Source organism: Oryzias latipes, chromosome 18 (assembly GCF_053564925.1).
Source record: "Oryzias latipes strain Hd-rR chromosome 18, Olatipes_Hd-rR_3.1".
NCBI lineage: Eukaryota > Metazoa > Chordata > Actinopteri > Beloniformes > Adrianichthyidae > Oryzias > Oryzias latipes.
The window spans coordinates 4,578,651-4,649,832 of NC_136254.1; the positions used below are offsets into that span (position 1 = coordinate 4,578,651).

General features: G+C 43.7%; 3 protein-coding genes and 2 long non-coding RNA genes across 8 annotated transcripts; all 5 read left to right on the plus strand.

Moving 5' to 3' along the window:
• The first annotated feature begins 13,626 nt into the window (after positions 1-13,626).
• LOC144987334 (uncharacterized) lies at positions 13,627-15,571 on the plus strand. 3 transcript variants are annotated; one of them, XR_013651201.1, is made up of 3 exons: positions 13,627-13,800; positions 15,009-15,223; positions 15,305-15,571. It is a non-coding gene; the product is annotated as an uncharacterized LOC144987334 (long non-coding RNA). The 3 variants fall into 3 exon arrangements; XR_013651200.1 differs by having other exon boundaries at positions 13,627-13,786; XR_013651202.1 differs by lacking the exon at positions 13,627-13,800 and adding an exon at positions 14,604-14,809.
• A 9,063-nt stretch (positions 15,572-24,634) lies between these two features.
• On the plus strand, positions 24,635-29,694 carry LOC144987314 (uncharacterized). Its single transcript, XM_078936653.1, has 12 exons — positions 24,635-24,900; positions 27,346-27,445; positions 27,576-27,679; positions 27,749-28,024; positions 28,133-28,226; positions 28,303-28,370; positions 28,473-28,691; positions 28,880-28,945; positions 29,026-29,148; positions 29,240-29,305; positions 29,420-29,500; positions 29,596-29,694. The coding sequence occupies exons 2-12, from the start codon at positions 27,346-27,348 to the stop codon at positions 29,692-29,694; spliced, it is 1,296 nt and encodes a 431-aa protein (XP_078792779.1). The 5' UTR covers positions 24,635-24,900.
• Positions 29,386-37,852, plus strand: LOC144987335 (uncharacterized). The gene is made up of 2 exons (XM_078936676.1): positions 29,386-29,500; positions 29,596-37,852. Exon 2 carries the CDS (start codon positions 29,818-29,820, stop codon positions 37,477-37,479), a length of 7,662 nt encoding a protein of 2,553 aa, XP_078792802.1. The 5' UTR covers positions 29,386-29,500; positions 29,596-29,817; the 3' UTR covers positions 37,480-37,852.
• Positions 37,853-48,228: 10,376 nt separating this feature from the next.
• LOC144987195 (uncharacterized) lies at positions 48,229-50,206 on the plus strand. 2 transcript variants are annotated; one of them, XR_013651071.1, is made up of 4 exons: positions 48,229-48,707; positions 48,785-49,577; positions 49,889-49,929; positions 50,004-50,206. It is a non-coding gene; the product is annotated as an uncharacterized LOC144987195 (long non-coding RNA). The 2 variants fall into 2 exon arrangements; XR_013651072.1 differs by having other exon boundaries at positions 48,234-48,707; positions 48,785-48,885.
• A 5,581-nt stretch (positions 50,207-55,787) lies between these two features.
• On the plus strand, positions 55,788-57,977 carry LOC144987336 (tripartite motif-containing protein 16-like). The gene has a single exon (XM_078936677.1). The coding sequence runs from the start codon at positions 55,845-55,847 to the stop codon at positions 57,504-57,506; it is 1,662 nt and encodes a 553-aa protein (XP_078792803.1). The 5' UTR covers positions 55,788-55,844; the 3' UTR covers positions 57,507-57,977.
• The last annotated feature ends 13,205 nt before the right edge of the window (positions 57,978-71,182 follow it).

Sequence of the window (71,182 nt, forward strand, 5' to 3'; positions counted from 1 at the left end):
GCCACTCTCTACGCAATAGTTGAGATTCATAAAAAGCAAATTTGACAGGAAAATGTGCGGTCCTTCACGCTCTGACCCAGGCGTACGCACAAAAACGGGTGAAATGAGAAACGGCGACACCGTCGGCAGAAGGAAGAAACACGTGAAAGTGAAAATGACAATACTGCCTCTCAGAAATAACATGAAGACTTCACAAAGCAAGTCTTACAATTAACAGCTACATGAAGACCCGTTTGATCGATCAGCAGTGAAACAAACATAAAAAAATCAAACGAAAATTACAACAGAAATTCAAATGAACACTTATTTGCAGAAAGAAAAGTGAAATATGTTCTGCAATATTGGCATGTTGTGCAATTCATCCTCATAAATAATATAGTTAACAGAACGAAATAATGTACAAAACTGATATTCTCGTCGGTGTGTCCGTCTGGCGGAGCAGATATAGGTGCGGGCGTGCGGACGGACGGACAGACTGTTACGGTCAGGTAGAGGAGGAAACCCAGACGCAGGCAGGAACAACTCAAACCAGATGGAATTCCAAAAGAAGGGCTTTAATGCCAGAGGGAAACACAAGCTTGAAGGCCCAAGAACAGAATACGCTCCGACACTGAGCACAGAAACAAACACACCTTAAATAGGCAGACAGAAAATCAACAGAGATGCAGGACAGCTGAGCAGGAGTCAGGCCTACACATAACATAACCCCCCCCGCTAAGACCGGCTACCAGACGGACGAGGGCGAGGCTGATCAGGGTAGTCACGATGGAAGCGAGAGATGAGGGACGGATCAACGATGTAACGGCCAGGGATCCACTGACGATCCGCCGGTCCATACCCCTCCCAATCGACCAAGTACTGCAGGCCCCGACCCACCCGTCTGGAAGCGAGGAGGGACTTGACCGTATAAACTGGATCACCATCCACGATACGAGGGCCAGGAGGAGAAGCTGGAGCAGGCTGTAGGGGAGAGTCCCTGGCAGGCTTAATCTTGCTGACGTGGAACACCGGGTGGATCCTCAGGGAGCGAGGCAGTTCCAGCTCCACAGCCACAGGATTGATGACCTTGGAGATGGTGTAGGGACCGATGTAACGGGGTTGCAGCTTTCTGGACCCTCCCTTCAAAGGAACATTGGCTGAGGAGAGCCATACTCTGTCCCCCACCTTGTACTCCGGGGCTGCGGACCTCCGACGATTGGCTACAGCCGTGAACCGCTCCTGGTTCTGCAGCAGCTTCAGCCTGTACCTGCTCCAGGTGCGACGACAGCGTCTCAAAAAGGCAGCGGGACCAGAAGAGGCAGCCAATTGTTCCTGGTGGGGAAACAAAGGAGGTTGATAACCATAGGCAGCTTGGAATGGGGAGTATCCGGAAGTGTTGATTAGGGAGTTGTGGGAATACTCAGCCCATGGGAGCTGAGACGACCAGGTTCTGGGGTTCTTGTTGCACAAGGCTCGAAGTGTTGTCTCCAAATCCTGGTTGTACCGCTCTACCTGGCCGTTAGTCTGAGGATGGAAACCAGAACTCAGACTGACCTTGATCCCGAGGAGGCAGCAAAACTCCCTCCAGAAGGCAGCAACGAATTGAGGCCCACGATCTGAGGTGATGTTCTGAGGAAGACCGTGCAGGCGGAACAAATGCTGGGAAACTAGTACCGCTAGTTCCTTTGCTGATGGGAGTTTCCTCAGAGGTATGGCATGCACTAGTTTGGAGAAACGGTCAATGAGGGTGAGTATGACTGTTTTACCTCTGGAGTTGGGTAGACCGGTGACAAAGTCCATGGCTACGTGGGACCAAGGTCTAGACGGCACAGGTAGAGGGTGGAGTAAACCAGCAGGCGGGGTCCTTGGGATCTTGACACTGGCACAAACAGGACAAGCCGCCACAAAAGCCCTAATGTCGGAGGACATAGAGGGCCACCAAAAACGTTGGGCCACAAGAAAGCCGGTCCTGGTCACTCCGGGATGACAAGCCAGTCTGGAGGAGTGCCCCCACTTTAGGACCAAGGTGCGCAGAGAAGGAGGAACAAACAGGCATCCGTCTGGACAGCCAGCTGGTACAGTGGCGGGGTCAGAAACAGCCGCCTTAACCCTCCGCTCCAGAGACCAGCGTGTGGTTCCCAACACCAGGTGGGAAGGGATGATGGTGGTGGGAACAGCAGGAGACCCAGACTCCTCCTCCTGCTGGAACTGGCGTGAGAGAGCGTCCGGCTTGAGGTTCCTGCTGCCAGGACGGTAGGACAGACAGAAATTGAACCTGTCAAAGAAGAGGGCCCACCTCGCTTGGCGAGGGTTAAGACGCTTGGCTGTCCTGATATACTCCAAGTTCTTATGATCAGTCCAGACCAAGAACGGCTGCGCAGCCCCCTCCAACCAATGACGCCACTCCTCCAAAGCCAGTTTTACTGCCAGGAGTTCTCTGTTCCCTATGTCGTAGTTTCTCTCCGCAGGAGTGAGCTTGCGGGAGAAATACGCGCAGGGATGAACCTTATTATCGGACGCTCTCTGCGATAACACAGCCCCCACCCCAGACTCAGATGCATCCACCTCTACGATGAATTGCTTAGAGGGATCAGGCTGAGTCAGAATAGGGGCTGTAGAGAAACGTCGCTTCAGCTCGGTGAACGTCTTGTCGGCCCCCTCATCCCAGACAAAACGTACCTTAGCCGATGTGAGCTTATGGAGGGGTGCAGCAACGCCACTGAAGCCTCGGATGAAGCGTCTATAAAAGTTGGCGAACCCGAGAAAGCGCTGGAGCTGTTTCCGTCCAGAAGGAACAGGCCACTCCAGAACGGCTTTGACCTTGGCGCTGTCCATCTGGACGCCTCCGGGAGAAACCACATGACCAAGGAAGCGAGTCTGCTTGGTGTGGAACTCGCACTTCTCTGCTTTACAGTAAAGCTGGTTCTCTAGTAGGCGCTGGAGGACGGTTCTGACGTGCTGCACATGGGTGTCGAGATCTGGAGAGAAGATCAGGATGTCATCAAGATAAACAAAGACAAACTTGTTTATCATGTCTTTCAGGACATCATTAATCAAACACTGGAAGACCGCTGGAGCATTAGTGAGGCCGAAGGGCATAACCAGGTACTCAAAATGTCCGCTCGGAGTGTTGAAGGCAGTCTTCCACTCATCCCCCTCTCGTATGCGAACCAGATGATATGCACTCCTGAGATCCAATCTAGAAAAAACTGAAGCCCCGCTCAAAAGGTCAAACGCTGTCTGCAACAGAGGAAGGGGATAAGTATTGCGCACCGTAATATTGTTCAAACCCCTGTAATCGATGCAGGGTCGCAGTCCTCCATCACGCTTTCCCACAAAGAAGAACCCAGCCCCGGCGGGAGAGGAGGAAGGTCGAATGATCCCGGCCTGTAGACTCTCCTGCAGGTAATTGTCCATAGCCTCCCGCTCAGGTGGAGACAGGGGGTAAATATGGCCTTTAGGCGGTTGGGTTCCGGGCAAAAGGTCAATGGCACAATCATAAGGGCGGTGGGGGGGAAGGGATTTAGCTCTAAACTTACAGAAAACAGTGCATAAATCATGGTAAACAGGGGGAACATTGTTGAGATCCGGCGGGTCAGGAGACCGCTGTGCTGTAACAGGACTACGAAATGCAGCAGAAGAAAGACAGTTGAGTAAACAAAAGGGACTCCATGACAAAACCCGTCCGGTAGACCAGTCAATATGAGGGGTATGTCTGCATAACCACGGAAAACCCAAAATCACTTGTGGCTTCTGAGACTCCACAACATAGAAACTCATCCGTTCAGTGTGGTTTCCGGACACAGACACAGAAATGTTAACAGTACGACATGACACCTTATGGATAACAGACCCATTTATGGCATGAATGACTAACACAGGTGATAAAGGCTCAACAGGGATTTTAAGTTTGTTCACCACCTCCTGAGAGATTAAGTCACCATCGGAGCCGGAGTCAATTAGAGTCTCAAACTCCTCCTGAGCTCCTGCATGGGTCACCAAGACCTTGGTAGAGGGCCGTGAGGGAGAAGAAAAAGAAGAATTGCGGCTCACCAGTTCCCTCACTGCTGATGAACCCTGGAGTTTACCGGGCAGTCGCGCACAGAGTGTCCAGACTGTCCACAGTATAAGCAAAGACCTCCTCTCAAGCGGCGCCTTCGTTCTGCAGGAGTGAGACGGCCGGCTCCCAGCTGCATGGGCTCCGCAGGAGGAAGAAAACCCCGTCGTGGAGTGTCGGACTGGAGTGGTGGATCCTCCTCATGCAGCGGTGGGCGAAAACCTGTGTTGCCGTGACGCTCACGGCCCCGCTCCCGCATCCGGCGGTCAATACGCACTGAGAGGTCGATCAGTTCCTCCAGATCCTCTGGAATCTCCCTAGCCGCTAGCTCGTCCTTGAGTCCGTCGGAGAGACCCCGGAGAAAAACGTCCACCAATGCTTCATCCGGCCAGCGAGTGGTGGCAGCCAGGGTCCGGAACTCCACTGCATAGTCCGAGACGCTGCGAGCCCCTTGCTGGAGGCGGAGGAGTTCTGAGGCCGCAGCTCGATGAGGAGTAGAGGGATCGAAGACGGTGAGGAGTTGAGTGGAAAAAACACGGAAAGAGCGGCACATCTCAGCTCCGCGCTCCCACTCCGCTAACCCCCACCGTTTGGCCCGGCCCGTCAGGTAACTTAGAGCAAAAGCCACCTTGCTCTGTTCAGACGGGAACTCGCTCGGGTTGAAATCGAAATAAAGGCGACAGGAGGTGATGAACGCCCGGCAGTCCTCAGGCGTGCCATCAAACGGCTCCGGATGACCCAGGCGGGTTTGGCGAGGTGGAGACGAGGGGACATGCTCCAGCTTGGAGAGACGCTCATGGAGCTGTTGCATGCCGGACATGTAACCACGCATCTCACGAGCCAGGACAGATAGCTCATCGCCGGTAGCAGAACTCCCCTCGGGGGAAGAACCTGGTAAGTCCCTTAAGTCAGACCTTCCTGCTGGGTTGGACATGGTCGGAGCGTAATGTTACGGTCAGGTAGAGGAGGAAACCCAGACGCAGGCAGGAACAACTCAAACCAGATGGAATTCCAAAAGAAGGGCTTTAATGCCAGAGGGAAACACAAGCTTGAAGGCCCAAGAACAGAATACGCTCCGACACTGAGCACAGAAACAAACACACCTTAAATAGGCAGACAGAAAATCAACAGAGATGCAGGACAGCTGAGCAGGAGTCAGGCCTACACATAACACAGACGTACTAATTGTCCACTGGGGAAAGTTGTTTTCATAGTAAAACATTTCTTCATAAGCTATGGAATTATGGTATTCATGCATATGCCTTTAGTTTGTTTTATTTTTGATAAAACAATGTATGGCGTATGTCTCAACCATTCAGAAAGCAACAAGAAATAACATTTGCGCTGATCAATTTCCCATTTCCACGTGGATTATTACCGACATCTGTAGCTTGTCAGATGTAATTAAATGGATGGAAATAAAATGCCCATCACAATGCGTAATGACGCACAATGGCTGATCTTGCGCTCTTAGAAGATGTGGCAAATGGAAGAATTCGGAGTGAACGCATCTTTAGACAGCAAGAAGACTTGCTGGCAAACGAGGACGAGTGGCTTATGAGCCGGTTCCGACTTCCTCGAGCCGTCCTGTTGGACCTCTGCGGGCTTTTGGGCCCGGCGTTACAGAGGAGCACTCGGAGGAACCACGCGTGTCACCCGGTGCATCTGGCACTTGTGGGGTTTCGCGGACTATTAATGGGCAACTATGGGCGTGTCATGAAGCCGCAAAAGCTGCGCTGCATTTAGAATCGGTTGTGGTTTATTAAGGGAAAGATGCGTAGGATGTGCGTGCGCACATTTTATAAATCCGAATATTTCTGTGCGTACGCACGTCCTATGTTTCATCCGTACGCCACTTCTGACGCAAATCCTACGCAAAGTTTTATAAATGAGGCCCCAGGTCTGGGTGTGAGTGGGCACTCTCCCTCTTTTTCTTACACTCCATCATCCACATTAGAAGAACATAGACACTCACTCGAGTATGGAGTCCTATACTGTTCATAATTAAATAAATAAATATTTGATTAAATAAATAAATGTGACCTCATGCAAATACACAGTCAACCAATAAATCTCTCATAAATATATAAAAAGACCATGAAATGGTGAAAAACCTGCACACTGATTTTAAATTAGCCATTATATTATTCAATATATTTCATTTTGCTTTAAAAACCTGTTCATTATTTTAAAAAAGCATTTTAAAATATTCATTTTATTCATGTTGAATATTATTATAATTCTACTTCTTTTTTCAGAACCTTGGATTTCAAAATCAATATTTTCCAAAGTAGCTTTGTTTTTATTTCATGTTGCTGTTTTTCACAATGGCGTATTTATTTCATGAAGAGCTTTTTCAGTAGAATGAGTCTATCTGTCAATCAAACCAGACAAGGCGGAGACACTTTTGTGATTGGCTACTCCTTTACTCAGACATAAGCAGCAGCACCCTGACTACATCGATCGAAGACACTTCAGTGAACGTGACGGCGCGATGCCCACTCCTCAACACTAGGGGGAGTATGCACCTCAACACATCCACAGTGTTACCAGAAATTGGGCAGTTTTGGTTCTAAATTTTCGGATAAAAGTGGCTTTGGGCGAGTGTGCATAATTCGGGTGATTTTGTGGTCGGTTCTGCAATTTTCATCTTCTCATTAACATCTAGTAGTGGCCTAAGTTAAACTGGGTGGCTGTTTGACTTTCACAAAACTTCTGTGAACTGGAGTTCATTAAACACACCATGCCGCGTGTGGGAGGAGCTAGCAGCTAATGCTTTAGCCTGATAGCCACTTGGAGCGATTGCCTGTGTTTATCTCACTTAAAATGCTTGGAAGGACAATGCACACGGAGAATGTTAAGAGATCAGGTTTATTTATTTGGAATAGTTCCACAACAATGTTTCCATGTTTGAGTTCATGAGATCATCCCACAGAGTCTTCAGCTCCTGCAGTCAACTATGTCTGTTACGTATAAATCAGAGCGCCCAGCGCAAAAAGTGTGTGTGTGTGTGTGTGTGAGCGCAAGTTAAGTTAAGGGTCTGTTGTTCAGTTCGCCGGAAAAGTAATAATAAAAAAGTATATCCAAAGTATAGAGACTGATTCTTTTAATAACCAGCTCTGAGAGGTTTGAACGGGGAAGTGATCCCAAATCAAACCCCGGATCTCCGCTGCGTTTTACAACCAGAAAGAGAAACTTTCGCAGGAAAGGTTCAACATTTTCCCCAACAGGGGAAAAAAACAGAGGACCTGATTTATAATCATTGTCTCAATGAAAATAGAAAAAATATCATAAGGTTCGGGAGGCCCGAGCAGGCTTGTTCCCCTATCCACTGCTGTCTGGTCTGACTCTCTGTCGGTCCGCCAGCTCGCCTCCTGCGAGCCGACATAAGGAATGATGACGTCAGACTGGATCTGTGAGCTCAGACAGCAGAGCTGTTAGCTGCAGAGCAAAGGAGAGCTGAGTGAGTGGCGTAAGAGTCAGGAGTGTTTCACGTGGAATTCGAGACGTGGACGACCGGAGCTCCTTTGGTCCACACAAACCCTCAAACTACAAAAACAGAGTGGTCCATGTTTGCATCTTCTGCAGCAGACAGATTGTTTGTCTCTATTTGATCTCTAATGTCAATAAAGCCGCGCGGATATCGCTGAAATATGTCATCTCTCTGACTGGAACACCGCTGAGCGGGTATCGAGGAATATGAGTCGCTTTCCATGGATGAGCCAATGAGCGTTTAGATCCCGCCCACCTTCACTGATTGATAGATAGACCCATTCTGCTGAAAAAGGTCTTCATGAAATAAATACGCCATTGTGAAAAACAGCAACATGAAATAAAAAAAGCTACTTTGGAAAATATTGATTTTGAAATCTAAGGTTCTGAAAAAAGAAGTAGAATTAAAGCCGCAAGCGGCGTTGTATGGCCCGCAGACGCAACCCGCCTTCCACGCCCAACTCTACGCACCACCGCTGACCTCACCGCCCTCACAGCCCTGCAAATTAAAAGCTAGTCAAGGCTGGATTTGCTAATTATGCTAACAATGCTAACTATGTTAATGTGGCTAAAAGTGCTAGCATAGCGATCAACATCATCAACTGACTCAGAAAAACACATTACCTAAAATGCTAATTATGCTAACTATGTTAGTTATGCTAATGTGGCTAAAAGTGCTAGCATAGCGATCAGCATCATCAACTGACTCAGAAAAACACATTACCTAAAATGCTAATTATGCTAACTATGCTAGCTATGCTAATGTGGCTAAAAGTGCTAGCATAGCGATCAGCATCATCAACTGACTCAGAAAAACACATTACCTAAAATGTTAATTATGCTAACTATGCTAGCTATGCTAATGTGGCTAAAAGTGCTAGCATAGCGATCAGCATCATCAACTGACTCAGAAAAATACATTATCTAAAATGCTAATTATGCTAACTATGCTAACTATGCTAATGTGGCTAAAAGTGCTAGCATAGCGATCAGCATCATCAACTGACTAAGAAAAACACATTACCTAAAATGCTAATTATGCTAACTATGCTAGCTATGCTAATGTGGCTAAAAGTGCTGGCATAGCGATCAGCATCATCAACTGACTCAGAAAAATACATTACCTAAAATGCTAATTATGCTAACTATGCTAACTATGCTAATGTGGCTGAAAGTGCTAGCATAGCGATCAGCATCATCAACTGACTCAGAAAAACACATTACCTAAAATGCTAATTATGCTAACTATGCTAGCTATGCTAATGTGGCTAAAAGTGCTAGCATAGCGATCAGCATCATCAACTGACTCAGAAAAACACATTACCTAAAATGCTAATTATGCTAACTATGCTAGCTATGCTAATGTGGCTAAAAGTGCTAGCATAGCGATCAGCATCATCAACTGACTCAGAAAAATACATTACCTAAAATGCTAATTATGCTAACTATGCTAACTATGCTAATGTGGCTAAAAGTGCTAGCATAGCGATCAGCATCATCAACTGACTCAAAAAAACACATTACCTAAAATGCTAATTATGCTAACTATGCTAGCTATGCTAATGTGGCTAAAAGTGCTAGCATAGCGATCAGCATCATCAACTGACTCAGAAAAACACATTACCTAAAATGCTAATTATGCTAACTATGCTAGCTATGCTAATGTGGCTAAAAGAGCTAGCATAGCGATCAGCATCATCAACTGACTCAGAAAAACACATTCCTCCATTGGTGAGAGCTATATGTCATAAGTTGATAAAAAACCCACTTTTTTTCCAAAATGGCGGCTTTTCTGTTGATTTTATCTCCATAGCAACCATTTTATGTTTTGGTCCCCTCGGGAGGACGAACAGATTGACGTCAGTTTCGGACAAATCAGTAAAAGTAAACTTTTTGTTGTCCTTAGCAACAGTGGTTTTATGCTAACCACGCCCACATTCCTTATATGTCCATATCCAGTGTTTTTCAATGTATTCTGTTTCAGGCATTAATGCATGCATTCAATTTTCGTTGTATTGTATTGAAATGCATGGGAGTTATAACAGTGCGCCACTTTGCTAGCTTGCCACGCGCACGCCGTTTAAAATCTACAACTTCTAATTCCAACATTTTTTCCACAGTAGCTTGCCATTGATGCCCAAAAAGTTTCGAGACAATCGATGAAAATTCCAACGACAAGTTTACGTTTGAATCTGGTGGTAAAGCTGTTTTTTATAGAAAATTCAAGATGGCCGCCTTTTCCCGAGGTCAAAGGTCGACGAAACTCCAGAGGTGATTGTAGACTTACGCTAGGGACATGCGCGTCAAATTTCGTGAAAATCGCTCGAAAAAAAGTTCATTTTTCCATATTGTGTAAAATCGCGAAAAACGCAAAATGGCAGATTTTGGCACAAAATGGCCGCCAAACCGTAGATCGTGTCGCCATCACGTAATTATTTCAAAACTTTCTTTGGATATACCCGACAAAGTTATCTGGGTTTCGTTAGCCGATTCTTAAAAATAAAATCCAAATTTTTTTTTTTTAGCCGAGTCAGCACTTTTTTTTGCGATCGTTTTTTGTTTACCACGGCCACATTCCTTTATCGATTTTGTCGTATGTGACATCGTTTTGTTTAGTGTGGGCCAGGGTATCGCATATTTCAGTTTCAGGCTATTCCGATAAAATATGTGCAAGCTAGCTAAAATGGCGACGGTTGCGAATTCGCCACGCGCACGCGTTTCAAATTCTACAACTTCTAATTCCAACATTTTGTCCACAGTAGCTTGCCATTGATGCCCAAGAAGTTTCAAAAGGATCGATGAAAATTCCTAGGACGAGTTTTCGTTTGAATACCTTACTAAAGGTGCTTTTTTATGAAAATTCAAGATGGCCGCCCCTTCCCAAGGTCAAAGGTCAACAAAACTTCTTTGGTAGTTGTAGAATCGTGTTTGTGGCATGTGTGTGCAATTTCGTGAAAATCGCTTGAACAAAAGTGTCGTTTTCCCATATTGTGAAAAAACACGAAAATCGCCATTTCTCTGAGTTCGCCACAAAATGGCCGCCAAGCCGTAGGTCGTGTGGCCATCCCATAATGATTTCATAACTTCTTTGGGATATCTCCAACACACGTGTTTTGGTTTCGTAACTGTATTTCGAAATATTTTTTTTTGGCCCCATAAGCGATTTTAGGCCCATTCATTTTTTTGACGGGAACGCTCGCCGTGATGTCATCATCGTGGGGGGGGTGATGTTCTCTTTGCCGAAAATTCATTTTCAATTTATCCTAGGTGTGTGCCAATTTTGGTGAGTTTTCGGGTATGTGGCGGGGGTCAAATTTGCGATCTACGGATCCGTTAGAAACGGGAAGAATAATAATAATTAAAGCCGCAAGCGGCGTTGTATGGCCCGCAGGCGCTACCCGCCCCTTCCCTCGCTGCCCACCTCTACACACCATCCGCTCCCGACCCCCGCCTCTACGTCCCACCTGCCCTCGCTTCCCACATCTACGCACCACCTGCCCTCGCTCCCTGTTTCTACCCCCCCCCCTCCCCCCTCCTTCCCTGCCTCTACACCCCACCCGCCCCTGCTGGCCTTGGTTTAGGCACCACCAGTGCTCTCACCACCCACCATTAACCAGACCCCACTTGCTAAGCAGCCACTTCATACCCCTGACCCCCCCTTCTCTTCTAGTAAGTCTGATTGCATAAGCATGTGATATAAGTGATGTCCAGGGTGTAGCCTTAGCTCAACAGTAGCCAGACTATTGCAGCTCTGTGTCCCCACAAAGGATCAAACTGGTGAAAAATATGGATGGCTGGATAGGAACTTGACTTTTTAGGTTAAAGATCCTCAGAAGGTCACATTTTTCTTGTGTTGTTGCCTCTTTTGACGGTAAACGTGGTAACTCTTTAGTATGAAAGTATGAATAGTTTGTTTGAATTTATGAACCCATTTTTCATTATGTGTTACTGTCCAACAGTGAAAGTTTTCACATATTTGACAAGAATGTGTCTTTGAGTCAAAGCTTTTTAAATGAAGGGCCATAACTTGAGTGAAGAGATCAATGCATGAATCTTCCATTCAGATAACAGTTCATTGGTCTATAGCTAATAAGAATCAATGTTATTTTAGGTCTTATGCTAATATGTGAAAACAGACATGAAAAACACCTGTTCATTTCTCCAGTGTTAAGAGACTTTTATTTCTGCAACACAGTTATTTACAAGATTTTTACTTTCATGACTGACACAATTTGAAACCACTATGAACAAAAAAGCCTTGTAAACACAAACGCCAGTGTGAATGTATGTGTGTGTGTGATTGTGAGGATGTGCAAACATCTGTCTTGCTGGTCCTTGGAGGAGCATGAAGAGTCCATCAGCGTCTTCATCACTGCAGCTTCTGCTTTCCATCACCTGATGTAGAAAAAAGAGAACTCCCTTTAGAACAGAGCAGGCATTTTATCTGTTCAATGAGTTTACATCAGGGTTCCTGGAAGTTTCTTCTAGTTCAATTGAAGACTTTTTGAGAACTTTTTAAAAAATTCAGACCAATGTCTCAGCCTGTTTCCCAGGACCTCTGACAAAGAGAAGGAAATCCTGCAATGTCCCATCAGAAAATTCTTCAACAAAACCACATCACTTGTGAAAGAGGAACAAAATCCACTTGGGTGGTCAACAGCATGTTTGTAGTTCAACCAGGGGTCTAACCTGGGTACCACCTCCATGTTGTATGATGTCATCACGACCAGCTCACATCACTGTCATTATTTCTTCATGTAATGTGTGTTTGAGAGATTCTTGAGATTTATTTTTTAAATGACTTTTTCCCTTTTCCTGACAAGAGCACAGAACTTCCAGGCTCAGCCATCACATTTTCAGACTTTTGAAGGCTTTTTCAGGTATAATGTCCACATTCCTAAATGTAATGTTTTTAAACAATTTAGGAGCCCACAGGAACCCTGCACATAACACACTTAACACAACCATGCGTAAAGTCTGCACTGCATGACTTTGGAGTGACCTGGGTCAGTAGTGCACACCAATTAACCAGAAAGTTGACAGAAAACCTTTAGAGCACAACATTCATGATTATTCAATATTATTTCTTTCTTTCAAAGTTATGGTTTTTATTCATATACTTATTTGTTGGTTTGTATTTCTTGTTTATAAAATGATAATTGATTATTTTAGATGCATTGTTTTAATTTTCATACATCCGGTTTAAAGACAAACACCAGCATAACACATTTAACTGCTAAGAAATGTGGTTTGTTCTGTGAATCGTTGATCTTGGTTCCTGAATTGAATCAGATATTTCTTTCTATGTGTTGATTACCAGCTACCAGAAACTAACTCGATTCACCTTCAGTAAACACAATTTCCAATTGAACAAACATTGTCTAGACATGACTTAAAATGAGTGTAGTGATGTATAGATGTGGGGCTTTCTGCTCTATCTTCAGGGAAGTGCAGGTGGACTGTGTCTGTGTCTAGTAACTTCATTGGTTCTGGGTGCTGAGCAACATTCACCTTTAAATGACAGCTATTAAGTCCTCCAAAGACAATGGAAGTCATTTTTATAGCAAATTGATTTACAGGAGCATGTGTCAGTGGTTCAGGACATGAAGCTGGATCCTGCTCACATGTTTAGACTTTAGCTGAACATTCCCTCATATTTCCCTGACCTGAAATCTCTGGATGTGTCTGCTGGGCTCCTCATCAAACACATGGCTGAGTCTGAGCTGACTGATCAGAAGAGACTGATTGAACACAGGATATAAAAAATAAGATTTTTCCTGATTAAAAAAATCCAACTTCAGGTTCAAAGTACATTTTGGGGCTTTCTTTCTTTTTTTCAGCTGCTGGATTCTCAGAGTGGACTTTTCTAGAGTGAGTATGCAGGATTTGAACAATTGGTCTAGACGCTACACACAGACGTTCAGCTCCATCCAGGACCCACAGTCAGCACCATCCTCAGCAAACATTGTTCCATCTCCAGAGGACAGGCACACTCTGCTGTTCTCTGTTCATTGATAGGAAATGATATTTGGAGGTGATTTCTGTTTTTCATGATGTGTGTTTCTGTCTCTAAGAATCTTCAAAGGGGGGGGGGGGGGGGGGGGCTCCATCTGCCAGGTGCTGCACTTTGGACTGCATCCCTTCCTCTTCCAACACGGTCCATGAAGACATGGAGGACAGAGTCTGTGGGATGACCTGGACTGACCTGCACAGAGTCTGAACTGGATGGGTTAGTGGTGGGACGACACTTCAGTTCATGTGAGTCAAGGCAGGTGAGCGTATACTTTTGGTACTATAGTGTACATGTGAGTACATCACAGAGATGCTCTGCAAAGTTCCTGAGCAGCTGGGGGCAGATAAATTCTGATCCTGCTGGTTTCCTGCTCTTCAGTGGCCTGGAGTGAGAAACCTGATCTGGTTTATTGCTGCATGAAGGTCTCTGTGGATGTTTTCTTTTCTAAAGTTCTGTCCTTGTTCTGAGCAGAACAAAGGAGCAGGATCTTCCAGAAATAATTTTAATAATTTTATTTACAAGTATTTACAAATACATTTATATTAACAGATATATTTAAAGATTTACATATTTATTCGCTCATGAATAAAATAGAAATAATTTATTTTGATCCACAATTATAATTCTCTATGTTCCCTCTGAGTGTAGTACATTTTTTATTCACTAGATGGTACCAAGGGTGGTGGACAAAATAGTTGGTACTCCTCAGTTAAAGAAAGTCCCCAATGCTCACTGAATTGACTTGAAACGTTCAAAAGTAACAATAAATAAAACATTTTTGAAAGTTAAATAATCACAACCAGCCATTACTTTTGAGTTGTTGATTAACAGAATTTAAAAAAAACAAAAACTAATGAAATAGGGCCAAGAGACCAAGCTTTCTGACAATAGGCAGCACATTTCTATCCAGAATGCTTTGATAATCTTGAGATTTCATTTGAACTTGTACAACTTCCAGACACCCTGTGGCAGATGCAGCAAAGCTGCCCCAAAACAGAACTGAGCCTCCTCCATGTTTCACAGTAGGGACAGTGTTCTTTTCTGTTGTATTCTTCATTTTTGAGTCTACCAACATAGAGCTGATGTGCCTTACCAAAAAGCTCCAGTTTGGTCTCATCTGTCCAAAGGACATTTACCCGGAAGCTTTGTGGCTTGTCAACATGCATTTTTGCTAATTCCAGTCTGGCTTTTGTATAATTTCCTTTCAACAGTGGTTCCTCCTTGGTCGTCTCCTATGAAGTCCACTCTGGCTGAAACAACCACGAATGGTGCGATCTGACACTGATGTACTTTGATCTAGGAGTTTACTTTTGATGTCTTTAGAGGTTGTTCTAGGTTCTTTGGATACAGTTCCAACTATCCGTCTCCTCAGTTTGTCATCAATGTTTCTCTTCCATCGTCCAGGGAGGTTGGCTACTGTCCCGTGGGTCTTAAACTTCTGACTAATATGTGCCACTGTGGTCACAGGAACTTCAAGCTGCTTAGAGATGCGGAGCAGATGTGGCCTGTGACGTCTGCACTGGAAAAAACGACACACCCTGAAGTCCTGTCTGACTTGGCTTGATCCTTCCTGTGAGGAACACCTTCAGCCTCATTTGAAAGCAGCTGCATTGAAGAAACACAAGCTGGTGGGACCCTCCAAGAACCTGCAGGAGAACATCTGCTCCTCCAGTCATGATGAGGTGATGAGGATGTTCTGTCACACTGATCACAATCTGTTCTCTCTGCTCTGTGGAAGAACGTAACACCGTCTCATCTCACAGCTGCTTCAACAGCAGGTGGAGGAGAGTGAAGAGATCTTCACTGAGATGATCAGTCTCATCCAGAAGAGAAGAGGTGAAGTGAAGAACAGGATCAGATTCCAACAGCTAACTGAAGTGAGGCGGGTCAAAGGTCTTCAGAAGGAGCTGCAGCAGGAGATGACTGAGCTGATGAGGAGATGCTGTGAGCGTCAGCAGAGACGGGATGGCAAAGCAGTTATCTGTCACTGACACCTGTGTTCTTTATTATATGAATAAATCAAGTCAACGTGGTATTTTGTCATTTTCTCACTGAGTGAAGATGCTTGAATGCTTCCCATAACCTACAATGATTGTCATGTAACACTCACAAAAGCTCATCTAGCTTACATACTGATGTGGTGACAATTTTCACTTCTTGTAAGAATTCAAACAACTTTCTGTGTGTGAACATGTTTAAAAAATCATGTTAGGCCAGAATTAAAGAAAACCATCAGTCTTTAAAGGAGAAATGGAGCAGTTCAAACCTCATTGAATGTGGACAGGTGGGTATTTCTTTTTTCTGATGAGATAAAGATGCTTTGTACTTAAAAAAATAGGCTTCCAAATTTCAGGGGAACAAATGTAACAAAAAAAATCTCTAATGATCCTTTTTAAATACAAAGGTGGTTATTTGTTTCAATTGAAAATAGTAATCAGGTTTTTAGGGGGAAAACATTGATACATGTAGTTTTTTTTGTCTCCTTTAACATGTAAATACATTTTAACTGTTGTGGTACATGCTCATAAGTCATCACTAATAAAAAAAATTGCTCTCTGCTAACAACTGAAGGAAATTATATTTTTTGGTCCTCACTTTAGAAGGGTTTCTCTGTCTTATTTTATTACGTTTTCTGTTTTATCTATATTACTTGAAGTTTTAGTTTCATAGATTAAGTGTGTAGAACTGTGTGCATCCTGACCTCACATTCCTGAGATGTGACCTATGGACAGCAGCTGTCACTCATTCCCCTACAGAGGAGGGGGATGCTGACCTCTCGGGCACTGGCCAGCAGAAATGGAGCCAGCACTCTAATCTAAACCACCTGAAGAATAAGAGTATGGCTGTGAGAACCGCTCTGGATGTCCAGTTCTCAAGAAGAACAAAAGACTGAACTTTGACCCAGAACCTCCATGGATTTCCTGCTGTCAATCTGATTTGTTGTGGACAGGAAGGGACGGAGTTTACTGCAACACTAGGTGTCCCTTTGAAGTCATTCCCTGAGGAGAGGAACTGGTCACGGAGAATGACCCTCTACGATTGGCTGAAGGAGGAGACGGATCATCGATCAGCCAATGCAAGTGTTCCAGGGCGGAGATTCGACGTCATGTTTTCCGCGGGAGGAGGAAACCCGAATTCTCTTTAAAAGTCTGAGCAGAGCATAATTTTATTGTCTTCTTCTCCCTTGTGGCTTTTCATGTAAAACGCCTGTAACTTCTTGCGTTTTGAAGGCCTTCTAAAATGAGGACCCAGATCTGTTTTAATTCTGTCTTAGAACTTTTGTTAGGGAATAAACCTTCTGTGACTTTATCCGGCTGAATCTTGGTCTTTTATCTCTCCCGACTAATAGAACATGCGTGGAAAAATCTCAGAGCGAAAGATATTTTCCTACAAACTTGGTGACCCGATACGTGAAGTCGGGGAACGGTACATGGATCGAGCCGGTGACGTATTTTTCGTATTTTTTGAGACTTTCAGTGTAAAGTCTGGGCACGCTTCCTCCCGTCCACTTGGTCGACTTCTCACGCGGCCGCATACAAAACAGGTAAGCAGAAGCCTGCTGCAAAATTCTGCATATTGATTAAGTTATCTCATAGTTGAATAACTCAAATTGAACGAGATCTCGAGTGAGTGGGCGGTAGAGCTTCCCCCGAAAATAAATAAATAAATATATAAATAGATAAATAAATAGATAAATAAATAGATAAATAAATAGATAAATAAATAAATAAAAGTTGACCCAAACTTTAAAGGGATGGTTGACTGTTAGTTTGTGACACCTAGTGTGCAACAACAGTACAGAAAAGGTATCCTAGGTTTATCGGTTGTGTTTGAGGTAATGTATTCAAAATGCATAAGGTTCCGTCTGTTTGTCCTAGAGACGCCCAAGGCGTAAAAACAGTGTAGTTTAGGAACTAATTTTTGCGCGTTTAGGTAACTTGGAAGACACTGACGGGGCAGCGGCCTCGACAAATTATTTTTTTAGATGGAGAGTGACCAAAGAAGGATTCGAAATTAACATCAAAGGCAAATATGAGGTATATGATGCATTTTGTCCGGACAAAATACGACTGGGGTGGAACAGACAATACGACGACGGACGACGGTGACGATTTGACTTGACAACAGCGGTGCAAATGACTTGAATGTGGATGAATGGAATGGAATGTATGAGATTTTGGAAAGAATGGGATGAAAAAGTGTTTGAAATCTGTGAATTTAAACTTTATTTCCACATTTCCTTGTTTATTGTGTCTATGGCGGCAGCCATCTTGTTTACGTCGAATGAACCAATGACTGGAGGTTTTAGTTGCTTTCGAATGTGTCGATGTCTATGATTGGCTTTGTTAGTACCACGTGGCCGGCGAGCCGGCGTCCCCGGAAATCGTAATGGCGAAACACGCTAGACTTTTACAGTTAGAGTTTGGGATCTAATCTGCGGTAAAATCATGGCGGGGATCGTCGTTATCGAGCGTGGTCATGACCTCGGTTGTAAGACGTCGTTTAAAAAAAAACAAATTTCAGTGGGTTTTCAGTTCGCAGAAAAAGTTTTTAAGTAGCGCTGCGCTTCCGATGGAAGCCTCTGCCACCAGGCGAGGATATGACTGCATGCAGCAGCCGGCTCTGTTCGAACGAAAACTACTTTCTCGGGAGGTTCCCCAAATCTTTTCAAAAACATGGTAAGGTAGCATCGGTCTAAAACATTTTGTGTAAAATATTTTTGCAATTATTTCAGTTTTTGTATTTTGAATATCTTTCTCTCATTTATTTGTATTTCCTAATTACCAAGGTTTAGTTCAGTTTTGCTCAAAGACGTTTTATTGAAATAGTTATAAGCATTTGGTTCGTTTAGACTCAGACTCCCTTAAAACAGAATTTTTGCAATCTTTGACTTTGTTTATATGTTTGTTTTGATATTTCCCAGATCGTTAGGATTTTTGTGAAGTGCACAGCTGTGAATGTTTGAATGTGAAGCTCATGACTGGCGGTTTTGTTCGTTTGAATCAGAATCAAAATTATTTGAAAATTGTTATAAGAGAAAGATGAGAAAAGAGAAGGGGAAATATTAACACTAGTTAGAAAAGAGACATTTCAGTGAAATGGTTTATTTTTTATGTGTAAGGTACCTAATTTGTTTTGTCTTTTGGTTTGGTTTTGAGAAAATTGTTAGAAGTTATTGTCTGCGTCTTGATTGTCTGTGTTTTAACAAACCTGTTGTAGTTTAGAGTGTGAATTGTGTTTTTTGATTAAATAAGGAAAACTGAATAGAGAATTAGGAGAATAGAAAGGTTTAAGCAGTTCATTTTTCACAGAAAGAGGTTGGTGCTGTCATCTTCTAGGTGACAAAGAGCAGAGGTTGATGGAAGAGTGCAGCTCCACCCAAAACTATTTGAGGAGGTTTAACCATTACCCAATATTGTAACATTCATTTTACACTAATTGGAATTCTTAATTCCCATGATGATCAGAATGAAAGGTGCACAATTTTGTATATAGAACATGGACAGTGCTCAGCAACAGCATTGAACAAACAAAGGCCTTCTATGACAGTGTAAGAAAAGTGTTTTAATTGTTAGCAGCGACATGATGACCCCCCATGTAACACCCCCCTTTTTTTTCCCTCTGTAAGCAGTTCCCATCTGTGGCATGTAGGATGGTAGGCTGATCTGCAGGTCATAAAAGTGCTGTAGTATAAAGGACATTTTGTGTGTTAGAACATTTACACTTTGTAGAATTTTTGCGATCAGCTGCCACAGTATGAACTGTGATGGTTATTACTAAGAGGCACTCAGTTTTGGTTTGCATTCAAGTTTGAAAGATAAATATGTTACTGTATTTTAGCAATTGTAGGTTCTGCAGCTTTAAGGAAAAGTTTGGATTGGTCAGATTGTTATTTTTAGCGATTATCTAGATTCTTATTAGGACCAGCAAGCCCTTCAGGACAAGTCAAACTAAGGGTGTTAATGTTAAACTGTAATGCTCAATTGATCTTGCTTTTTTGATAAAGAACTGAATAAATAGCTGTTAGAATGTGTCTAAGAAAGTGTATTTTTTTTGAACATTTTGCTCCGCACCCGTTATATTGGTCACAGACAGATTTAGGGATTTTTTCTTGAATAGGCTTTTATCGCTGATCAACTGACTTTTGCAGTCACGGTGTTGGCATTTAACCTGAACAGGACACTAATGATTTTTCTAAATTTTTGTCCTTGGAAGCACATAACTTTATGTTTGCAGGAAAGGCAGCCCAGATAAGAGTGAAGTCCAGACCCCTCCTTAACCCTCATAAATCTTCATGCAGAACATTCTTCTGCCTAAGGGACACAAGAGCATGAGCAGATGCTCACACCTCCCCCAAAAGGACCTCAGTTAGCCTGAAGGGGGCCCAGTCAGAGGTGACTGACCCTGAGGTTAAGATAACTACTTCAATCATGTAAAGTATTACTGCACATTTGCAGGTTATAGAAAGGAGAAAGGGAGAAGTTGAGCAGCTGAAAAATCCACACATGATAAATGGTGTTTAAAAATAATAACATGAATTTTCAGTTTTGATGCCCTCAGAGACAGCAGAAGTGACGTGTCATGCTCAGCCATTCGTAAGTCGGGGACAGGAGAACATGGTGAAAACCCTGGGACACGTGAGCCACCCAGGAGACCCTAGCAGCATCTGGAAATGGCATCTGTGGCACTCCAAACCCTTGGGCATGTGATAGCCCACAACGAGGTACCCAACAGCAGAATGCACAGACCCAGAGGCAGAGGGTCTGGAGGAAAAATGAACAGTACCCACGACCACTCCAAGCCCCTCCTCCACCGTGGCGAGGACCACAGGGCAAGTCGGACAATACCACTTGATGATGCAGGAGCCATTGTCTTTTCCAAGATGAGAGGTAACCACTGATGACTCTAGTGGACACTACCTGCTCTGACAAATGAACAAATGACTCCTCAAAACCTGCAAAAGACCATCCGACTGACTTTTGACCAGATGGTGGAACATTCATGCGTGCATTCACTAAACACGCCTGTGAATCTGTTGGGATGGGACAGTCTTGTCAAAAACAGGAGCCAGCAGACTGGATGCCATGCCAGACCCCACAGCCAACCCCTACTGCAGACAACCAGAGGGCCCTGAAACGCCAGGTGGTTTCATGGGTTTCAGGTGTGAAAGCCATGACTCCTGTCCTCAAAGCTCTATTTCCGCCTCCGAATGGTCTGACCTGTACACTCTAGGATTGACAGTACACGGTAATATTTCAGCAGGTAGAAGGCCACACGTGGCATTTGAACTACACTGACATATATTAGCCCTGAGGGCGAGCAGCTTATTGTGCATTCATACACTCACAAATGCAATGATACTAGCTGTCAGACACAGCTGTATCCCACATAGGATTAGCACCCCCTGGTCATGAGGCTCTGCAACTCAGTCCTATGACTAAGTGGGGCATTAACAACACATTGGTAGCATTGTGTTTTTTCAGGTGTTCACTTTCCTCCCTCAATAAAAATGTACAGGTTAACCGTTCATCCAACGACTAATTCCTGAGTTCTGGACCATTTCTGTATTGACAAACATCGTGGCAGACAGAAGACAGCTCATGAAGATGCAGAGGTGCTGTTAAACACGCTCTCTGATGCTTCATGCTCCACAGGTTCATTTGATGTTGGTTCATGTTCCACGATTCCCTAGTGGTGCTTCAGGTAATTGCAGGAGCACAAGTTTTTAGATCTCAGTAATGCTGGTGCAGGAAGCAGATGGAGGGATGAAGGAAACTTTGACTGGTTTGTGGAACTCTGGTGTAGCATTCATATTCTTCCTAGTACTTCTTTTAGACTGGTCTTGAAAGCAGATGGTAAAATTTATTGCATAGCATATGATTTAAGGACTGTTAATTATGTCATTATTACTCTAGTTCTACCCGTTCCTGATCCATATTGCATGTTGTCAACTTTAGCTCAACAATGTGTGTTGTTCACTGCCATTGATTTAGCAAACCCTTATTTTTGCATTCCATTACGTGAAAATAACAGACAGTTATTCGCATTTTAGTACATAGGTGTTAATAAAATTTCCTGGCATTTTCAGTCACTGTTTGCAGTCTCTCTGACAAGATATTGTGCTACTAGAGGGTAGCAGCTAGCTGAACAGACTGTTGAAACCTGCCTGTGAGTAATAAAAGATCTTCTGTTGCAGTTGTATGTTTGAGTTTTGAAATGCAACAGGAATTTGCACTTTAGCAGAAGGGAAGTCTCATTTTTAGGCAGAACTGTTTTTAGCATAGGTTGTTCAATGTATATAGAGCGTAGGATGTCTACTTTGCAGCATAAACATCTGGAAATAGTTTGGACATGTTGGTTTTCTTGTGGTTGTAGTAGACACTTCTTTGTTTTGTGAAGCACATGGACCCCTTGAGGTTGATGATAAATGACGATGGTGTGACTAACCTTACGGCAGTAAGGCAACGACAATACGTGGTTTCATTTCTTTATGTTGTCATCTTGCCTTCCATAGGAATGTGGACAAACAACTTGTTCACCTTACCGGTGCACAAAACTGTTTGCTATATTTTTACTTTCAATTGCTCTAGTTTGTGTATTTATGCCTTATCTTTGTTTGGATCTGCATGGTTTCACCCAACTAGTGTCCTGGGGTTTCCCCCAGGCCAAGAGAGGGTGGAAAGGAGGTATTAATGATTCGTTGCAGGAAATTGTTTTAGTATTATCATGGTGTATTATCATGGTTTCAATTATCTTTGTTTCAATTATCATCGTTTGAATCTATTTGTTTAGAAAGAAGGTTTAAATGTTAATTTTGATAGACCTTTTTTACCTTTTTAGAGCTTTGTGTGTCTGTTCATCTGGTTATCTCATCCACAGCGAGGATGAAGGGGTTTTACCACACTGTCCTGAGGTGATAAGGAATGCTGGTGGAGTTAGAATCCACCACATGGGTCATTTGACGACAGCCCCTAATAAACTTGTCTTTATCTTGAATTTGCATACTCCCACCTATGTTTTCCATGAGCACGAGGAGAAGCAGACTATGGAGAGGACAAAGTGGTGGACATTTCCATCACATCTCTTCTGTGCATTTTTATTCTTGTCTTGTCGTGTTTTGTCATTGTTTTATTTTATTATTGTCTTTTGTTCTTGTTTTATTTTTTAAGTTTCTGACCCTAACCCTAATCAATATTTAGATCCACAGCAGACTCATCTTGGGGAGACATCCCAAGCTCTTTTGCAGTCGTTCTGTTGTATCACATGTGTCAGATTAAATAATTACCAGGCTTATTCAGAAGTCCATAGGAGGCCAGGTCCAAGCTTGCCAGAGCTTGTGGGACATGCAGGAGGAGGACACGAGTGGTCAAGGCCCTGAATGACTTTTTGGATTTTGTTGCAATACTAACTAACTAACTAACTAACTAAGAATATTAACTAAGAATATTGCTATTCTTATTTATGTGGGCCATATGAATTGCAGCTTCTCCGATGGGACCCCCATGGAGGACATGGAAGAAATTTTCTGAATTAGGCTTGATGTCATGTTTAACATTTCTATTTTTACTCTTTCGTTGCCTGTGTGATTTTTGATTCTGCCTTAATATGTCTCAATTTCTCCCCTTAATTCCAGGTGTTCTTTTCTTACAGGAAGTGTTATTTTGATTGTCTTTGCTCTCTTTTTATATTTTTATACTTTTTATACTATAATATACAAGAATGTTTCTGTCTGAATGTAGGCTGATATGTTTTGATTGTGTAATGTGATAATGTGTTTTTATTTTTGTGTGGCCTCACTTCATGAGGCCAAGAGAGGGAACTGAAGGAAATTATATTTTTTGGTCCTCACTTTAGAAGGGTTTCTCTGTCTTATTTTATTACGTTTTCTGTTTTATCTATATTACTTGAAGTTTTAGTTTCATAGATTAAGTGTGTAGAACTGTGTGCATCCTGACCTCACATTCCTGAGATGTGACCTATGGACAGCAGCTGTCACTCATTCCCCTACAGAGGAGGGGGATGCTGACCTCTCGGGCACTGGCCAGCAGAAATGGAGCCAGCACTCTAATCTAAACCACCTGAAGAATAAGAGTATGGCTGTGAGAACCGCTCTGGATGTCCAGTTCTCAAGAAGAACAAAAGACTGAACTTTGACCCAGAACCTCCATGGATTTCCTGCTGTCAATCTGATTTGTTGTGGACAGGAAGGGACGGAGTTTACTGCAACACTAGGTGTCCCTTTGAAGTCATTCCCTGAGGAGAGGAACTGGTCACGGAGAATGACCCTCTACGATTGGCTGAAGGAGGAGACGGATCATCGATCAGCCAATGCAAGTGTTCCAGGGCGGAGATTCGACGTCATGTTTTCCGCGGGAGGAGGAAACCCGAATTCTCTTTAAAAGTCTGAGCAGAGCATAATTTTATTGTCTTCTTCTCCCTTGTGGCTTTTCATGTAAAACGCCTGTAACTTCTTGCGTTTTGAAGGCCTTCTAAAATGAGGACCCAGATCTGTTTTAATTCTGTCTTAGAACTTTTGTTAGGGAATAAACCTTCTGTGACTTTATCCGGCTGAATCTTGGTCTTTTATCTCTCCCGACTAATAGAACATGCGTGGAAAAATCTCAGAGCGAAAGATATTTTCCTACACAAAGTATGATAAAAAAAAATCTTGTCCATTCACAAAGGTGTATTTTTATGTCAAATTAGTTTGTATTGCTAAGAAATGTCACAAAAGAGTCATTTATAAAAATACATTATATATTAAACGTTTTTATTCCACCAGGGAGCCACCATTTTGTGAAGCTACTTTAGACAAATTTTGAAAGGAATTAAATAAATGCTGATACTATTTTATATAAAAGCATTGTCACTGATGTAATTCACAGATTCACTCTTTTTTTCTGCAAACAGTAAGTAATGCTGAGTCGGTTCTTAAAACGTTGTGAATAATAAAGTATTATGATTTTGTAGTTGCAAAAGTCCTACAAATGGTTTTGCCCGTTTTCTATCCAATCACGTCAACAAAAATTGGGGTGTGGCTGTCTGTGATTGGTCCAAGCTGGTAGAAGCTTCTAGAACGGTGGAGAATTCGTCCCTTTTCACACGGGACTTCTGAGTGATCGGACGTGTCTGTCAGAGCTCTGTGAGAAAAGGTTTTCCTTGGTTTCTGTATCCAGAGGATCGGCTGATTTTCGCCAAAGAAGCATCTCTACTGCCTGTTACTTCGACCAAAAGAGGATTTAACTCCATCTTTCCCCCCAGAGTTTTTATTCTCCACCCATCCCCCCGTTTTTTCTTCTCTACTCTGTCTCTGTAGGACTCCATTTTGTTGCCCCGGCCCACTTTTTACGTCGAGAAGGTAAGCGTTTTATAAATATCTCAGACGTATTTGAGAGTAAAATGCTTGTGCTTTATATTTCTGCTTTTGTAAAAAAGAGTGTTGCATTTTTAGTAGTCACTTTGTTTGCTGTGTGTCGAAGTTTAGCCGAACTTCAAAGCATTGCCGTTTTAAGCTAGCTAACTAGCGTTAGCAAGCCAGAACATTGAAAGACCCAAATTTAAAAGTATTTGAGTAAAATGCTTGGTTTATTTTTCTGCTGTTGTGAAGATGAGTGTTGCATTTGTGTGATTTTATCGGTGACTTTGCCTCGTGTTGAAGTTAGCTTAACTTAAAAGGATGATATTTTGAAGCTAGCTAGTCCAGACCCAAACTTGTAAGTATTTGAGTAAAATGCTTGGTTTATTTTTCTGCTGTTGTGAACACGAGTGTTGCATTTGTGTGATTTTTATCAGTGACCTTGCCTCGTGTTGAAGTTATCTTAACATCAAGTGGACGTTTTTTCTGAAGCAAGCTAGTTTGTTAGCTTTGTCAGTATGGAATTACCCAAAGCTAAAGTATTGAGAGCAAAATGCTTGTTTTTCATATTTTTGCTGTTGTGAGTGTTGCATTTGTGTAATTTATTAGTGGCTTAGCTTCGACTTGGCTTTAGCTTTAACTTCAGAGGACAGTCGGTGTGTTTGATGTTGCCGGAATGGTGTGTGTGTGTGTGGGGGGTGTCGGTCGGTGTTCACTCATCTGTTCATGCGGTTTGCTGCTTTAATGCTGTGGCATTCTCTAATTTTATTGCGTTATTGCTTGGTGAGTTTATATATATTTTACTGTTATTCAATTCAGTGCTGATTGCATTGCTTTCATTCAGTTTAGAACTAAAAATGTACTAAATTGCATTAAAAGTTGCATTAAAAAAAATCTAACTGCACATGAAAAAATTCAGCTATGTTCTAAATCTTGTCAAAGAGGTAAAGCATTTATTAAATAAATGTTCTTTTGTTAAGTCATTAAGAGTTTATTAAAACGTATGACATTTTTAAATTGGGGTATTATTTTGTGTTTAAAATGTTCCAAGTTCACATGGATTTGTAAGATCATTACAAATAGAACCTGCTAAGATTCTTTTTTTTTTTGCTCATTTTACCTGAAATGTGTCACACATTGGGTTACATTTGCATGTAGGTAGATGCTATTATGTATTAGTTACTGTCTTCGCAGTGACTGTTACTGTTGACTCCTGGATGTTGTGATTGATTCTATTTGGTAGATTTAATTTGAATGCTGTGATTTTTAGTGTGAATTCACCTATGGATGGTTTAGGCTTGCTGGTGCAGCTGGTTTTTTCTAAATTAAAGTACTGATCACTCATGGAGCTGTATGTTGTTTTGATGCAAGTTTGTGAGATTGTGTAACCTCAGCCAAATGATGAAGTTGAATTTAGTCAGATCTGTGGATTTATGGCTGAGGATCTCCTGAAACTATAAAGTTTATCTGCTGACTTGATGCGAAATTAAAGGCCTGTTTGTGATCTGTGTATCCTCTGGAGGAAGATATCGGTAAACAATTAGATTTTCTTTAAGATCTGTTTGTTAAAACAAAAAAGATTTAAAGCACATTATTTCATTCTGTAGAAGTGTTTTGGAAAAGATTGATAGAAGTAATGAATAAAGAACTGATGGCTCACCAAAATAAACTTCATATATGTAGCAGAAGAAGCAATTTTGAACTAGTAATGTTACTTTTCAAAGGGTATCTTATTAAAAACAGGTGTGCTCTTCTCCAAAGGGGAAAAAAACCTCTTGGAAAAAAATGCTTTCTAGTATTTCAACTTTTTTTAAAAAAATGAAACAATAGTTCAGATAAAAATCTTAATTGTAATAAATGTAACTTGCATCTGCACAGTCAGAAGTCAGACGGGTTTTTCTGCTGCAAACATTTTGAACATGCTGGTTGCTGCACTAAATCAGTTTTCCTGACATGAAAGAGGCCTGTTAATGCACCTGGCTGATTTTTGTTTTTATTTTATTTTTTATTGTCATTTTGGTCATTTCCTGCTGCTTGGCCAGATTTATCTTATTTCTGGGCTGACTGTCCATGTGAATTTTAGCATGTCCTGCTTCTGCTGCTGCAGTGGTCAGCAAAAAGTTATATTTTCTTTAAGATCTGTTTTTTAAAACAAAAAAGATATATAGCACACTATTTCATTCTGTGTTTTGGAATAGATTAATAGAAATACTGAATAAAAGATTACTGCTCATCAACAGTGGCAACTGTTTTGCTTGCTGTAAATCTTTTTCTAAAGTTTATTCTGAAAGAAACATACAATGCTTTTTAAATGTACTGCTATTATTTATATTGTCAAGGAAAATTCGTTTTAATGTATATTGGACAAAATGATCTTATATTATAAAAGTACTGGTTGTGCTAAAAGTGTTTTTTGTGTGTTTTTGTGTGTTTATGATCTTTGTGTAGATGCCACGGGGCAAGGACCACCGCAGAGCCCGTGCCAGGAACTTCGCGCCCATGGACCTGGGACCGACTGGCCATCCAAGCCCGAGTGCTCCGAGTTCACGTAAGTAACTGAGATTTTTTTTCTCTCTCCATTATTGCATCAGTTTTATTCTGCTCCCTAATCTTTTATGAATTGATGCATGTGCTGTTGGCTAAAAAGAGAACACACCCTAACATGTTGTATTTCCCAGGCTCCGGCACTGGGTTTAGGCACCCCGTGCGAAGATGGCCAGTGTCTTCTGCCACCGGGAAGAGCCACAAGTGCCTTGTGCCGCCAGAGTCTCCCGGGGAGAAGGTAAAGTACCTGTGACTGACTGTTACCCAGTGTAAGTTATGGCTATGACAACAACTGCATGTGTTCCAGTTCGTCCTGGTGGTAGGAGACTCCCACCTTCGCGCCCTGGTGGACGGGATCGTCCGGATGCCTGGGGGTGGGGGCATGACCTTCGGGTTCATGTCCACCCCTGGCGCCAGTGCAGCCGAGCTGTACAAAGAGGTAAGGCACGCAAACATTCCACGTACCCCCGATCTTGTGTGTCTTCTCTCCCCCAGCAACAACCTGACGGCCAGCCGGACGCTCCCCGAGGCAGCTGTGGACTTCAGGCGGCTCCTGACTCTGCTCCAGTCCAAGTGGTCCAAGGTAAGTGTGTTTTAATCGTTGCACGATGCAGAGAAGCAGAGGGGGATGCAGCAGCAGAAAGTGTAATTACTGAAGCTGGTTTGTGTGTTTGTGGGATTGTTTTACCAGCTCTTCGTCCTGGACTTCCCGCCTCGCCTGACTGTGGCCCCGGACTTGCAGACGTTCCTCCGCCAGGACTTCAACCGAGTGGCGGCGCAGATGGGTATAACATCATGTCCTTGTTGGTTGTCATGTAGATTGTCTGGGGGAACAGTTCACTAACTTTCATTCCCGTGCAGGCATTAAGTACCTGTCTGTTGCTGAGCACTTCAGCTTGGACCACTTGGAGCTGTGGGCCCGCGATGGGGTAGGTTGATGGTTCTGGTTGTTTTTGATGCAGACAGCTTTTCTCAGTACAATAAGTCTCAAAGCAAATCTTGTGGGGTTTTCTTGTTTATTTGTCTCTCAGGTCCACCTGAGTGATGATGGAGGGATGGTCCTTCTGGCTTCCCTGCTGTGGAACTACTCTGCTCTGCAGCTGGTGGAGCCAGAGGTCCAGGCGCCTCCTCCTGCGTCGCCCCAGCCTGCCGTGCGGCGAGTCACTCCTAAGGTGGTTGTGAGGGAGCACCCTGTGTCCCCTCCTCCAACCAACCCTTTTGAGTGGGCTTGCAAGGTAGGGAAGGCAAAGGTAAGCGTCCGCTCATTTCATACAAATGAAATGATTTTTCCTGTTTTAAACTTGTCCATGTGTTCAAGGTGAATCCAGCTTCCTGAAAGCCAGACCAGAAGTGGCGTGTGCAGAGCAGGTCTGTGGTCCATGGAAGAGGCTAGTTTAAGTGTCTAAATAGTTTTCTCTTTCTTTCTCATTCTCTACAGAAAGCCAGTCCTTCGGGTGCAGACCGCTCTCCTCTGGCATCCTGGCACGGGCGGGGATTGGAGCAGGTGAGTTGCAGGAAAAATAAAACTGCAGTGTGTGTGTGTTGTGTCCACATGATAACATTTCTGTGTTTTCTATTCCACAGGCTGCTCCTCTCCCGGTGTCGCCCGTGCGCTTCAGCCCTGCTATTCTGGATCTGATGGACAAATTCTACCCATCAGATCTGGACTGTGCTGGAGCTGCTGCGCCTGTTCCCGCTGGGAACAAGGTAACTGTTTTGTCTTGTTGCTCAGAGTTCAGAATAGTTTTATAACTGCTCTTAAATACCTTTTTTTCTGGTGTTTGTAATCATTCCTCAGACGTCTCGTGCTAGACGTCGCCGGAGGGCTGTGGCTGCATCCCAGAGGGCTGCCCCAAGGCCCCAGGTAAGAGGACACATTTCAGTGTTGTAGAGGTCAAAATAGATTTTTAAAGTGAAATGTTCTTTCTTAAACACATTTAATAGTGTGTATTTTTGTGTTCTTCTGTTTTTCACTAAGGCGGAGGTTCCTGAGCACGTGGAGGTGAAACCCCGGCCTTCACCTGCCAGGCGTGCCAGGAAGGAGAGGGTGCCGGCCCAGGTATAATGACTTTGTAGTTTCATTCAGTCAGAATGCTGCAGCACCTAGTTCATGGTAAAAGTGCGACATTAAATACATTTCATGTTTGTATGCAGGACCGTGTGGGGGTGACACCTAGGTCTCCTACCAAGGACGTGACGGTGGAGCGGCTTGTGGACCAGGTGATAATAGAAAAGAAAAAAGCTCAATATTGATGATGTTTTATTTATAGTCATTTTAAGCTTGACATGCTTGTTTGTGTGCTCCTTTAGTAGCAGACATGATTCTTGGGCAAGTATGATCAAAATGCTTCCTAAGCCTTGTATCCTTTTAAAGTAATGTCTTTCTTTTCTCCTCTTTTCCTAAAGGACCAGCAGCAGCGTGGACGGCCTGCTGCAGGAGGTAAGAAGAGCAGCAAAGGTAAGAGCTGTTCTCCTTCTTGCATCTGTTGTGCGGTTCAGCCAAGTTCAGACCCTGTAATCTTGTTTGGTTCCTCTGAAAACTTGAGTGAGGTGGTTCCTGCTCCTGCCAGTTCTAGTGTTGAGGTTGTGTCAGACTCTAGTTCAGTTGACATGGAGGTTGGTGTAACGTTTGGCTCCTCGGATGATGAGCTGGTAACCTCAGAGGTCCAGGAGCCTGGTCCTGTTCCTGCTGCTGGTACGTTAAAGTTCCCCAGCATCAGAGGATCGTTTCACCAGGGCAGTGAGCTGTTTGGGAGCAACAGTGGGCGGCAGTGCATGGCCATCTCTTTGGTGGCTGCTGCCAAGCACACTGTTAAAGGTGTGTTTCAGTGGGACAGTTGTGAGTTGGATTCTGTGCTGCTTGCTGGAGATCAGGTTTACTCGGACCTGCAGAGACAGAACAAAATCACTGACTCTGCAGGTTTTCTGAGAGTGACTGATCTTCCAGGTCAAGTAGTGGTAGATGGGGTTAAACTGTCCTGTGTTTTTGGGGAAATTGTTAGTGGGGATGCTAAAATTAATTCGGGTGAGTTTGTAGATGTGGGTGTGTTGGTTCCCCTGAAGGAGGGGTTGGCTAGGATGACGGCAAAGTACAACACATGTCTGCTGACACTGTGTGAGAACACGTGTGCTGTCATTGCTGAGAATGGACGCTGGGCTATTATAGACTCCCATTCTCGCAGTCCTGAAGGGATGAGGGTCCCTGATGGATCCAGCGTAGTTCTGTTTTTTGACTCTGTGGGTGAAGTTCACGACTACCTGCAGAGGTCAGTCGAGGGCATTGTCCTCACAGAGTTTGAAATGGTTGGCGTTGTTTTTTCTGCTTCCAATACATTTGGCCCTTTCTTAGGAAGTCCTGCAGAAAGTAACTCCCTAAACCTCTGCAAAGAGAGCCTCTTCCATGACACTTCAATAAATGACACTGTAGAACCTAAAAATACAGCAACTAAACGTAAAATTGATATTGCAGACCCTTCAGTCGAAAACCTGAAGAAAGTGAAATTGGATGATGTTGCTGTGGAGGATCAGGATGTAATTTTTAGTGAGCCTGAGCAGGAAATTTTCTATTTTAACCCTTTAAATCTGGATGTCTGCCAGGCTCTGTGCTCAATGTTAAATATTGAGTTCCAAAATTTTAATGCCCCACCTGCTCCTCCCATTGGTTTGTTAGGGCCCCCCTGCACCAACGAAAAAATTATTGGAGATGGAAATTGTTACTTTAGGGCCATCTCTCAGGCTGTGAGCGGATCCCAAAACAGCCACAGAAAAATTCGCTTAGCCATCGTTAAACAATTAGAAACGAACCCCGATCTGTACAGCTGGGTAATTGGGCGAGAGTACTCCTCTGTGGCTGAGTACATAACCAAATCTAGGATGCGTTTTGTTAGTGTTTGGGCCACAGACGTTGAAATCCAAGCCACGGCTGACTTATTAGGAGTAAATGTTTTTGTATTGTTTGATGGCAGGTGGCTTCGGCACCAGAGCAGCGGTCAACAATTATCTGAAAACGCCATTTATATAGAAAACTGTGGTGGAACACATTTTGAGACTGTTGTGTGTGTTAAAGTTCCACAACAGAACCGCTGTGCTGGCTGTTGTCCCTCTGCCAACAAACAACCAAAACCATATCACATGCGTTCAAATAAAAATGATGATGATAATTGTACAGACATAAAGACAAATTCCATAATTGTCAACCAGAACAAATGTATTAAATTTACTTCTAAATACTTGTTACACCAAAAAAGACTAAGAGCGAAAAAGTTTAAAAGGAAAATCTACACAGAATACGAGAGGGAGCGGTTAAAGCATGTCATCCAAAAAAAATATTTTAAAGATGCAAGTTACCGACAGAAAATGATGTTGATAAATGAGACACGACGACAAAAAAGATACATGGAAAATGAGGATTACAGAGAAATGCTAAAGTCAAACAAGAGATTGAAATATGGTGACGTAATGGAGAAAGTTAAAATTCAAAGGAAAACAAAATATAGAGAAGATTCCACTCACAGGACCATGAAGAAAAGTTTTAGCATACAAAAGTATAAAAATGATCCTGCACACAGGACCATGTTAAAAGCTCAGAGCATACAAAAATATAGGATCGATGCTGCACACAGGACCATGGTAAAAGCTTTTAGCATTGGCAAATATAACAAAGACACCACACACAGACTTAAAGTAAAGACAACAAACAAAAAGAAATATCGAGAAAATCCTGCGTTCAGGAAAAGTGTCATTAGTAGTGTACAAATAAAGAGGCAGTTGAATAAAAAGAGAGCAGAGAGTTTTCAGGAAGTCATGCAGGACTTCCTAAAAAAGGTGGAAAAAGGTCCAGAGTTTGTTTGCTGTGTGTGCAACAGACTTCTGTTTCATCACCAGGTTTTGCTGTGTGTCAGGGAGACGTACAGCAAATCTGTGAAGATGGCAGAGATTGCAGATGTGTGCATTAGTGAGGACTATCTGCACCACTGCAACATGGACTGTGAGAGCCCGTGTTTGTTTTTAGGGACGGCGAGGAGCGCTCTGTGGATTTGCCACTGCTGCGACTCCAAGTTAAAGAGGGGTCTGACCCCGCCTGAGTGGGTCGGTAACAATTTGGAGGTGTGTCCTGTCCCACCTGAGTTGGCTTGTTTAAATAGCTTGGAGCAGCATCTGATTGCACTGCATATACCTTTCATGAAGATGCTTGCTCTGCCTAAAGGTGGGCAGAATGGTGTTCACGGCCCAATCACGTGTGTTCCTGCAAACTTGGTGCAAACGACCAATGTGCTGCCTCGGTCTGACATGGAAGGGTCTCTGTTGCGCGTCAAATTAAAGCGTAAACTGACTTACAAAGGTCATTATGAGTATCAGTTTGTGGATACCATGCACATTAAGCGGGCCTTGCAATATTTGAAACGCAACAATAAATATTACAAAGACATAGACTTTAATGAAGCTTGGCTCAATGACTTTTGTAAAGAAGAATTGGAAGAAGAAAATCGCAACGAACCAGAAAATCAGGCGTTCAAAAAAGATGAAAAAGAGGATGAGGCTGATGATGGAGAAGATGAGCTTCTCCATGACAGACAGAATCACTGCATGTTCCAAGATTCTGCTCTGTTCCCAGTGGACATTGGCCAAGAAGTCCTGGATCAATATTTTGAAGACATTTTGAATTTGGCCCCGGCGGAAGGAAACAATCCGGTCCGACTATTGACTAATCGAGAAAATGAAGCTAAATGTTTTCCTGTCATCTTTCCCGATGGTAAAAACGTTTACCATGAAAACAGAAGGTTCAAATTAACTCTCTCGCGTTACTTCAACAACAGGATCCTCCATGCTGACGGTAGGTTTGCACAGAACGTCGAGTACATCTTTTTTGCACAGTACATGTCGGAGGTGGAGAAGGTTGTTTCGAGTGTGTCTGTGGCTCTCAGAAAAGAAAAATCAGGAAGTGCATCTGAAGGTGTAAGTGCCGATGCACGTACTGAGAAAACCCTGAAGAAGCTGCTGGAAGCAGATCAGGGCTTTTGTTTTCTCCGGCCTATTCGAGGCACTCCGGCATTCTGGCAGGCAACACAGAAGGACCTGTTGGCCTGTGTTCGTCAGCTGGGTATTCCAACGTGGTTCTGTTCGTTCTCTGCTGCCGACATGCGTTGGAAAAATCTCCTCGACACTGTGTTAAGACAGGAGGGGAGAACCCAGACAGCTGACCAGTTGGATTGGGCTGAAAGATGTGAATTGTTGCGCAGGAACAGTGTCACCGCGGCACGCATGTTTGACTTCCGCTGGCACTGTTTCCTGAGGGTGGTCCTGATGTCTCCGGCTAATCCTATAGGGAAAATTGTGGATTTCTTTTATAGGATTGAGTTCCAGCAGCGTGGGTCCCCTCACGTGCACGTTTTGTTTTGGATTGAGGGGGCTCCACGGATAGGGAAAGAGTCGGAAGAGGAGGTCGCAGCGTTCATAGATAGATACGTCACCTGCGAGATTCCTGACGATGATGAGGTGTTGAAAGAAATTGTTCTGGCTGTCCAGCAGCACTCAAGGACCCACACCAAGTCATGTAAGAAGGGGGGGACCAAATGTCGCTTCAACTTTCCAAAAACAGCATCCGGCCGCACATTTGTTATTGAAGATGAAAAGATTGTGAAATGCCCCAAATGTACTGACCCGAATGTCAAAGCCGGCGAAGTATCCAAATTAGAATGCATCTGCTGGAAGATTGACATGAAGAAGCAGATTGCTGCGGAGGCATTTGACTTTTTGACCGAAATTAACCGCGTTGTTAATGACGACAAATCAGAATTCGAAACCCTGGAGCAGATCTTTGAGTATTTCCAAATTGATCAGGAAATATACGAGAAACTGTTCAGGGCCTGCCATCGGAGAAGCCAGGTCGTCCTAAAAAGAAACAAAAATGAAATCTGGATCAACCCCTACAACAAGTCCCTGTTAAAATGTTGGAATGCAAACATGGACATTCAGTACATCGTTGATGCGTTCGCTTGCGTCGTGTACATCATCTCGTACATTTCAAAAGAAGAGCGCGAAATTGGCCTGTTGTTGCGAAACACCCAAAAAGAAGCGGAAAAGGGCAACACCAGTGCAAAAGAGACACTGAAGAAATTAGGCACCGTATATTTACATAATCGGCATGTGTCGGCTCAAGAAGCAGTGTATAGATTGGCTAATATGCACCTAAAAGAATGCTCCAGAAAAGTTGTGTTCATTCCAACCGGGGACAACATCATTAGGATGAGCAAACCGCTTGCTGTTCTGCAGCAGCAAGATGAGTCCGGGTCCCAGTGGATGCTAAACATCGTGGACCGCTACAAAAATAGGCCACACGATCAGGAATTTGACGACCTGTGCATTGCTACTTTCGCGTCCGAATATCGGCTATTGTCAAAAAACGAAAGCTCTAAAAATGCGATAGAGCTCCAAAATAATTGTGGTCTGGTCGTAAAACGCACACGCACCAAACCTGCAGTCGTCCGTTATGCGCGCTTCTCCGAGCACAAAAATCCGGAGCGGTTTCATTTGAGTATTCTCCAATTATTCCTCCCGTATCGCACGGACGACGACCTGAAACCGCAGGATTTCAAATTCTATCAGGATTATTATAAGAATGGTACAGTGCGTCTTCGTAGCGGTGAACACACTGTTGAAAGTGTTGTTGATCGGAACCGGGAGAAGTTCGAGCGTGAGGCTGATGCGTTAGAGCTGGCCCAGGCTGAGCTGTCGGATGCAGAGTTTTTGGAGGCTGCATGGGACATTTTGGTCCCCGGGGCCCAGTTGGAGCAGCGGGAGAGTGAGATGGAGCAGCGAGAGCAGCTGGTAGAGAGAGGGACAGAGGGTGAACATCAGGAGGACATTCCAGATCTGGATGTCCTCCGTGGAGAAGCTGCTCGACTGGAGAAGAGTCCCGGTCTCAGTAGGGAGGAAGGGCTGTTGCTCATCAGCTCTCTAAATGAGCTGCAGCTCTCCACCTTCCTCCATGTCAGAGAGTGGTGTTTACAGAAGGTCTCAGGTCAGAACCCAGATCCTCTGCACATGTTTGTTACAGGCGGTGCAGGGACTGGAAAGAGCCACCTGATCAGAGCGATCCAGTACGAGGCTACGAGGTTGCCGTCACCTCTGTGTCTCCAGCCGGACGCCGTGTCGGTTCTGCTGACCGCCCCCACAGGGATTGCTGCCTACAGTCTGAAGGCAGCAACCATTCACACTACATTTGGAATCGGTACAGAATTCCGTCTGCCGTACTCTCCTTTGGGCGAGGAGAAACTTAATTCTATGCGCGTTAAGTACCACGATTTGCAGATTTTGATCATTGATGAGATTTCCATGGTGGACCACAGACTATTGACCTACATCCACGGCAGACTGCGACAAATTAAACAAACAGGTGACTTTTCCCCATTTGGAAAAGTGTCAATTATTGCTGTTGGAGATTTCTATCAGTTGCCTCCCGTTAGAGGGAAACCACTTTATGCAGAAAAATCTGAGCTAAATTTGTGGTCCATGTGCTTCAAAGTGGTTGAACTGACAGAGATCGTCCGACAGAAAGACCAAGCATTTGCACAGATGTTAAACAGGCTTAGGACGCGTACAAAAGACACCAAATTGTTGCCCAGTGACGTGCAAATGCTGAAGCAGTGTGAAACAGGCGAGGACAGCACGGCTTTGCACATTTTCCCCACCAATGCCCAAGTGTTTCAACACAACTTGGAGCAGCTCAAAATTACTTGTGAAGATTTCTGTGAAATTGTTGCAGAAGACTTTATCCCCAGTAAAGAGACGGGTAAACTGCAACTGATGAGTGGGCATCACAAAAAAGTGAAGAACAGCTGTTTGGAAGAGAGGCTGTTATTGGGAGTCAATGCTCGAGTGATGCTATGCAAAAATTTAGACATCACAGATGGATTGGTAAATGGGGCATGCGGCATAGTCACCCACATTGAATCCTACACAGAGGGGGGGTTTCCAAAATATGTTTATGTGAAATTTGATGATGAGGAAATTGGGAAAATAGCTCGGAGATCGTGTGCCAAAGCCGACTTGCCTGGTTCCACTGCTATAGAGCCCGAGGAAGAGCGGGTGAGCCAAAAGGGGGGGATGAGGAGACAGTTCCCACTCAAGCTGGCATGGGCTTGTACCGTCCACAAGGTACAAGGCCTGACCGTGGACAAGGCTGTGGTCTCCTTTAATAAGATCTTTGCTGCTGGACAGGTGTATGTTGCTGTGAGTCGGGTCAGGACCATCGAGGGTTTGATAATTAGGGATTTTAAGGAGAAGGCCATTTACTGCAATAAACATGCGAAGGCTGCTCTGCAGAAGATGCCCCCCCTCCTGAGTGATGAAAGAAGATGCGACCCGTCTTCTTTCAGAGTTTTCTTGCTGAATGTTCAGGGATTATGCAGACATGTCTCCTATCTGGCCCACTGTACACAGCAGCTGCAGCCTAACTGCATTGCTGTGACAGAGACATGGCTGACCCCTAGCTCTGCCTTAGAAGCTGTCCAAATGGACGGCTTCAGTTTCCACAGCCGTCCGAGAGGGCTTTCCTACAGTGGAACCAACCCAGCATTAGTTGGCCTGAAGAGCCAGCAACATGGTGGGGTTGGGATCTACTGTACGGACGGAGGAGACTACCAGATTCTGGAGAAGCCAGACCTTAATTTAGAGTGTGTTGTTTACAGGAGTCTGGCTCTAAATTTAGTGTTAGCTGTAGTGTATCGGCCCCCCTCCTATCCTGTAGTGCTGTTTAGATCCCACCTACAGGATTTAGTACTTTGGTTAGAAACTCAAAGTGAATCAGTAGTAGTGATGGGAGATTTTAATGAAGACCTCCTGAAGTCCTCTTCCATTTTTAATCTGATGACGGACAGAGGCTTCAGGCAGCATGTCACTTCTCCCACAACAGAGAGGGGGGAAACCATCATAGATCATGTCTATGTAAAAACTTCCAAATTCACTGTCAAGGCCGTGGTCAGTCAAATTTACTTCAGTGACCACGAGGGGATCCTCTGTTCATTTAGTGTATCCTAGAGGGGAGAGTTTTCTGCTGGAGACAGCCTGGTGGTTATTGTAGGGTGGGGAATTGTCGTTGGACTTGTTTCTAGTGAAAATGGGGGGGGGGGGGGGGGGGTGCATTTTCTGGAAATATTATTTTATAACTTTAAATCTCATATTAAATGGCATATCTATTTTAAAGGGTAAGTTCTTGTTTTTTGTTCTCTTTCAATGCATGTGTTCATGTTCAAATGTTCGGTTTCTTTTACTATATTCCATCAAGCATGTGACACAAACATGTCATTTGTGATAGATTTTAAAGGTAATAGATTAATTAATTAGTTAAGGTGTGTTTCATCATTAGAAGTCGCATGCTGGTTGGAATACAGGTTTTGCTTCCATGTTCAGTCAAAAAAGCAAAAGGCACTGGTAGTTGGTACTCTGGCTTCAGCCAGACGGGGTTCAACTCCCTGCAGTGTCCTTGAAAATTCTTTGACTTTGACATGAAACATCAGAGGAAGCATTCTTCCTCAAAAAGATTTAAAAGTTTTAATGTATATCATGTAATATAAATTTTTTACTCAATTTGTTGCATTGGTCTGTATTATGATTTATCAGCATGACACTTTTTTCTCCCTTAAGTTTCAGATATGAGGAGTTCCCTGCTGCTGTTCCTGGAATTGTCTACATCACATGTGTCAAACTCAAGGCCCGGGGGCCAAATGTGGCCCTCCATGTCATTTTGTGGCCCGCGAGAGCATAAAAGTTTTTAATTTCTTAAAATAAAAATAAAAATTGGTGTGATTTTATTTATAACTAGGGGGAATCGACTTGAAATATGGGATTGGGCAACTATACAGTAGGACTTAAACACTGTCCATAAAACCTAACCTGACAGAATCAAATTTAAAAAGATTTATGCTAAAGTAACAAAAAAAAACATGTTTTTTCATGCAATTGTCACATCAAAAAATTACAATAAATAAATAATGAGTTCTTTAACATTAAGGAGTAGTTAAATTTATTTTTCGTTACATGTATAAGTTATATCTGGCCCTTTGAGGACAACCGCTATGCTGATGTGGCCCTCAGTGAAAATGAGTTTGACACCCCTGGTCTACATGTAAAACCAAAGATTATTCTCCAGTTTCAAAAGTGCTATAACCTCCTAAGACCTGCGCTCTGTTCCAGGAATGTTTAACTCGCCATCTGATAATCACTGAGCTCCACGAGTGATGTACGCGCACGCTGAAGCCCTCTAAATTGATCACCAAATTCATGATTCACCATGGAAAGTGAAGGAAGACAGGAAACGTGCACCATATTTTTCAGAGGCGCCATTGGAGGTCTGAAGGAGGACTTGAATGCTTATGAAGAACTCAAGTCTGTATTGGCTAAAAAGAGGGGATTGTCTGTTCATTCAGTGCATCCTAGAGGGGAGAGTTTCCTGCTGGAGAGACTGGTGTTTATTGTAAGATAGACAACTATAGTTGGATTTGTTTGTATTGGAAATTAGAAAATGGTAGTGGGGGGTGTCAAAGAATGGAAGTAACTTAAGATTTCTTTCACAAAAGCGTATTAAGTATTATTACCTAAGGTAAGATGTTGTGATCTTTTTGTATTTTTAATGCATGTGTTTATATCATTTATGAAATGTTGGGTTGCTTTTACTGAATTTCATTCAACAAGCATGTGACATAAAAACATGTAATTTGTGATTTTTTTTTTTAAAGGTAATTAACATTTACTTCAAGTGTATTTTTTCATTTGAAGTCGCATGCTGGTTGGAATACAGTTTTTGCTTCCATGTTCAGTCAAAAAAAGCAAAAGACTGATAGTTGGTACTCTGGCTTCAGCCAGACGGGGTTTAACTCCCTGCAGTGTCCTTGAAAATTCTTTGACTTTGACATGAAACATCAGAGTAAGCATTCTTCCCAAAAAGATAATTCTAGAGTTTAAAGATTAATAACTATATATCATGAAAATATGTTCCTTTATTATATACTCAATTGGTTGAATTGATTTGTATCATGATTGTACCAGCTGACACTTTATTCCTCCCTTAATTTTCAGATGAGTTTGCTGCTGCTGCGGTTCCTGGAATTGTCTTCATGTGAAACCTAATATTATTCTCCAGTTGAAATAAATCTTTAACCTTTTAAAACCTGCGGCTTGTTCCAGAAAGTTTTAACTCGCCATCAGATAATCCCTGAGGTCCAGGAGTGATGTATGTGCACGCCGAAACCTTTTCAATTGATCACAGAATTCATGATCCACCAAGAAAAGTGGGAAAGAGAGGAACGTGCAGCATATTTTACAGTTGCAGATGGAGTTCTTAATAAATGCATATGACGAATTGAAGCTGGTCTTTTTTAATAAAAGCAACACTGCTGCATCACTGAGGAAAAGAGAGAGGGTCAGCTTAGCAGAAAAATAACTGACAAGAGTAAATATGAGTTCCTAAAAATCATTTACACTTTAATTCTGTAACAATAATGAACAGGCAATTAAGGGCAAAATGTCTATTCAGTCACCATTTCATTCTATAGCTAATCAAGCCTGACTTTATTTCCAGACACCAATTTCACATATTATAAATTAACTTAAAAATATATTGTCCTAGTTGAGATGAAATATTCTAGAACCTGAAGAACTGAGTCAAGTGAAGAAGGGACGTAAAAAGATTTTACAAACATGGAACAGTTTATTCAGATAATCACTGGAGTCATGAAGGGCTTTAAAGTAATTAAGTCATTGTGCCTGTCTATAGCTAACAGGCTGACGCTTGTCTGACTGGTGGGCCCACCATCATTTCCGCTCATTCCAATAGGTACCTCATTGCAGTGTATTGCTCATGACCACATGGACTTAGGGATTTGTAGGTGTATCACTGGATAACTGTATCTTAAGAAATGTGTCTTAAAGTGATAGCGATCAGAATAGTGAACTGTATCAGAAAAAAAAATTCTTAAGATGTTACCTATGCAATCTTGATATGCTAATAATGCTAACTATGCTAATTTTGCTAGCTATGCCAATGTGGCTAAAAGTGCTAGCATTGGGATCAGCATCATTAACTGACTCAGAAAAACACATTCCTCAAGATGCTAATAATGCTAACTATGCTAGGTATGCTAATGTGGCTAAAAGTGCTAGTATAGCGATCAGCATCATCAACTGACTCACAAAAACACATTACCTAAAATGCTAATTATGCTAACTATGCTAGCTATGCTAATGTAGCTAAAAGTGCTAGTATAGCGATCAGCACCATCAAGTGACTCAAAAAAACACATTACCTAAAATGCTTATTATGCTAACTATGCTAGCTATGCTAATGTGGCTAAAAAGGCTAGCATTCCGATCAGCATCATCAACTGACTCGGAAAAACATATTACCTAAAATGCTAATTATGCTAACTATGCTAGCTATGCTAATGTGGCTAAAATTGCTAGCATTGCGAGCAGCATCATCAACTGACTCAGAAAAACACATTCCTCCATTGGTGAGAGCTTTATGCCATAAGTTGATAAAAAAAACCACTTTTTTTTTTTTTGGCGGCTTTTTTGTTTATTTTATCTCCATAGCAACCATTTTATGTTTTGCTTCCCTTGAGAAGACGAACAGATTGACGTCAGTTTCGGACAAATCGGTAAAAGTAAACTTTTTGTCGTCCTTAGCAACAGTGGTTTTATCCTAACCACGCCCACATTCCTTATATGTCCACATCCAGTGTTTTTCAATGTATTCAGTTTCAGGCATGAATGTATGCATTCAATTTTCACTGTATTGTGTTGAAAGGCATGGGAGTTATAACAGTGCGCCACTTTGCTAGCTTGCCACGCGCACGCCGTTCAAAATCTACAACTTCTAATTCCAACATTTTTTCCACAGTAGCTTGCCATTGATGCCCAAAAAGTTTTGAGACGATCGATAAAAATTCCAAAAACCAGTTTACGTTTGAATCTAGTGGCAAAGGTGTTTTTTATAGCAAATTCAAGATGGCCGCCTTTTCCTGAGGTCAAAGGTCGACGAAACTCCAGAGGTAATTGTAGACTTATGCTACGGACATGCGAGTCAAATTTCGTGAAAATCGCTCAAAAAAAAGTTCATTTTCCTATATTGTGTAAAAACGCGAAAAACTCAAAATGGCCGATTTTGGCACAAAATGGCCGCCAAACCGTAGGTCGTGTTGCCATCATGTAATGATTTCAAAACTTTGTTTGGATATACCCGACAAAGTTATCTGGGTTTCGTTGGGCGATTCTTAAAAAAAAAATCCAAATTTTTTTATTTTATGCTGAGTCAGCACTTTTTTTTGCGATCGTTTTTTGTTTACCACGCCCACATTCCTTTATGGATTTTGTCGTATGTGACATCATTTTTTTCAGTATGGGCCAGGGAATCGCATATTTCAGTTTCAGGCTATTCCGATAAAATATGTGCGAGCTAGCTAAAATGGCGATGGTTACGAATTCGCCACGCGCAAGCGTTTCAAATTCTACAACTTCTAAAACCAACATTTTGTCCACAGTAGCTTGCCATTGATGCCCGTGAAGTTTCAAAAAGATCGAAAAAAATCCCTAGGACGAGTTTTCGTTTGAATAACTTACTAAAGGTGTTTTTTTTTGAAAATTCAAGATGGCCGCCTCTTCCCAAGGTCAAAGGTCAACGAAACTTCTTTGGTAGTTGTAGAATCGTGCTAGTGGCATGTCTGTGCAATTTCGTGAAAATCGCTCAAACAAAAGTATCGTTTTCCCATATTGTCAAAAAACACGAAAATCGCCATTTCTCTGAGTTCGCCACAAAATGGCCGACAAGCCGTAGGTCGTGTGGCCATCCCATAATGATTTCATAACTTCTTTGGGATATCTCCAACACGCGTGTTTAGGTTTCATAGCTCTATTTCAAAATATTTTTTTTTGGTCCCATAAACAGATTTCGGCCCATTCATTTTTTTTACGGGATCGCTCGCTGTGATGTCATCGACTTCGGGGGGGTGACGTTCTTTTTGCCGAAAATTCATTTTCAATTTATCCTAGGTGTGTGCCAATTTTGGTGAGTTTTCGGGTATGTGGCGGGGGTCAAATTTGAGCTCAACGGATCCGTTAGTAGGCGAGAAGAATAATAATAATAAACATTCGAAAAACAATATAGAAGTTTTTGCAGTCAGGTGGCCTATGTATTTCAATGCGGCCTGTCTTTTACTATAGGCTGGGCATGTCTTTTTGGCTTTAAACCCGTCTTTTGAGGGCTTTTTGGGGCTTTTTTGTGTTTTTGTCGTCATTTTTGCGACTACAATTTTTACGTTTTTGCGTTGGTGTTGTGCGTGTGTGTGTGTATTTTTGTTGCGTTACACAATTGTCGTGTCGTTTTGTGCTTTGGGCGACTTTTGACCCAATTTTTTGGCGATTTGACGCGTTTTTTTGACGTTTTGGACTTTTTGAGTGTTCGACCCTCGTAGCAGTTACAATATGGTCCTTGCAGTCTATGACTGCTGCGGGCCATAATAATGAAACGAAGCAGAAACAATATAGAAGTTTTTGCAGTCAGGCGGCCTATGTATTTCAATGCGGCCTGTCTTTTACTATAGGCTGGGCATGTCTTTTTGGCTTTAAACCCGTCTTTTGAGGGCTTTTTTGGGCTTTTTTGTGCTTTTGTCGTCATTTTTGCGACTACAATTTTTACGTTTTTGCGTTGGTGTTGTGCGTGTGTGTGTGTATTTTTGTTGCGTTACACAATTGTCGTGTCGTTTTGTGCTTTGGGCGACTTTTGACCCCATTTTTTGGCGTTTTGACGCGTTTTTTTGACGTTTTGGACCTTTTGAGTGTTCGACCCTCGTACCAGTTACAATATGGTCCTTGCACTCTGTGAGTGCTGCGGGCCATAATTATAATAATATTCCATATGATTAAAAATGAATATTTTAAAATGCTGTTTTAAAATAATAAACAGGTTTTTAAAGCAAAATTAAATATATTGAATAATATAATGGCTAATTTAAAATCAGTGTGCAGGTTTTTCACCTTTTCATGATCTTTTTATATATTTATGAGAGATTTATTGGTTGGTTGTGTATTTGCATGAGGTCACATTTATTTATTTAATCAAACATTTATTTATTTAATTATGAACAGTATAGGACTCCATACTTGTTTGAGAAATTCTGAAATCTTTGTAGGAAGTTTGGAAATTTCAAAGTGACATCTCAGCAAAATACTAATCCACCAACTTTTTTGAAGATGTTTTTGGGAAAATGAAACCATATTGAGTCAGGATTAGCCAGAAAGGTTCCAACCATTGATTTAAAATCAGTTGTCTTTATACCTCCCATATTATATTCCTTAATTAGTTGAGATTTTCTGATGTAATGGGTCTTATTTTGTTTGATGGCGGCTTTGTCACGTCAAACTGAAACTTAATTTAGCGAAATAAGAGATAGGAAAAAAGTGAGATGACACAAAACGCATGCGAAAACGTCTTTGGCGGTGGCAATAGTGGCAGTTTTATCACGCTAAGTCGCCCTCAAAGAAGTCAGCAAAATCAAAGATAGCAAAAAGGCGAGATTTGACATCACGCAGGTGAAAAAATGTGTTTTGCAAATGCAAAAAAAGTTTTTGAAACCAAAAAAATTAAAAGTAAAAGAAAAGATAATTGAAAAGCCAATATTTATCATTTTAATTTGCAACTTAGAAAGTTTTGTGTGCAACGTGGTGGCAGAAATATCTCTCCATAGCCTCGCTGTGTCCTGGAGCGTGCACCGCCTCTCACATGAGCGCGCAGCAGCCTGCGTGCGCTCAGCACGGAGGACGATGCACGCGCGCCGTTACCAGCTGAACTCAATGAAGGCAATCAGCGCGTGAGCTGGGAACACTTCAAACGGCGTTTCACCGCCACGTGTAAGATCTGAGCTGGAAGACGGCAGCTTCTCTATCAACCTGGACGTTGAACTCAAACCACTGAGTGAGTGGGACTTGGACTTTAAAGAGCTGCTGGTAAACTCAATGCTTTTTGAATATGTCACATTGTTGGATTGTTAAAGGAAAGAGAAAAAAATCAGTGTTTTACAATGTCATGCAAAGGTTTGTATTGAAGATGGTACATACTTGTTAGCCTGAAAAAGGATATAATTATTAGTAAAATATTGTACTTTAAGACAAATTGTATTTAAGTTTCCTACAATGTAACTCAGTTGTTGGTTTAATTTTCTTGGTTACAAAGTGTTGGTTTAGTTTTTAATCTAAATTTCTTCACCTGGTTTACCTTATGTTTTATTTAAATATACTAAACTGTTTAATTGTTCTGTTTTGATTGTTTAAAGGTTTTTCACCAACCGCCAATATCTACTGCTACTGTAAGCCCATTTTAAGCCTTATAATAAGGCAACACATGCAATATTAGCTATTTATAGCCTACTATCAAAATGACTAAGTCGCTACAAACACTTTAACGATTAAATTTAGAATTTAAAGTTATTTGCCCTGCAGTGCATACTGCGGAGAATGACGCGTCACGTGACTGCTCTGTTGTGCAAGTTCAACTTCATTACAATATCAATGAATTATGTTTCATTGCTTTGATAAAATTAAAGAAATTTAATAAAGAAATGAGATTTTTTATGTCATTTTTATTTTGAGGATTCGAACAAAAAACAACAAAATGGAACGTGCGTGACGTGCCCCTTCTCTGGGAACTAAACAGAGTGCAGTTAAATGCAGCCTGTGTTTATAAAAAAGAAAACAGCAGCCTTTTGAAAAGGTAAAATATATCAAATCAAATTAACACACTTAAGTTTGATTTCTGTGCAAATGCCAAGCAAGTCAGTGCAAAGGTAAAACGCAGCATCATCCTCTTCTTTCTCTGTACATCTCTGCAAAGACAGTCAGCTTGGCTCTAATGACAGAACAGCTTCAAGCTTTTGCGGCGCCTGCAGACTTTGATTCAGCTCCTTTAGGTGGCTTGTCACAGTCATTTCCACCAAAACGTGCAGCTTTTCCAGCCACTGAGTATCTTCCAATTGCGGGTTGTTCAGGTCTTTGCTTTTCAGGAATGTTTTCTCGTGTTCGAAACAGACGACAAAGTGACACAAAACGTCACCCCTACAGCCATCGGACTTTGTTGTGTAGCAGGAGATCAGAACATTCGCTTTCAACTTCATCAAGCTTTAATGGTTGCCACTACAGATGAGTTTCAGCGCATGACGTAAAGATTGAAATTTGGTTATTTATTTAAAAGTTTAATTTCAATAAAACTTTGTCATCATGTGTTGTATTTGTCCTCACCCCATTGGTTGAACTGTACCAGCTGACAGCAAGCGATGTCTCATACGGATCATTTGCCTCCTGAATATATTTTCCCAAAGAGCTCAGATCGTCTAGTACGAGGATCTGTGCCAGCTTCTTTGACGGGTGGAATGCGTTCCAGCGAGTGAGGCGGAGCGGCCTGCCACCTAACGCGTGAGACTGTCGAACACTCATTTTTCCTCCAGAGCATTTCTTTTTTTTTGCTAGCAAAACTGCAGGACCTGGGTTTGAACTGTGGGTTTTTGAATATTTTGTGTATTTGGGGAAATTGGGTTTTTGATGTTTGAGTGTTGGGCGAAGTGTTTAGTGTACGTTTGTCACGCTGACACAATACATGGCTGCACAAACTGTTATGGTTTTTTTTCTTGGTAATATTAGAGGGCAGATTGTCTTGATATTTAATGCCCCAGCCGTAGAACGGCGTTGCACGAACTGACAACCAACATGTCCCTCTATCTGAGGAGACATTGGCAAGCATGGTAGAGCAGAAATGGTTTGGGGAAGAGTTGGAAGGCCAGTCTGTTGAACTGTAAAAAAACAAACAAACAAAAAAAAAAAAAAAAAAGAGGCAGATGCTGAGGGTGTGCCCCTTTCGGTGCAGTTGACTGTGGGTGGTCCACCATCAAAAATTCATATCTCTGTCTTTGACCCAAAAATCCCATATTATAGTAGATTGGGGTGATTGTTGCATATGACAGAAAACAAAACCGCTGGCATTGTTCATGCTCTAAAGCAAGACAGTCCTGCAACCATAAAGCCATTGCAAAAAGGCCCCTCTGTCACAAATGGGGGGGTTGTTTCAGAAGGTGAAAAGTACTGAGGCAGAGTTACCTGACCAATCTCAGGATTCCAGCAAAGATTTAAGCAGCAGCACATTCAGTTATCCACCAAATGACAAGTCCATTTTAAAAATGCTCAACTACCTTTTGACATACAAAAAGCTTCCAGCAGAACTACCCAAGGCTCTCATTGAACAGTCTAGAGATGGGAGAACACAGGACAGCTTTCCAAAATGCCTAATCCCAGCAGAAACTAAATGCGTCGAGTGTGAATACCCAAATCATAAATAACCTCAAAAGCCAGGATCCTGACAAGCACAGGTGTAGTTGAAGGTAAGTACTGTTACAGGTCCATCCATCACCTTGTCATCTTGGGTGTGTTTCAGTACATGAGTCTTAATTAATTTGAAATTGCATATAACCAATAACAATAGTGTATTCTGTTTTAGGTGCATCAACACACAGAAAGTAATGTCTCAGGTGTGGTATGATATATCAATACCAGCAGTGGGAGGATGGCACCCACAACTGACCACGTAATCTTGTCTTTACCTGTGCCTCATGATGAGAAATGCTTTACAGGTGATAATATATTCTGATTATTTGCATGCTTGGAAAAATGTTAATTGAATAAAACTGTTTAATATGAAATAGAATCATATCACCCCTGTCATGTAAATTTATTTCAGACACACACGGCTGTCGGTAAAGTCACAGAAATCATCGAGACCACAGAGAGGGTGTCCTTTCCCAGCAAGGAGAGGGTACTTCATGCCTATCTTCACTTTGAGGCACTCACAAAACATGAATACACGTTCGCGTGCGTATCATGTGGATACAGTCCAGCTGTCGTTGGAATGGATCTTCACAAAAAAGGTGTCTTCAGTTTGCCAGGTGAGTTAATTAAGCTTTTATATTCCCTTATACATGATCATTTAAAATGTGCTCATCTCTAAGTTAATAATATATTAAATAATACTGTTTAACAGTGAGGGAAATCCAAAGCCAACCGGATGATTATGATGATGGTCATGTTGACATAGTGGACTTTTGGGATGCTGTGGCCAGAGAGATGGTAAGACGTAGTTTGATCCCAGGTAAGAAGTTTAAATAAACAACAAGTGTCATGTTTTCTGCATTGTTGGTGCTACAAATAGAGAAATAATCACTAATACTCATCCCATTTGATCCCAAAGTTAGTAGGACGAACCCTTTCATTCTGCCCCCAAGCTATCATCACTGGTCACCATGGATTGGCCCACACACCAGTCTAGATCAGTCCTGAATATGAAAAAATTTAAATAGCCGAGGAATATGACCTGATTAACAAGGAGAGTCTATCTGATGAACTTCTTAACTTAAAGGTAAATTAATATGTGCAAAATTCACCTGCTGACCAAAAATTATGATGTATTTAGCAGATTCTTAACAATAATTACTGTCTTTTCAACACAGGTGCAGGAAGTGAGGGCACTTTGCAAACAGTGTGGTGTAGACAGCAAAGGCTCCAAAATGGATTTTGTCCTTAAACTGTGGGAGAAGATGTCTAATAGGTCCAACTACAACAAAGTGTTTGAGAAGGTTTGGGGTGCCTCTGGTATGTTGAAGAAAAGCTTATTTGATCTTCAAATTTTCCTTTACTACTTTCAGTTATGATGGTAATAAGTTTCTCTACATAGTAGGATTTTTTTTACCTGTTCCATTGGACAACTGATGTAAACATTATATATTTGGTCTGTTGTCTTACAGGTGGATGGGCTGTGATCACTTGTCCGTGTGGAGTTGGGTACTCAGTTAAGTTTAACCTTTGAGCGGAGAGTCCACGTGACTTTGACATGTTGCTGTCATGGAAGCACTTTCCTAATGTTTTAGTCTATGACTATGAAGCGCGGGGACTGGCATTGCATGCTAACCGCAGGCAGCCAGGAATTTTTGGACCTTTCCATGGAAGGTTGCTGGATCCAACTCCACAGAACATCCAGCAGGTCTCAGAGGGCAAGGTTTTTGTAAACATGCCGTGGCTGAGATGTTCACAGATGCCAGCTGACAAGGATGGACACCCTCTCACCGGATCCTCACAGCATTTTGCTTTAAATGTTTTCCATCAAGGCAACAGCAAAGACGAAACAGACGCTCTAAGGAAACTTGCGCTTTTGCCTGAGCTTGCTGGACTGCCGGAGTGTCAGTAATTGCTATTTACATATTGAACAGACAAATTGAAATTTAATAACTAATTTCCATTTCACTGATATTTTTAGTAAACACCATAAATGAGCAGAAGGATGTCACCAGTATCCATGGCTTGTTACCTGACATTGCATACTGGGGTCAGAAACTTGTTGAGGAACAGGAACAAATGGTAGAGTGCACCTGCGGTTAACATCCACACACGCCTCCAACACGTTGGCAAGCTTTCCAAGAAATAGCCACGTACTAATGGAGGCTTTTTATTGTAACCCCGTCCTGACTGTGTTACAGACTTCACTTTAATCATTTGTGATTATTCTTTTTATTTTTATTTTGTCTGTTTATGTGAGAAAATATGGCGAGTTTTGCAGTGCCCTTGAAAATTTTCTTGACATTCTGTGATGAATTAGAAATTTTTAAAAGTTCTATTCTGGTTATAAATTACACAGGTTATAGCTTTTGAAGAGTTCTTTTTTTCCTCCTAGTTGAACCAGGTCCTGGAAAAGCGCAAGAGACCACATTGCAATGGTGGACAACACGATTTTGATTGTTCTAACTTTTGGAGTTTGGGTTTAGAACGGGATGTTGATGGGATGGTAGGCATAGAGAATACGCTGTGATAATTATTCATAAAAAATATTAGTGTTTTAATGTACAACCCTTGTGTTATGTACTCTATTAGATCCTCAACAGTTGTCTTAAGGTCATTGAGATGGTAATTAAGCTCTTTCAAGGAATTTAAGTTAAGTGACAATCACACTTTGTCCATTACAGAGAGTGGAGCATGTTTTTGCTGCTAACAGTCATGTCACTGCCACTTGTTGGTTCCCACCAATATCAGCAAACCCGATGGAGCACCTTCCGGTAATTTGCCACTTACTTACTTAGGGCCTGTTGTTGTTGTTGTTGTCCCTCTGTCACTTGAGGATGATGCTTCACTAAAAAGATGCGATCTGAATCCATCACAGACGGTACTATTGAAGCTAGAGCTGTTGGACACATACAGTTTTTCTATGCATGCCTTCAGCGTCCGATAGATCATTTGGGTGACCTGAGATGCCCCTTCAAATATAGTATAATATTGTATTTACCATAATTATAAAAGTTTAGGAGATGGTATGTCCAGGATCTCTTATTAGTGTATCTTCTATCTTTTCATTCTATTGTCTTTGTAGGGGAAGGTGACATGACAACTTGCAGTGGGACAGGAAGGAATGTATGGATCCTTCTGAACTCAACATTTGTTTCCATCTCCAGTATCTACTCTAAGAATGACCTTTTTCTTTGCAGGAAGAATATGCTTTACTACACGGCACCATTGAAACAGCCAAATGGTGCAAGTTGCAGTCCTTTAAAGGAAGATGTTCCCTGCCAGATGTTTTAATGGTGAGGGAGCTTTTCACTTTTTCTGTTCAGTGACTTTGAGGCCTTTTGTTTGGAAATTATGGACAGACAAAAATTAAAGGTGTATGTATGTTTTCAGGAACAATAAATCGCAGTGTCTGCTGTTTTTTTTTTTTTCTATGTTTTGTCTATATTTGTATATCTATAATGCTAAATGACTGTAGCATTACATTCCTTCATCTTCTATTCAGTTTCATTCTTTTGGGGTCATGGGGGTTCTGGAGCTTATCCCTGCCACTTGTGGGTGAAGGCAGGGAACATCCTGGACAGTTCGCCAGCCTGTTGCAGGACCACAATCATACACCCATACACTCTCACATCACACTTATGGACACTTTAGAGTGACCAGTTTACCTATTAAGCATGTTTTTGGACAGTGGCAGGAAGGCCCGGAGAAAACTCACATGTCTAGCATGGGGTCAGGGGTTTTACTTTCCATGTTCAACCCACCTGAGACTATACACTCCTTGAGTTGTGTGAGAATGAGCATAAATGCAAAACGGTTATTACACAATGTCTGTGCAACCTAGGTGTGAAATTATATATTTTACATTGTAATATAATTTTAAATAGAACAAACCTTTGATCAGTAAATGACAGGTACAGTTAAACTTTATTTCCAAGAGACTGTAGAATAAAACTGTTAGTCAGCAGCTTTGCTCAGTCTGCCCTTTTCTCCTGTAGCCATAAATAAAAGGGAGCTTTTTCCTAAAGAAAATGGATGGTACATATCCTAAAGGCGGTTAATTGCATTTATTTACGTACATTCAAACACACAAACTGGTGGAAATTCACATTGGTCGCTCGTAATGCATGCAGAAACAATGCACATCGCTCCACTGCCCGCACGCATTTTAAGTGCGTCCAAGGATAAGTCGGCCACACATACTTTATCCGGGTCTGTGAGGCCATATAAAATGTATTAACTCCCTAATACATGCACATGGAAACTTGTAAAAGGCACAAGAAGACGGCAATCAGGGTATAAATTCCCTAATTCAATAATTGTTTTTTTTATTTAGCGCAATTTCAAACTACAGACGTCTCAATGGGCTTTGGACCGGTAATTGTAAAGTAAACATACAATCAAAAAGGGATCATGAATACATAGAAGGCATTAGAATAATACTAAACTTGAACAAAACAAACTAAACTGGCATTCCTGCCTCCCATTACAAACATGGCTGAGCAATATCCCGTCATGCATCACACATACCCAAGATGCATTTTGGCCAATTACCGTGTCCCTGTAATTGAGGTGTAACAAGACTAATGACTGGCTGATTGAAATGCATCTCGGGTATGCGTGATGCATCTTGGGATATTGCTCACATCCATCTTGGGCTGCAGCTATCGATTCTTTTTTTTAATCGATTAATCTAGCACTTAATTGATCGATAAATCGGATAAAACGATTTGTGTTTTTGAACAACCAAAACAAATGATGCATAACAAAAATGATGTGGCTGTAAAATGAACAAGCATTTGGCTTTTATTTCTCAACAGAGGTATTTATTTCCAAGTCCAAAAGTTTGGCTCCAAAAGTTAAGTGCCAAGTTGGCATTGCCAACAATTTTAGAACAATGTACAGTTAAGTGAACTTACTGTAACATGTACTGTAAAACTAATATGAATATAAACTTAGTTTTTCCCTTAATACACAACATTACAAAAAAGGATTGCACCTTCTGCAAATTTAGTTTAGTTAACTTGAGAACAAAACATGAATATAATATCAAGCCAAACAGGTACACAATGTATAAAAAATATGTAAAAACAATTATAAACAATTATAAATAAGCTGTAATCTCAAAACAAACATCAAAATGTAAGTGTGTGAGAAAGATTTTAGATTGACTCTACAACAGCTTATAGTTGCAATGGAGAAACGTCAACATATCCACATGCTCAGCACTTAGGCTTGCCCTGCGTTTTGAGGCAATGTTCCCAGCAGCAGAGAACAGGCGCTCTGAGGGTGTTGATGTTGCTGGGATCCCCAAGAAAGACTTTGCCAGCTGTGCCAAGGTTGGATATCTTGCCTCATTTATTCTCCACCATGGCAGTGGATTCTCCTTCTTGGAAATAGGCTGTTCACCAAAATACTCCAAGACCTCCCTCTGCACCGCTCTGCTCATCTGCTCGTCCTCATCATGATCCTCTCTTTCATCCTCATCCATTGATGATCCCAGGATACTTTTCTGATGTGATCTACCTTTAGTGTGTGTAGCTGATGTGGTGGCAGTGGCTTTCTCTACCGTTACATGTGTTTGTTTTGAGTCCTTTCTGGCAGCTAGTGCCATTGATTGAATACTAGTTTGAACCTTTAACACCTCTTCAGCAGGCAAGAACTTCAGTTTTCTAAACCTGGGGTCCAAAGCAGCAGCCAGAAGGACAGGGTTGGGAGCACCAGATTCAGGTAGAAATTGATACAGCCCTTCCCACCTCTCCATAATCTGCTCTACAGCAGAAGCCTGAAATGCCTTCACTGGTGCAGTTTCAGGTTCTGCAGTCAGTGTGGACTTTTTAAGGTTTTGGACCAGCTGTGGAAGGGCAGAGAGGGTGACATACTTTTCTCCACTAAAAAATTCTGGAGCTCCTTCAAATGGCCCAAGGACCTGTGTCAGCTCCTCACTGATGTGCCACTGCTCTGGCTTTAGATCCAGGTAGTGGTGTTTACCTCTCGGATTGACTGCTGGATCGGAGAGAACTGCAGTCACAGGCCATCGCTGTTCCAGGAGTCTTGATAACATGTGATACGTACTGTTCCACCGGGTACTGACATCCTCTATCAACATGTGTGGTGGCTTTCCCATCTGCTGTTGTTTTTCTTTGAGCTTAGTGCAGGCCAGTTCACTCTTTTTGAAGTGTTCCACTAGGCACCTAGCAGAACCCACACAACTAGCAATTGTTTTATTGTTTTTGAGTGTGCTCTGCACATCTCACAGAAGCCCACCCATGCCTCTCTAAGAATTCTTGCTGCTGCCACCACATTGGCCCCATTGTCATGGACAACTGCCTTTACCTTTTCAAGTGGAATCTCAAATTGGGCAGTTGTCTCCTCTAGCCAGTCTGCAATGTTGGCTGCAGTGTGTCTCTCTTATAGGGGCATTGTGGTTAGGGAGAGGGACTTCATCTCCCAAACTTCCCCCAAGAAGTGGCATGTCACCCCAGGTAGGCCTCTGTTGCCACACTGGTCCAAATGTCAGTTGTCAGGGAAACACACTCTGTTTGCTTTAGGACAGCTTTCAATTTATCTGTAATGTCTCTATGTTTCTTCTCCATCAGTTATGTGAAATATGTTCTTGATGGCAGGCTGTATTTAGAACTGAAAGTTGAGATCATGTCTCTAAATCCCTTGTCCTCCACCATGGACAGTGGCCTCATATCGGTCACAAGCATGTTCAAAATGCTCTCTGTAAAAATGGCGGCCTCTTGAACAGTGCATGACTGAGCTGGGCGAACAAAGCTGTCCATACTCCGTTGTGAAGAGCTGAAAGGGAGAAAAAGAGGAAAAGCAATTTAATTTATGAATATGCACAACAGTTTTCATGCTGTATTCTAACCCCGATATCAAAGTAAATATCTGTTTTATGTAGATTTCTACACCTGCAGCATTTACCATTAGGCTGATTATAATGTCCTCCACAAAAGTACGATTCGATTTGGAGAAGCAGGCCGTGTTGGAAAAATACACTTAACAGAATAGTTATATTAATCTTGTGTCTATTTCAGTTAAAGCTGTTATAAGTTATACATATTACATATAAGTTATAGTATGCAAGTGAGTTATAAAGCCATCTCATACATGAATTTCTCCTTTAATATGTTATAATATAACCACTAGGTGGAGCTCTAAGCATAATCTATTCTGGTAGTTTAACGCTGAAGAAGAGCCGTAACATGACTTGCTGTTGAACACGCAGTAAATGCTGACGCACTTCTTGTTCCGTGCATTTTAACTGAAAAATGAGTACTCCGAGTCTTTATTAAAAACCAACAGGCTGGGGAGTTACATTTTTTGTTGTTGTCTGTAACTATTTGGCAGATGTGACATACAAACAAGGTCTCGCAAAGACTGCAATACAATATTTGTTCCTCCATCACGTCCCGGTGTATACAGTGAATGCATGCTGAAATTATTGTCGCGTGGCTACATAAAAGTTTAAGCATATGGGATGCATTGCTGCAATTGGTCTGACGTGTGTGTGCGTGCGTGTGTTTGTGTGTGTGTGTGAAGGGGTTCTTTTTTTAGGCTACTCTCTTGCAATTGAACGTGATAGTTACGTTTACTACTTTAAAATGTCATCAAAGTTGAACATCATATCTAGTCAAACCGCATCACAACTAGAGCTGTGACGGTGTCGAATTTTTCATCACCGCGGTGATGAACCACCAGGGGGCGCGGTGTCGCGGTTAACCGCAGCCCCCTGGTGGATTACAACGTACTATTCTTTATTAACAAATAACAGTAACAACTAACAACTAACAACTACATATCTAACTGGTGAACTAACTATAGGTGTTGTAGATTGACTGTGTGTGTGAGCGCAGAGCGTCTTGTGTAGGTATAGGAGGAAGGTGCGTGTGTTGGGGGTGTGTGTTGATTCATCTGCAGCGGACCGCTCTGGAGCTGCAAGCAAGTTTCACCTGTGCTCTCTGGCACAGACATCTTCTCAAATATTATGTATTGCCCAGTAATAAGCAGACTGCAGACACCTCGTCACCTTTCCGGTAGCCGTGAAGCCTGACACCCATGAAGAACGCAGAGCAAGAGGCTCCGCCTTTGTTTATTCAGACACGTAACGTTACGCTGCAAAAAATAGTTCCCAAACAAAACATGTAGAGATTTTCATGGAAATCTAAGCTTGTTGTGCCCCCAACACAAAATCCTCCAGCGGGCGGCCCTGTCGCGCACTGAAGAACGCACGCAGCTTTTAATGGAAATGAATACAATTGAAATTAATAATAAGAAAGCAGTAAATTTGTCGTATTTCCTTGTGAGATGGAAACTTCTCTTGTAGAATGTGTGTGTGCTTCTGAAAGCGTGCGCCTGTTTGTGTGTAAAGGGAGCCGCGTGTCACATGCAGCGCAGAGGCAGACAGTGAGAGCGCGCGCCTAAGAGTGACAGGCGCGGTCGGAGAAAAGGAGACAACAGTCTGAAAGAAAGAGAGTCTGAACACAGGACTAGCAGAAAAAGGAAATTATCAGCAAAGATGAATGCGTTTGTGTTTATTATAGTTCCAAACACGCACAATATGCAGAACGTTTAAAAAAGGGCGGTGATGCGGTTATCGTCACAGCCCTAGGTCCTCTTTACCGAAGTCACTCAACAACACATTAGGGCCGCTCCGTACATTTTGGAGAAAATTTTAAGACTTTCACCTTATGGTTGTGAAAGTAGAAAATATGATAAAAGGCAGAGAGCCGCCTGTTAGCCTCCCCCCGCTCTAAAAAATGAAAGTCCCGCCTCGCTGATAAGACATGCATTGTTCCTAAAGAGTCCCTCTATCTGTTCTCTGTAGTTTTCTCTCTTTGAAAGGGTTAACAGATCAGGACTCCTCTTCCTCATCTGCAGCTCCTCCTCTGTCATGATGGGCGTCACCAACAGGAAGTGAAGAAAGAAGCTGATTGGCTGAACTCACAGTGAAACCATCTGGTGGGAGGATCAGAGTCAAACCAGTTTCTGAGGAAGTGAAACTCTCACAGTCTGTGTGTCTGAGAGGAGAAATGGCGCAGAAAGGAGTGGATCTGGATGAAGAAAGCTTCAGCTGTTCTATCTGTCTGGATCTGCTGAAGGATCCCGTGGCTATTCCCTGTGGACACAGCTACTGCATGAAGTGTCTTCAAGGATTGTGGGATGCAGAGGAGAAAGTCCACAGCTGTCCTCAGTGCAGGAAGACCTTCACACAGAGGCCTGTTCTAGGGAAAAATGTCATGTTAGCAGCTTTAGTGGAGCAGCTGAAGAAGACCGGACTCCAAGCTGCTCCTGCTGGTCTCTGCTATGCTGGACCTGAAGATGTGGTCTGTGACGTCTGCACTGGAAGAAAACTGAAAGCCATCAAGTCCTGCTTGAGCTGTCCGGCCTCTTACTGTGAGGAACACCTTCAGCCTCATTTGAAAGCAGCTGCATTGAAGAAACACAAGCTGGTGGAACCCTCCAAGAACCTGCAGGAGAACATCTGCTCCCGTCATGATGAGGTGATGAAGATGTTCTGTCGCACTGATCAGAAGAGCATCTGTTATCTCTGCTCTGTGGATGAACATAGAGGCCACGACACAGTCTCAGCTGCAGCAGAAAGGACTGAGAAGCAGAGAGAGCTGGAGGAGAGTCAGCAACAAATCCAGCAGAGAATCCAGGACAGAGAGAAAGAGGTGAAGCTGCTTCAACAGGAGGTGGAGGCCATCAATCACTCTGCTGATCAAAGCGTGGAGGACAGTGAGAAGATCTTCACTGAGATGATCTGTCTCCTCCAGAAAAGAAGCCGTGATGTGGAGCAGCAGATCAGATCCCAGCAGCAAACTGAAGTGAGGCGAGTCAAAGGTCTTCAGGAGGAGCTGGAGCAGGACATGGCTGAGCTGAAGAGGAGAGACGCTGAGCTGAAGCAGCTCTGCCTCACAGAGGATCACAGCCACTTTCTGCTCAACTACCCCTCACTGCCACCACTCAGTGAGTCCACCCCCTCAGCCAGCATCCATGTCCGTCCTCTGACATACTTTGAGGATGTGACAGCAGCTGTGTCAGAGCTCAGAGACAAACTGCAGGACATTCTGAGAGAGGAATGGACAAACATCTCACTGACAGTCTCTCATGTGGACGTTTTACTGTCAGAACCAGAACCAAAGAGCAGAGCTGACTTCCTCAGATATTCATGTCAAATCACACTGGATCCAAACACAGCACACAGAAAACTGTTACTGTCAGAAAAGAACAGAAAGGTGACACTGATGAGAAAACCTCAGTCTGATTCTGATCATCCAGACAGATTTACTGATTGTGTACAGGTTCTGAGTAGAAAGAGTCTGACTGGACGTTGTTACTGGGAGGTGGAGTGGAGAGAAAACTATGTTTATGTAGCAGTCGCATACAAGAACATCAGCAGATCTGGAAGAGAAAGTGAATTTGGTTTAAATGATAAATCTTGGGCATTAGTTTGTTATCCAGACAGGTTCTCATTTCTCCACAACAGCATAGAAACCTCCATCTCAGCTCCTGTTCCCTCCAGAGTAGGAGTGTACCTGGATCACAGAGCAGGTGTTCTGTCCTTCTACAGTGTCTCTGAAAGCAGGACTCTCCTCCACAGAGTCCAGACCACTTTCACTCAGCCGCTCCATGCTGGACTGTGGGTGGGTTGGGTTGGAGACACGGCAGAGTTGTGTAAAGTGAAATAGTTCCTGAAAGAAGTGAAATGTTTGTTTTCAGTGATTTCTCTGCTTTGGATCATTTAGAACTAAACGTTTGAACTGTTCAGATTCTGTGGAGAAATGTTTGTAGTCAGAAATAGAGAGAAATGAAAATCTCTAGAATGTGGATTGGAGACATTTTGGAACATGAATGTCAAACTTTTGGGAGTCAAATCTGTTTTCTTTTGGTTTCTTTGAATTCAAATTTCACACACATGTTTTTGTGTTGTTGTCATGGGAACTGAAGGAAGCTGCAGCACAAATGGAATCAGTGAGGTCATGACAACTTTGTGTGTATCATTGTATAATATTTATAATATACAGTGATACACACAAAGTATAAATGTATACATGTAGATATAAACAAAAATACACAGCTTTTGTTGATGTTTTTTCGTACTCGACTGATGTAGCAAAATATTTTTTTTAAATAAAAGATAGTTCAGACTAATAATAAAAGGAGTACAGTATTGAATATTTCTTCAGCGGATCGCCTTGTATTCATTTTCTTAACCTGCTCTATCCCCGCTATAACCTGCGTCCTTGTCTTTCATCCTTTTATTGCGCTGGTGCGCCCCGACTATTGTGTCAACCTGCTATGGGTGTCAAATTCATTTTGGTTCGGGGGCCACATTCAACCCGTCTGATCTCAAGTGGGCCGGACTAGTAGCGTAAATGCAAAATAAAAATGTATTCTTGTTTTTTTTTTTTTACCCAATTGGAAAACATGCCTCAACCAACATGGTGGCCTAGTAATTAATTATTACACATTCATTCACATAGGCCAATGGATCGTAAATAAAATTCATTTCACTTTAAGAACTATTGGTTTATTCAATTTTATACAGCCTGAATATTTTAAATCTGACACTGAAGCAATCCTGATAATAAATTCAAGAGGGACTACAGAAAAAAATGGAACATCTTCCTAAAATGTAAACGTCCAAACAATGACAAAATTACACAAAATTAAACTTGCAAACATTTGTGAACATAAGATTTTGGAGTTAACTTCCTTTCTCCTCTGAACCTTCACCCGACCGTCAATATCAGGATTAAAATCCTGTGCAGAAACACTTTTACTGTCATTCAAGTGTGCAAAACACAATGAAATGTCCATTATTATTATCATTCATATTATAAGAATCTTTTCATGGTTTCTGCCTGAATTTTGTGTAACCACCCGCCTTCTTCCTGACTTTTAATGGGGCGCCATTAGTGACCAAAATTACTTCATGTGACCAGTTCACTTCAACATCTTCCAGCGCAGTAACTAGAGAGCTTACTATGTCATCAGCTGTTGTGTCCATCCACTCAAGAAACTCCACTGTGACGGTTTATTCAACACCTCTAATAAATATTCACAGTTATATGTGATTTTGGTGTTTTCATCAACAGTGACTGAAAATACAATAAATGACTGGATTCCTTCATATGGCTACCCATGTTTCCTCAGAGATGTTGTGTCTGGAGTCATAATTCTTGACAGAATCATGTTTAAGGTCGACTGCTTTCTGTGAACTAAAATGGTTTGGTTAAAGTTAAAAGACGTTTAACCTCTTATCCAAAAGGCTTTGTCAATTCTGAAATAGCTGGTCCAAGAGCTGGTATATATGTGCTCATGTGGGAGGAGTCAGAACTGAAACTGGATGGTATTGTCAACTTGGCTTACGTGGTTTCAGGTCGTGAAGAGTCCTTTGTCCTCAGCTGGGGATTGGGGAGCCAGTGACTCCCTCCCCAAACTGGTCATCTCTTTCGGCTACTAACGACCCAGGTGGAACTGGTTCTGTTTGTTTGGGTTTCAGAACACTGCCGTAGATGGATGGAAGAATAAACCTGAGACCACCATTCTTATTAAGAGAAGGTTTATCCTTATTGACAAAGATGGCTTCTTTCACTCCTCACTCAAACCATCCTTTCTCTCTGGGTAGAATTCAGACTTCACTGTCCTTGAACGAGTGGTTTGTGGCCTTCAGGTGGAGGTGCACTGCGGACTCAGGTCCACTTGGGTTGGCTCTGCGATTTTGGTAAAGCAGCTTGTGTAGAGATTGTTTGGTTTTTCCTATATACTGTTCATTGCAGTTCTCTTTGCAGTGGATAGAGTACACAACATTACACTGTTTTTAGCTAGGAATTGTGTCCTTTGGATGAACCAGTTTTTGTCTGAGAGTATTAACTGGTTTGAGATGAACTGGGACTTTATGTTGTCTGAAAATCCTTTTTAGTTTTTCAGACAGGCCTGAGGTATAAGGAATTGAAATACTGTTCCCTTTAGTCTCTTGGTCCATCTTGTCTTGTTTTCCTGTATGTTAGGATCTGGTGAATGTCCAGTTGGGAGATCCACAGTTTTGGAGGGCTTGGTGGATATGTTGCTCTTCTTTCTTCTTTCCGTCAGAGCTTGTGGGCACCTCCTGGACTCTGTGTTGTAATGTCCTGATAACGCCTAGTTTGTGCTGTAAAGGGTGGTTTGAATCAAATAACAGGTACTGATCTGTGTGAGTAGGCTTCCTGTACACTTCAACCTGAAGCTGTCTGTCATCTCTAATGATCACTGCACAGTCTAGAAAGGGTAGGGTGTTGTCCTTTGTGTCTTCCCTAGTGAACTTGATTTTCTTGTGGACTGCGTTGATATGATCTGTGAAAGCCTCCGCTTCCTGGAAATTGACCCAAGTGTCGTCCACATCTGAACCAGTGGCTGTGAGGAAACTGGAGATTCTAAACAGGACTGTAAAATAGGTAAATCAGATTGGTTCGTTCCCCTTCAGTTTCCTGCACACAGAAATGAATGAATAATGACTCAGAGACAGTTACTTATCTTTTGTGGAGGTTTTACTTCGTACAAACACGAAGGGGACAGACAGATGAACATGGTGCATTTAAAAGTCCGAACAAAGAAAACGGGAAAATGGGCTTGATATATAAACCCTGCATTTGCATATTCAGAAGATCTTCTGATGGACCTCGATGTGAAAATCACACCCACAGGTTGCTGCTGGAGAGAAGGTCGAAGGTCAGGGAGCTTCAAATGTCAGATCTCTCTGAGGTTATCACAGACATTTGCCAGAGCACATACACCAGCACACACAAAAAGCAAAAAGGGAGGATGAGGAATGTTATGAGACAATAGTCTTGGTTGTGCTTTCTTCAAATGTAATATAATTTTGAGATGATAATACATAATGAATCAAGTTTAAACCATTAGTGTAATAAAAGTAAAAGTTAGTGTAATAAAAAGTAAAAGGGAGTTTCTAACTATTCCGTTTCTAATTATTCCTAACAGAGTCCAGGGCTCTTTTCTTGAATTCTTCCATGTACAAATTGGCCACAATTGGCGAGATCGGAGAGCCCATCGCACAGCCGTGCCTCTGCATGTAGACCTTATCACAGCTACAGAAAAAGCCCTAAAGAGGAACAATTTGACTGGATCTCAAGCCAAAGCATAACGACTCAAAATTTCGGCTGCACAGTCCAGTGCCAAATCACCACCTTCCAATCTTTCCTCAGATGAAAGAAAGGCCTTGACAGCCCTGGAGAAGGACCACAGTATCAATATTTTACCAGCAGATAAGGGGAGATGCACTGTGATCCTAAATGCGGGGGACTATGAAGCCTAGATGACAGCCCCTAAACCTACTACTAGGGATGGCCTGTATGACACGGCGCTTCGGCGCGCGGTTCACCTTCATGAAACAGAGTGTTTCGGCACAATGTTTCAGGGCGTGTGTCAACTAGCGCAGATCACGTGGTTGATGACGTATGACACGCCAAACGCTTTGTTTGGTCGAACCACGGTTCAGATCTCACTTGTGTTTTGAACAGTTGGGCACGCTATTCTCTAGAAATTAGAAATTAATCCTGAATGTTTCTCGACCAGTTCTATTGTTTCCCCTGTATTGGAATCAGCGTCAGTTCATTGCACTTTACTGACTCCTGGTAAAAAACGGTCTGTGGCTCATGTGACGGTGTGGCACCGTCAGATGCCGAGGGGGGGCCACACCGGGTTTTATTGTTTGTATTTTGTATGTTATGATTACCACCTGTGGTGCCGCCTGGCTGGGATTAAAAGCAACGCCCCGTGGGCGTGGCATCCCACTTAAAGGTGAGCACTGCAGGTGGCGAAAAGAGAGGAGTGACAGAGTGTGCTGTGTGCTGCCTGGCCCTGCGTGGTGCTCATTGTAGCAACAGTGTAGACAAATAAACACAGAACCTCCTCACCTTGGCTCCTCTGCATCTTTTCTCGGCGGGACCCCGTCACATTTGGTGTCAGAAGTGGGATGCAGAGGGGCCACAAAAAGGTGAGGACGCAGCGGGGACGGTTCCCCGGCAGCTCAGCGCCTCCTCCAGGTACTCCATTCTTTGAGGAAGAGGGAGTGGATTCGGGTGGCCTCGTCGGAGCGTCAGGCCTGGCCAGGGGCCCGGAAAGGGACACTACGGTATCCAGATCGGCGTCCAGGATGAGCGGCGGACCTCGCGGGCAGCAGGGGCGGACCGCCGGAGCACGTAGAGGGCCGGAGGCGGGACGGGCACACCGCCCGGTTCCACTGTCGCGGATGCAGGCATTGGAGGCCTGCGCGGAGCCGGACAGGGGGCGGATTGACGACTACCGGGCCGTCAGGGGAGTGCTCCGGGAGAGGCGTCACAACTCGCCTGTAACCTGCTGTCGGCGGCTCCGATCGGCTGAGGTACCATCTGGGAGGAGACCAGCGGGGGCGTGTTGCCGTTCGAAGGGCCTTTGCCGGGGCTGGGAACGGCCAAAACGGCCGGAGCGGCGCACCGAGGAGCGGATCGGAGGGGTCGCCGTCGTGGAGCAGCCGCAGCCCGTGCATCCGTCCGACGCGAGGACGTGGGTGGAGGAGCACGCGCCGGAGGACAGTCCCGCTGATGCCTGCAGACCAACCGGACAGGGCCTCTACATTAGGCGAGGGGCGCCTGCGGAACGGGTTGGTGGTTCGGCGTGGGCTTGCGCGGCGGCGGAGGGCTGGACTGGATCGCCGCACACCGTCGATCTCTCAGAGGAGGGGGATGGTGTGACACCGTCAGATGCCGAGGGGGGGCCACACCGGGTTTTATTGTTTGTATTTTGTATGTTATGATTACCACATGTGGTGCCGCCTGGCTGGGATTGAGAGCAATGCCCCGTGGGCGTGGCATCCCACTTAAAGGTGAGCACTGCATGTGGCGAAAAGAGAGGAGTGACAGAGTGTGCTGTGTGCTGCCTGGCCCTGCGTGGTGCTCATTTTAGCAACAGTGTAGACAAATAAACACAGAACCTCCTCACCTTGGCTCCTCTGCATCTTTTCTCGGCGGGACCCCGTCACAGCTCAGGATAATTTCAACTCGATTTTTCTTGACAAAACAATACACTGTGAACGTTGTGTGTAAAAAATAACACTGCAATGGGTCTATAATGGCATGCCACTTTCTTGTCTGAGAATTAGCTCAGTGGCATAGTTAGTGGTGTTGACATCTAGAGGTATTTGGTTTGAGTCCAGCACAGTATGTTCTTTTTTGCTTCATTTTTTTCTTCATGTGAAGTGTATTTTGCTGTGTCAAGCACTTCTCACAGAAAACATCACATGTTGTGTTGTTTCACATTTTTTATCATCATAAACAACATTGTTCTGTTTTGCGTTTTTTCATCATCATTTGCACATTGAAGTGTTACAAGGTGCTTCGTTGAAACATATGTCGCAAGGTGCTTCGTTGAAACATATGTCGATATATGTCCAGTCCGCCACCAGATGCCACTGTTCTGTGTGGTTTCAAAGCCCTGAATGGGTGGTTCATTTTTCTGGTACAATTACGTGAACCCCAATGAGGCTTCATGGAGCTTCTATTCCCATCCCTATCTACTACAATTCTTTAAAGAACACAATTTCTAAGAGGAGGGGCGGGGCGTTGAACACCCCCAACAACAGGTTAGATGAAAAAGCCCATTAAGCGTTTCTGCCTTGTGCGTTCATGGAGCTTCAGTACATAAGACTCCAACAGGCACACAGCCTAATGTAGTCCGCTATTATGGTAAATGGCGTATACTTATATAGCACCTCTCTTCCTACAAGGACAAAGCGCTTTACAGTCACAGACCCATTCACCCAGTCACACACACATTCACACATACAGTCACACACTGGTGGCCGCTCCGCTGCCAAACACAGGCGCCCGCCTACCACCAGAGGCAAGTTGGGGTTCAGTGTCTTGCCCAAGGACACTTCGACTCATGGGCGTGCAAGGCGGGAATTGAACCTGCAATCTTACGATCATGGGTCGACCGCCCTACCGCTGCACCACGGCCGCCCTTTATATATTCATGAGGGGAAAAAAACAGCCTAACCGACCCTAAAAATGCCCAAATTATGCATACCCATCCAAAGCCATTTTTACCCGCAAATTTAGAACCAAAATCGCCCAATTGGTGGTAAACCGCCCAATCTTGCAATACTGCTCAATATCTCTGCGGAATTATGATGGGAGTTGATCCATTCAGTATTTATTTATTTATTTATTTATTTTTTAAATGAATCAGTATAATTTTCCTAATTTTTTGTCTTTGAAAATCAGTGTTTTTTGGGCATTGTTTCATTTTTTTTATTTTTTTATTTTTAACTTGTTCTGACCAACAGCTGGGCAAACAGATGAGAGCTGAAGGCCTCCTGTGTTGGACATATTTTACTTTAACAACAGGGGTTATGAATCTTCTGACAAACCAGAGGTACGTCTGAATAAACCTCTTTTGTAATCAAGGCCAAACTTTATTAATTGTAATCGTATTTGAAAATTTTTTGTGTTGGACCAGACGGAAATAGAAAGGAGGGAAGAAGAGAGAGGGATATTAGAGGGGGGGGGGGGGGGGGGCAGAAGGGTGATTATAGAAAGGGGGGTAAAACCATGAAGCAGCGTATGACAACACGTTTCTGGATGTTTATCATTACAGTGAGGTTCAGATGTAATACAAATCTCGAAGGGGGTGGGGCACACACAAGCTCAAATGTTATAAACACACCTGTTGGCTCCAAAAATGTCCACACGTCACCATGTAAACAATACAGATAGTGTTCACACACACATACCTATGCCATCAAACTGACTAGTGTGAAATATTTCATTCAATCACGCAAACTATTTGTGCAAAGGTGAGGTAACACATGTGCTCTAGTGAGTGTTCATGTTCCTCCAAAATGGATTGTGGAATGTGAAAAGAAGGAGGGAGAGTGCCCAGCCATCCCCACACCAAGACCCCCGCCGCAGCAGGTGCGGCAGCCAGAACCCCCAATGTCACGCGGCAGAGCAGGCAGAGATCAACCGCCCCCCCGGGCGATCACATCCGCCACCCAGGCCAGGGCCAGCAGGACCACCGCGAGGCCCGGGAGCTATAGAGCAGGGAAGCATGGGGGGACAGAGAGTGCAGCCCTGGCCCAACCAGGAGAGCAGCCCCCCCACCGTGCCAGGAGGGCCCAATGTCGGACCCCACCCGAGAAGAGTGCCCAGAGCCCCAGACGAGCACCTTATCACCACCCGGGAGTTCTGGGCATCCACCCACCCCAACCCCAGGTACGAGCCAGGACCCCCCAATGGAGACCCTCTCCGGGCTCCAAGCAGCCACCCACCCGGCCCACGGTTGGTCCAGGAAAGAGGAGGAGGGCACCCAGGAGAAAAGGGGGCCCACAAGGGGTGTTGTAAACACGGCCCGACCAGGCTCGGCCACAGTTGGAAATTTGGCGAGGCCCAGCACTCAGGGGCAAGGATCAAAACTCACACCACAGGGACACAGACACCCCCGGCCCAGGTGTGAAGTGATCCCTGGCCTCTGGGATCCCTCTCCCTGCGCGGAGAGAGGACTGCCGAGCCCAAGAAACCAGCACCCCAGGGACACGGCCGCCATTGCCAAGGGCCCAGTACCCCCTACCAGGGATGGGGTAGGGGACGGATGAAATGCGAAATGCGTGTGTGTGTGTTTGTGAGCGTGTTTGTGCAAATAAGAATGTTGGAGTGTATATTTGGAGTAAAGGGTGTGTGTACCAAGTGAGGGCAGTTAAAATTGCAGAGTAGGGCACTGAGGGGACATCTCTTCATTACTCACAGTGATGTCCCATCACCCTCCCCACCAAGGGGCCCTAAATGTCTAAGGTGCAGTTAAAATTGGCCAACTAAATAAATAAAGTATACACATCCAACAATTTCTCCCAGTTTATTATTCTAACAGCTGCATTCTCGTATCATAAATAGACAACTTCATGTCTGATTTTCTGTCTACTAACCATTTTCACAGTCCTGTTCCAATGTAGTCTTTGACTGACTTGCGGCACGTGTACACACAGCGGCTCCTCTCTCCACTAATCTTTGGTGTGTCCTGTGTTTTTGGGTTTTATGTTTTTGGGTGTAACTGGGTCTAGTTTTTCAACCGCCACAGGCAGTGCATGAGGAAGCAAAAGAGGGGGAAGCGCGAAGGCATCCAAGCTAGGCTAACTGTCATGGAAAGGCCCGCCTTCGGTTTCACCTCTTATCTTCCCTGTAGGTCCTCCCCTTCCTAAGGTCTCTTGTCACAGGTGTTAGCATTTGTAATCATGTGTTCTCTATTTAGACTGTGGCTGTTTTGTGTTTTGTGTCGGAGCACCTACTTTTGTGCTTCAGTTGTGGTTTGAGCTGCTGGCATTAAAGCCTTTCGAGTGAGTACTGGACTTGTGTCGTTTCTTCCTGCTCCTGGGTTTCTCCCCTTGGTCCCTCCGTCACATTATGCTCCGACCATGATTAACCCAGCAGGACGATCACATGTGCGGGACTTACCTGGTCTTTCCATCGAGGGAGATTCTGCCGGTGATGAGGAACTGTCGATCCTGGTGCAGGAGATGCGAGGGTTGATGCCCGTCATGAAACAACTCCATGAACGCCTCTCTAGGCTGGAGCACATTTCTTCCTCCCCACCCCGTCAAATCCAACTGGGTCATCCTGAACCTTTTGGTGGTACGCCTGAGGACTGCCGGGCGTTTCTCACCTCTTGTCGCCTTCACTTTGATTTTAATCCAAGTGAGTTTCCATCCGAACAGAGCAAGGTGGCGTTCGCTCTGAGCTTCTTGACCGGACGAGCCAAGCGTTGGGGTCTGGCTGAGTGGGAGCGCGGAGCGGAGCTTGGCCGCTCCTTTCAAACATTCTCCACCCGAATCCTCACGGTGTTCGATCCCACGAAGCCTCACAGAGCTGCAGCTTCTGAACTCCTCCGCCTCCAGCAAGGGGTTCGCAGCGTTGCGGATTACGCCGTGGATTTTCGGATTTTGGCTGCCAGCTCCCGCTGGTCGGACGAAGCCTTGGTGGACGTTTTCCTTCAGGGGCTCTCCGATGCCCTCAAAGACGAGCTGGCGGCGAGGGAGATTCCGGAGGATCTGGAGGAGCTGATCGAACTTGCGGTTCGTATCCATCGGAGGATGAGGGAACGGGATTATGAACTACGCGGCAACACTGGTCTTCGTCCACCGCTTCCTGAGGGGGACTCCCCGCCCCCTTCCAGCACTCCAGAGCGGGTTGCTCCTCCTCCCTCGGAACCTATGCAGCTAGGAACAGGTCGTCTCACCTCTGCTGAGCGCCGGCGCCCCATGGGAGAAAGACTTTGTTTGTACTGTGGACAATTTGGACACTTTCTGCGCTACTGTCATAGTAAACGTAAGGGATCACCAGTTATGAGGGAGTTGGCAAGCCGCAAATCATCTTTTTCTTCTCCTCCACGACCTTCAACCAAGGTCTTAGTGTCTTATGCAGGAGAACAAGAGGAGTTTGAGACTCTCATCGACTCTGGTTCTGATGGAGATCTAATCTCCCGGGAAGTAGTTGATAGACTTCCGTGCTATAAATGGATCAGTTATCCACAAAGTGTCTTTTTGTACCGTCAATGTCACTGTTTCTGTGTCTGGCAACCACACTGAACTCTTAAGTTTTTATGTTGTGGAGTCATTGAATCCACCAATAATTTTAGGTTTTCCTTGGTTGTGTTGACATACCCCTCACATAGACTGGTCCACAGGTCGGGTATTGTCTTGGAGCTCTTTTTGTTTACTTAATTGTCTTTCCTCTGCTGCTGTTCGTAATTCTGTTAATGTTCAGCATTCTCCAGATCCTTCAGACCTTAGTAATGTTCCACCTGTCTATCACGACTTAAGCTTTGTGTTCTGTAGGGTTCGGGCTAAGTCTCTGCCCCCCCATCGCCCATATGACTGTGCCATAGACCTCTTACCAGGTACTCATCCACCTAGGGGTCACATTTACCCCCTGTCACCACCTGAACGGGAGGCCATGGACAGTTACCTGCAGGAGAGTCTCCAGGCGGGGATTATTCGACCCTCGTCCTCACCTGCCGGAGCTGGATTCTTTTTTGTGGGGAAACGAGACGGTGGACTACGGCCTTGCATTGACTACAGGGGGTTAAACAGTATTACTGTTCGCAACACTTATCCCCTCCCTCTGTTGCAGACTGCTTTTGATCTGCTGAGTGGAGCTCAGGTCTTTTCCAAGCTGGACCTCAGGAGTGCCTACCATTTGGTTCGCGTAAGAGAAGGGGATGAGTGGAAGACCGCCTTCAATACTCCTAGTGGACATTTCGAGTATCTGGTTATGCCCTTTGGCCTCACTAATGCCCCAGCTGTCTTCCAGTGTCTGATCAATGATGTCCTTAAAGACATGATAAACAAGTTTGTCTTTGTTTATCTTGATGACATCTTGATTTTCTCTCCAGATCTCGACACCCATGTGCAGCACGTCAGAGCCGTACTCCAACGCCTACTTGAGAACCAGCTTTATTGTAAAGCAGAGAAGTGCGAGTTCCACACCAAGCAGACCAGGTTCCTTGGTCATGTGGTTACTCCTGGGAGTGTCCAGATGGACAACACTAAGGTCAAGGCCGTCCTGGAGTGGCCGGTTCCATCTGGGCGCAAACAGCTCCAGCGTTTTCTCGGGTTCGCCAATTTTTACAGGCGTTTCATCAGAGGCTTCAGTGGCGTTGCTGCATCCCTGCATAAACTCACATCAGCGAAGGTACGTTTTGTCTGGAATGAGGGAGCCGATAAGGCGTTTTCCGAGCTGAAGAGACGTTTCTCTACGGCTCCTATTCTGACTCAGCCTGACCCCTCCAAACAATTTATTGTGGAGGTGGATGCTTCTGAGTCTGGAGTAGGAGCTGTTTTGTCTCAGAGAGCGTCCAATAACAAAGTCCATCCCTGCGCGTATTTCTCCTACAAGCTCACTCCTGCAGAGAGAAACTACGACATTGGGAACAGAGAACTGCTTGCAGTTAAACTAGCCTTGGAGGAGTGGCGTCACTGGCTGGAGGGGGCTAAGCAATCATTTCTGGTCTGGACAGACCACAAGAACTTGGAGTACATTCGGACTGCCAAGCGTCTCAACCCTCGCCAGGCGAGGTGGGCTTTGTTCTTCGACAGGTTCAACTTCACTCTGTCCTACCGACCAGGGAGTAAGAACATAAAGCCTGACGCCCTCTCACGGCAGTTCCAGCAGGATGGGGAGTCTGAGATGCCAGAGGAGCCCTCCACTATTATTCCTCCACACCTCGTTTTGGGAACCACTCGCTGGTCACTGGTGCGCAAGGTAAAGGCCTCAGTTTCCGATCCTGCCACTATTCCTACTGGCTGTCCAGAGGGGTGTCTGTGCCTCCATCCTTGCGTACCCTGGTGTTAAAGTGGGGTCATTCCTCCCGGCTGGCCTGTCACCCCGGCGCAACCAGGACCGGTTTTCTTGTGACCCAGCGTTTTTGGTGGCCCTCTATATCCTCGGACATTAGGGCTTTTGTGGCAGCTTGTCCTATTTGTGCCAGTGTTAAAACCCCGAGGACCCCACCTGCTGGTTTGCTTCACCCTCTATCTGTGCCGTCTAGACCTTGGTCCCACGTAGCCATGGATTTCATAACTGGTTTACCCAATTCCCGTGGTAAAACGGTCATTCTCACCATCATAGACCGTTTTTCTAAACTGGTGCATGCCATTCCTCTGTAAAAACTCCTATCTGCCAAAGAACTAGCTGTGATAGTCTCTCAGCATTTGTTCCGTTTGCATGGACTTCCCCAGTGCATCACCTCAGATCGTGGACCCCAATTAATTGCCACCTTCTGGAAGGAGTTTTGCAACCTCCTTGGAATCAAGGTTAGTCTGAGTTCCGGTTTCCACCCCCAATCTAACGGCCAGGTAGAGAGGTATAACCAAGATTTGGAGACGACATTATGAGCCATGTGCAGCAAAAACCCCAGGACTTGGTCATCCCAGCTCCCATGGGCTGAGTATTCCCATAACTCTCTGGTCAACACTTCTGGATACTCACCCTTCCAAGCTGCATATGGTTACCAACCCCCTTTGTTTCCTCACCAGGAACAATTGGCTTCATCCTCTGGCCCTGCTGCATTTGTGAGGCGCTGTCGCCGAACCTGGAGCAAGTACAGACTCGAGCTTCTGCGAAACCAGGAGCGACTCACGATGGTGGCAAATCGTCGGAGGTCAGCCGCTCCTAAATACAAGGTGGGAGACAGGGTGTGGTTGTCCTCTACAGACATTCCTTTAAAGGGAGGTTGCAGAAAGCTGCTTCCTCGCTATATTGGTCCATACCCCATCACTCGGATCATCAACCCTGTGGCTGTGCGACTGGAGCTGCCCCGATCTCTACGAGTCCACCCTGTGTTTCACGTTTCTAAAGTCAAACCTGCCAGAGTTTCCCCTCTTCAACCCACTCCGGCACCCCCTCCGGCTCCCCGTCTCGTGGACGGTGAACCGGTGTACACGGTCAAGGCTCTCCTCGCCTCCAGAAGGGTGGGTCGTGGTCTGCAGTACTTGGTCGACTGGGAGGGTTATGGTCCTGCGGATCGCCAATGGGTCCCTGACCGCTTCGTCGTTGACCGTAACCTTGTTTCCCGTTTCCATCGAGACCACCCCAATCAGCCTCGTCGTCCGTCTAGAAGCCGGACATAGGGGAGGGGGTTATGTCATGGAAAGGCCCGCCTTGGGTTTCACCTCTTATCTTCCCTGTAGGTCCTCCCCTTCCTAAGGTCTCTTGTCACAGGTGTTCAGCATTTGTAATCATGTGTTCTCTATTTAGACTGTGGCTGTTTTGTGTTCTGTGTCGGAGCACCTGCTTTTGTGCTTCAGTTGTGGTTTGAGCTGCTGGCATTAAAGCCTTTCGAGTGAGTACTGGACTTGTGTCGTTTCTTCCTGCTCCTGGGTTTTCTCCCCTTGGTCCCTCCGTCACACTAGCGGGTAGTCCTCACCGACCAGCTATCCCAAAAATCACACTGGGCAATGTACGATCTCTGGACAATAAACTGGACTATATCCGCTTGCTCCGCACATCGTCCAAGACTGCGAGTGAGTACTGTGTCTTTGTCTTCGTTGAAGCGTGGCTAACAGACAACGTCCCGGATTGTGCCATTCAGCTAGCTGTGTTAACATGCTTTCGGGCCGACAGGATGCTCGTCGAGGAGGGTAAGACCCGCGGTGGAGGACTGTGTGTTTACATCAGCGAAGCCTGGTGCCGGAATACCAGAGTGTTCTATAAACACTGCCCCCCACTGGCTAAGTTTATAATCATTAAATGCCGGCCATTCAACCTGCATAGAGAATTTAGCTCCATACTGCTGGTAGCAGCATACATCCCTCCCAGCTCCACCACCAACAGGAGTG

Coding starts and splice junctions, on each gene's coding strand:
- LOC144987336 (XM_078936677.1), top strand. CDS start 55,845: ATGGCGCAGAAAGGAGTGGATCTGGATGAAGAAAGCTTCAGCTGTTCT.
- LOC144987314 (XM_078936653.1), top strand. CDS start 27,346: ATGCCACGGGGCAAGGACCACCGCAGAGCCCGTGCCAGGAACTTCGCG. Junction 27,446..27,575: donor CCCGAGTGCTCCGAGTTCAC/GTAAGTAACTGA, acceptor TGTATTTCCCAG/GCTCCGGCACTGGGTTTAGG. Junction 28,946..29,025: donor ACGGGCGGGGATTGGAGCAG/GTGAGTTGCAGG, acceptor TCTATTCCACAG/GCTGCTCCTCTCCCGGTGTC.
- LOC144987335 (XM_078936676.1), top strand. CDS start 29,818: ATGTCTTTCTTTTCTCCTCTTTTCCTAAAGGACCAGCAGCAGCGTGGA.